At 40.5% G+C, this 72,089-nt stretch overlaps 1 protein-coding gene, 1 non-coding gene and 1 pseudogene across 2 annotated transcripts; 2 read left to right on the top strand and 1 right to left on the bottom strand.

Annotated features, from left to right (window-relative positions):
* Positions 1-22,184: 22,184 nt before the first annotated feature.
* On the top strand, positions 22,185-48,156 carry hspa9 (heat shock protein family A (Hsp70) member 9). The gene is made up of 16 exons (XM_085360945.1): positions 22,185-22,509; positions 23,246-23,304; positions 23,583-23,670; positions 24,215-24,396; positions 24,841-24,965; positions 25,048-25,121; positions 40,769-40,875; positions 41,025-41,187; positions 41,265-41,357; positions 41,786-41,995; positions 45,115-45,342; positions 45,420-45,642; positions 45,983-46,077; positions 46,458-46,550; positions 46,648-46,788; positions 47,120-48,156. Exons 1-16 carry the CDS (start codon positions 22,429-22,431, stop codon positions 47,189-47,191), a joined length of 2,034 nt encoding a protein of 677 aa, XP_085217071.1. The 5' UTR covers positions 22,185-22,428; the 3' UTR covers positions 47,192-48,156.
* LOC146638333 (small nucleolar RNA SNORA74) lies at positions 41,509-41,712 on the top strand. Its single transcript, XR_014906960.1, has one exon. It is a non-coding gene; the product is annotated as a small nucleolar RNA SNORA74 (small nucleolar RNA).
* Positions 48,157-57,696: 9,540 nt separating the features above from the next.
* LOC146638331 (uncharacterized) lies at positions 57,697-59,700 on the bottom strand (annotated as a pseudogene).
* Positions 59,701-72,089: the final 12,389 nt, after the last annotated feature.

Genomic DNA, 72,089 nt, shown 5'->3' with positions numbered 1-72,089 from the left:
GTGAGAAACGCATTGTCTTGAATAAAGTGTTTTTGTACAACTTCATATAAATAGCTTGTGAAATGTAGTGGGACTAAGCCATGAACACAGGCGCTGGTGAGATGTAGATGGCCTCAATTGGCAACATACGCCCTGGTGAAATTCAATATCTCTGTGCTGGGCAAACAGGTTTTGCAGCTGTTTGAGCTAAGATTTTTAAGTTATTCACATAATGAAAACCTATACTTTGTGTTGGGCGAGAACTCAATTCAAATACATGGGATCGTAAGAAACGCACTGTCTTGGCGAATTAAAGTGTTTTTCATCAACTTCATAAGGATAGCTGTAACTTTTGATAGAAGACTCAGACACACATATTTATGGCTTTGCCTTATAGAATTCAGCATCTCAGTGCTGGGTAAACAGGTTTTGCAGCTGTTTGAGCTAAGATTTTTAAGTTATTCACATAATGAAAACCTGTACCTTGTGTCAGGCGAGAACTCCATTCAAATGCATGGGATCATAACGGTGTGTTCACACCGAACGTGATAGAGTCGGCCAGAGCGTCAGGTTTACATGTAAAGTCAATGGAAAAACGTGATGACACGCGATTGCGGGAATTCGGAATTCGGAAGCAGATTTGCGTCGCGAAAACGCCAAAATGCGGGAAACGCGCGTCAGTGTACCGCGTCTGGCGGGTTTGACTCGCGAAAAAAACCATGTCAGTTTTTGTGTTGCATTTTGTGCAACACAAAAAGTGACCGGCAGCCTCGCCTCTGTCAGTGCGCCCCAGGGCAGCTGTGGCTACAATGTAGCTTGCCATTGCCTGTGTGTGAATGTGTGTGTGAATGGGTGAATGACTGAATGTAGTGTAATGGCGCTTTGGGGTCCTTAGGGACTGAGTCAAGCCCTATACAAAGGCAGGCCATTTACCTTTTCTTTTTTTTTACGGGCGTTTCGGGTCTACCTCTTGAGTTGGAAAAATCTGAACTCCAGCGTCAAATCACGCCACCACAACCAATCAGGAGCGTGGTAACGTGGCTGTGACCTAGGTCAAAGGGGCAGATCCAGCTAAAGCCCTTCATTCTTCAATGGAGGGATGGCTAATCAACGCCGTGGTACGCAGTGTCTATGACTTTTATCATTTTTGAAATATTAATATTTTAGTGAAAAATTTCCCGCGCTTATGTGCCGCACAGTTTTGAGACAAGGGTTACATGTGTTATATCATTTTGTGCATCTGGGTCTGGACTAGAATGCTATGACTTTTGGTGTTTATGACTTTTATAGTTTTTTAAATATTTAGATTTTAGTGCAAATTTTGGCCCATTTCTAGGCCCATGAGAAAGATTCAACTTTTGGCCCCATAGAAACAGATTTCAAACTTCATTTGTGGTGTGTTGGCTCTCTCTAGTGGTATGTCGGGAGTGGTACGGCCTGTCTACCCGTATTTGGATTAGCGTAATGACGAGAATATCAACGGCGCGCACAGCGTCGCTGCTTTCAGGAACCATTGGAAGTTTTAAGGTTGCGCGAACCATTGAATAGTTACGGTAACCGCAAGGGTGTATGCTTGGTGGAAAACTCCATATCCCACAATTCATAGCACGCCTCTACAGAGTCAAACAATGGCGGCCACCACTTCGTTTTATGTCTTTTATTAGTGTTTCTAGGTCACAAAATAAACTTTTAAGATATTTTCAGGTGAGAAAGTAGGTGTGTAAACTTCAAATATATGCTCGTTTTATCAAGAACTCCCAAATTAGCAACCGTTCTCTTACGTGTTGCTGCTAGCCGGCTAGCTACCTAGCGCGGCTAGTGACCCTTCGCTAAAAAGCACATGGGCTTGGCTTTCAATGAGGCAACTCCTTTCACCCCCGATCGCTCGCAAACAGTCTTTGTCTTAGCTGGACTTATTTTTCGTTTATATGGGCCGATGATGCTGGTCGATGTGGAAAAAATAACTGAGTTGTTTGGTGGTGGCTAACGCAGAGCTACAACAGAGGGCAGCTATTCACCGATGTATGACAGAAAGGTCATCCGGGGAAAGAGACATAAGAGGCGGCCGTCGATCGACCGGTGGTGGCTAACGCGGAGCTCAATCGTGGATAAGGGAAACCGAAGGCAGGAGAAGCAGGCGGTGTTCCAGATCTACTGGCGTTTAGATCAACTGGCGTTAGTCGAACAGATGTGTGGCAGACTTGCGTTTCAGGAGCTGCTACCGACAAACCAGCAAAAAAACGCCAAATGTGTCATCTGTGACACATGTGAGGTTATCTCAAACACACTCCGTCAGTCTTGATGCTGTTGAACAACAAAATGTTTAAAAATGTGGCGAGTTTACCTGGTGATATCCTCACGCGTGACGCGATCGCGAAAACAGCAAACAATTAACACCACGCCGATGTTGTTCACGGGACAGCAAGAGTAAACGATCGGGAGACTCTTGTCGTCGTTATCGTTCCCCTCGCACGTTTTATTTGTCCGGTTTCAGCGTTTTTGCTTCACAACTAAAGCGAGCAGTTTACTTTGTGCACTAACATGGACTCGAGTCAACCAGCGCCACCTCTGGCCAAGTGCCACAGCCTACAGCCAGATCAACTTGTGACACACATCTGCAGCACGTTTGAATTCGTGTCATGCACATTTGTACCTTTCAATTGTGTCTGTTTGTGCGTCATGCAAATAAACCTTTGAAATGAATGAAATGACACTAATATTTCACTAGTGTTGTAACATCACATGTCGTTAGCGTAGTCTGTCTGTGTCTTTACTCTGCGAACAAACATTTTAGAGTTGGCTGTTATATACAGTCTGTTTAAGTGTGGTTAATCCAATGAACATTTGTAAGGAGATGGCAGTTACTGTGAATGTACAGCATTTACACAGTGATTAGTAATAAACAGTCAGACAATGACTCTGACAATCTCATTCAATCTTGCAGACTGAATGCACCTTCTGTGGAAAGTGGTACCACACAGTGTGTGTGGACTTTCCCTGTGCAGAAGGCGACTACAAATGTTGTGGGTGCTAAATAAACAGAAACAAATAATCCCTGTTGTCTTTGCTTACTGATTGTTTTCAGTGTTGACAATCCACATTGCTGGCATTGCATCTTTCAACATGTTTGTGGGTAGATTTGGATGTACCAGGGGTTAGTGCAGCCACTCAGCCTCTACTCAATGTGATCATAGCAGCAGGTGCAGATGTGTCACAAGTTAATCTAGTAGTAGGCTATGGTAGTAGTGGACTGACCTCCATTTGAAACTGCTCCAGCTGCTGTGTGATAGTGGATCTGCTACAAATTGAAGATCATATGGAAGTTTTGGAAATTAACCCTTGTATTATGTTGAAAAACAAAAAAGTGACATTGATTTTGTTGCGGGTCATTTTGACCCGTACTGTGTAAATCCACTCAGAATTGTCAAGAAACTGCAATAAACTGCAATAAAACAATAGCAACTTTATTTTCCATTAGATAAACATGTAGAACACAGACATACAACAGTGACTTTCCATAACTATTTTAGGAACAATTTGGTTTTTCGTTCTTACAAACACGTATTTTGAACTTGCCCAACGTTCTCAGTTTTCCAATGCTCAACATTTTCTATTTTGTCCACATGATGGACAGAATGTAACTGTGTGCTTTCTGCAGATGTACTTCTTGCATTTCTCACAAAAAGTGCTTGTTTTCAAACAGGAATCTTCCTAACTAAGATTTAAAACAAAAGATTTCTACGTCTCCTCCAGTCTCACAAACAGATGACAAACCAAGCGACACACCTGAGTCACTGACTTTCTTAAATCCACTCACTCTCACTGGCTGTTTATTACTAATCACTGTGTAACTGCTGTGAATTCAAAGTAACTGCCGTCTCCTTACAAATCTTCATTGGATTAACCACACTTATGCAGACTGTATATAACTACCAACTCTCCAGCCATGTTGATGGATTGCCTATATTGGCTGGAAATATTCATTTCCAGGGAAAAGACACAGACAGACGATGCTTACAGGATGTGATGTGACAACACTAATGAAATATTGATGTGTCATATTTGTCCAAGGTGTATTTCATTGTTATGGAAAAAGAGAATATCAAAATCATGTTCACCAATTGGAGTGGTGATTTCTATGACTTTGTGTATATAATTTGGAATTTTGTACAAATGTAGGCCAATAAGGAATATATGATATCATTTCATTCTTTTCAAAGTTTTATTTGCATGACGCACAAACAGACACAATTGAAAGGTACAAATGTGCATGAAACTAATTCAAACGTGGTGCAGATGTGTGTCACAGGTTGATCTGGCTGTAGGCTGTGGCACTTGGCCAGAGGTGGCGCTGGTTGACTCGAGTCCATGTTAGTGCACAAAGCAAACTGCTCGCTTTAGTTGTGAAGCAAAAACGCTGAATTCAGAGAAACAAACCGTGCGAGGGGGACGATAACGACGACAAGAGTCTCCCGATCGTTTACTCTTGCTGTCCTGTGAACAACATCGGCGTGGTGTTACTTGTTTGCTGTTTTCGCGATCGCGTCGCGCATGAGGATATCACCAGGTAAACTCGCCACATTTTTAAACATTTTGTTGTTCACCAGCATCAAGACTGACGGAGTGTGTTTGAGATAACCTCACAAGTGTCACAGATGACACATTTGGCGTTTTTTTGCTGGTTTGTCGGTAGGAGCTACTGAAACGCAAGACTGCCACACATCTGTTCGACCAACGCCAGTTGATCTAAACGCCAGTAGATCTGGAACACCGGCTGCCGATCGGAGCGTGAGGTGAACTGAATTTCAGGTAAGAAGTTATGAACTGCACTCTATTTGGGTCAGATATAAACCGAGTTTAGGTGTAGTTTATTCTCGTTGTGCTGACTTTCTACAATAACTCGTACTGCGTGCTAGCTAGCACGATGCAGTTTCTTTACAGCTGTGTGCGTGCTAAGTTACTGATGTTGAACTTTATGACAGCCTCCCCTGTCATTCTCTCGCCTGTTGCAACTTCAATCATGAAACTGATCAATGATCGGCTTTTCTCTCTTGTTTGTTTATCGCGCTAAACAACAACAGCAGCAGCAGTTTAAGCTTGATCAGCTGCTGTTAGCATTTATTTGATATTAATTTCTAGTATCAGCTGATGTTTGCTGGAGTCACAGCTGTAAAGGCGGGTGGTCGGAACCAGGAGATGTCCTTACTGAATCATTAGAGCTGAACTGGTGATGGAGAAACAGGTGACATGAATGAGTTGAAGGAAAGTTATGAACTGTTTCTGAGAGACAACTGGTAACTGTGCAGGGGCAGATCTAGCAAAGCTTTTGCCAGGGGGCCAGGTAGGGCATTAACAGGAAAAGGGGGGCACAAAGATATACTTTTCTTTCTTACTCTCATATAAAATATTTAGCTTTTATTAAATAGTTATCTGAATCTTATAACCAAAGTTTGTATAATAATACACAAGATTGGCTGTAGGCCATTGTTAATCATTCAGAACACTGTGTAAAAATAACAAAAAACAAAAAGTGAATGCAAAAGTGCACAAATATTTATTTTACGTGTTTGATGTGTGTGGCAGGGCGTGGTCTGCAGTGCCGCTGCAGGGGAGATGGACTCACCTCAGCGACATCTGCAATCACGCCTCTCAGGCGTGCTCTCGGCTGGTTTTTTTGGTATGTGTTGGGCTGTGAGATGAAAAGCTACAGCCGGCTGTGTGGGTACAGCAACCATGTGTGAAAAGTGGTCAATAAAGTAATGCTACAAAGCGTGTTCATGCAAACATTGTCGGGTCTGCCGTGGTACAATGGGACTTCTGCTCATGAAGCTCTGCGCACAGCGTCTGCAAATCGGGGCTGTAAAAAGTCACCTCATCTTTACGCAAAACTGTAAGCTGTCATCTGTGAGGCGTGAGCTGTGTTTGGTTTTACCATAGTTCATGGTGGAGAATGGCTGCTCTGCTGAGTTTTGCTCTCTGTAGCCGTATGAATGGCAAACTACACTGATTAGCAGCGGCATAGGCACACTTAAAATTTCTTCTGAAATTTTCACTTTCTAGTTCATCATATACTTTCTTTTTATACTTTCTTTATTTTTCCACCCCTTTTTTTTTTTTTTTTTTTTAAACTGTTCGAAGTTTTTGATAAGACTAATCTACCTCAGTCTCAGAGCAGTTAAGGTGATATGTAGATGTCGGATAATTAGTTTCTGTGTCCTTGTTGCTGCTCCCAGTCTGAGGATCCATTCTCAGACTGGGAGGCCCGGGTTCAAATCCCGCTTATGGCAACATTTCTTTCAGTTAACAGTTATACTTTTTAAACTCTTTTCAACACAAATTTGAGCTTTTTCACCCGTTTTCAGCAGAATTTTCATTTTTTTTCACCACTTTTCAGCACAAATCCAAGCTTTTTCAGCTGTTTTCAGCAAAAAACCTCTTTTCAGCAGAAATTCTGCTGATTGAACTCTTTTCAGCAGATTTTTCAGAATTTTCACCTCTTTTCTGCCCAAATTCTGCTTTTTCACCTCTTCTGAAAAATTTTCAGCCTTCTCACCTCTTATCAGCACAATTCTCAGGAGCTTCTGCTCATTTCAGCAGAATTGTCAGTCTCTCCCCCTCTTCTTTGTGAGAATGAGTTTGGCTCAGTGAGATGAGTAGCCGCCTTGAGAGCAGAAGGGCCAGGTTCGAATCCTGCTCAGGGCAACATATTTTTTCAGCTTTTTTCAGCAGAAATCTTCAGCGTTAAGGTATCCACACAGCATTTTCGCAGGAAATGCAAATTTTTCTAGTCTTTTCTTCATCTTCAAGTTGCTTCCGTACGTTTTTCAGCACTTAACTGCTTCCTCAGTTTTGTACAAAAGTTAAATTGTTATAGCGGTTGTGTTGTTAAGCTTTGGGCATCTGCATAGACATGTTTCTTTTATTTAAAATAACCGTAAACCAGCTTGTATCGCGGGTCCCGCGGTTCTTCATGTACAGGGAGTGCAGAATTATTAGGCAAATGAGTATTTTGTCCACATCATCCTCTTCATGCATGTTGTCTTACTCCAAGCTGTATAGGCTCGAAAGCCTACTACCAATTAAGCATATTAGGTGATGTGCATCTCTGTAATGAGAAGGGGTGTGGTCTAATGACATCAACACCCTATGTCAGGTGTGCATAATTATTAGGCAACGTCCTTTCCTTTGGCAAAATGGGTCAAAAGAAGGACTTGACAGGCTCAGAAAAGTCAAAAATAGTGAGATATCTTGCAGAGGGATGCAGCAGTCTCAAAATTGCAAAGCTTCTGAAGCGTGATCATCCAACAATCAAGCATTTCATTCAAAATAGTCAACAGGGTCGCAAGAAGCGTGTGGGAAAACCAAGGTGCAAAATAACTGCCCATGAACTGAGAAAAGTCAAGCGTGCAGCTGCCAAGATGCCACTTGCCACCAGTTTGGCCATATTTCAGAGCTGCAACATCACTGGAGTGCCCAAGAGCACAAGGTGTGCAATACTCAGAGACATGGCCAAGGTAAGAAAGGCCGAAAGACGACCACCACTGAACAAGACACACAAGCTGAAACGTCAAGACTGGGCCAAGAAATATCTCAAGACTGATTTTTCTAAGGTTTTATGGACTGATGAAATGAGAGTGAGTCTTGATGGGCCAGATGGATGGGCCCGTGGCTGGATTGGTAAAGGGCAGAGAGCTCCAGTCCGACTCAGACGCCAGCAAGGTGGAGGTGGAGTACTGGTTTGGGCTGGTATCATCAAAGATGAGCTTGTGGGGCCTTTTCGGGTTGAGGATGGAGTCAAGCTCAACTCCCAGTCCTACTGCCAGTTTCTGGAAGACACCTTCTTCAAGCAGTGGTACAGGAAGAAGTCTGCATCCTTCAAGAAAAACATGATTTTCATGCAGGACAATGCTCCATCACACGCGTCCAATTACTCCACAGCATGGCTGACAAGAAAGGGTATAAAAGAAGAAAAACTAATGACATGGCCACCTTGTTCACCTGATCTGAACCCCATTGAGAACCTGTGGTCCATCATCAAATGTGAGATTTACAAGCAGGGAAAACAGTACACCTCTCTGAACAGTGTCTGGGAGGCTGTGGTTGCTGCTGCACGCAATGTTGATGGTGAACAGATCAAAACACTGACAGAATCCATGGATGGCAGGCTTTTGAGTGTCCTTGCAAAGAAAGGTGGCTATATTGGTCGCTGATTTGTTTTTGTTTTGTTTTTGAATGTCAGAAATGTATATTTGTGAATGTGGAGGTGTTATATTGGTTTCACTGGTAAAAATAAATAATTGAAATGGGTATATATTTGTTTTTTGTTAAGTTGCCTAATAATTATGCACAGTAATAGTCACCTGCACACACAGATATCCCCCTAAAATAGCTAAAACTAAAAACAAACTAAAAACTACTTCCAAAAACATTAAGCTTTGATATTAATGAGTTTTTTAGGTTCATTGAGAACATGGTTGTTGTTCAATAATAAAATTATTCCTCAAAAATACAACTTGCCTAATAATTCTGCACTCCCTGTATTGCCGCTTACATACAGCTAATTTAGATTTTTTCGAATTGGTGATATGTTGCGGGGAACAAAGACCAAACGACTTAATTTATTAAAACGCAGAGAAAACGATCACCTCTTCACTGGGGTGAAGAATTGGGCCGCTACGGCCTGGATGTACAAGAATAAATAAATTTACACATCATATTCATATGAGTGCAGTCCTATTAACCCTCATGCTGTACAGCAGCAGTCCCCAACCTTTTTTGCGCCACAGACATATTATGTCAGACACAGAGCGACCTTTAAGGTATCGCGGATGAATACAACCACATAAAATGATCCGACCAAGACAAAAACTGTGGTACTTTGTAAATATAATAATAAACGTGAATGTACTGTGTAATTGTGTAACTTTATTAGCAGCGTCCTCCTGAAAATGCGCCAACATTGACAGTAACATTCTCCTCTCTGCCGCTTCATGCTCTCTGGTCGCTATGGTAACGTGTAAATATTTCTTTCAAAATAAGACACACAGCTACAACAAGGGAAAAGACCCAGGGAAACCGCGTCAACAATAATAACCCAGAAAACCATAAATTTCACAGGCTCGAGCCTCAACTCTCGTGGCCCGGTACCAAACAACTCACGGACCGCTGCTGTACAGAACCTGTGATGTCCAGACGATGTTCTGCTGTAAAAACTTTTGGGTTTAGGGATTAACATAGTTGCCATGGTTTCCTTTCTTCTCTTATTTGTTGTGTGTGATCAGGACAATTCTGGAGAAGATGGGCCTGCAGGGGTAAGTCACCCCCTTGCAGGCCAGAAGACATGAGATAACTTTAAAGAATACAAAGTACGTATTAGAGATGGCACGATACCACTTTTTTATGTCCGATACCGATACCGATATCATAAATTTGGATATCTGCCGATACCGACATGAATCCGATATAGTGTGTTTTAATCAACAAAACTGTTTTTTAAATATCTTGCTGCATTTTGTATAACTTCATACTCAAGTTTAAAACAACAACTACACTTAAGCTATTCTGTTATACCTGTATGCAAAAAAAAATATTTCATAGTTCAGCAATACTGATCAATCTAATAAACTTAAACCTACACCATCCTCCCTATTCTGGTATTTTAAAGAGTACTTAGCATAAATATTAAGCAACCTAACTAATAGGGTTCCAACTCCCAGCAACAACAAAAATAAATAAATAAAAAATAGGGAACCACCCCTCACGCTCCACCTCATGATGCTTAATCGACGTAATCAACCTTAATTTGATGCAGTGTGAAAAAAAATGCACAGAAATCAATTATTTTTCAAGAAATATTAAATAGATTCAACATCTTTCTTCAACAAAATTGCAGACTGCACAGATGGTACCTTCCCAAAGGAAAAAGTACTATAGCTTACTAGGGTATATATATATATATTAGACTTAATAGTTACTATATACAGTAATGTACTTCTATTCATTTTGCATCAAATTTTGGCTGTCAGATAATTATTTATTAAAAGCTAGACATTTTAAATGAGAATAAGAAAGAAAAGTATGTCTTTGTGCCCCCTTTTCCCTGTTAATGCCCTATCGGCCCCCCTGGCTAAACTTTGCTAGATCCGCCCCTGCACAGTTACCAGCGTCAGCTACGTAGAAAAAGATCCTGGTGTAGAAAGTAATATTAAATAAATTCTAACAACAGATTATCAAGCTTCAACGTGCTGCTGTTGTTCAGCCGCTGGTTTCCTCTTTCTGGTGCAAAGTGGGCCAAAAGCAAACTAGAGACACGGACTCGCACAGAAAAGCCGATCAGCTGATCGTTAAGCAGTTTCATGATTGAAGTAGCAGCAAGAAGACGCAGTCGTTTGTTAAGCTTAACGCAGGAATGCTTTACAAACATTCAGAGATGGACTTACACACTTGCTTTACTTCTCTCGGGATAACTTTGTCAGAGATGAAATGCCGGGTTGGTAGCGAAGCTCCACATGCTATCCAGACCACCAACAGGTCCTGCATGCCACAGCCGCTCTATCACGTGATGCATACTGCTCCGACGTGCTAACGTTCTGAGGTGAGTTACGGCGTGTTGCAAGTTTTGTGAGGTGCTTTCGTGATATTTAATGGATCGGATTACATTTTTTATTTTTCTCCGATATCCGATCCAGTAATTTAGGTCAGCATCGGACCGATACCGATACGTAATATCGGATCGGTCCATCTCTAGTACGTATGTGTGTTATCAAGAAGATAATTCTTAAGAACACAAGTTATGAAATGTGCAATTACTAAGAGTTGTTGTGGTGTTTTTATTTGCCTGCTGTCATTTTTGATTTCCTCTGCCTTTAGAATTGCAAGTATCCAGGCTCAGGAGAGGCCCTGGTTTGCCCTCATCGATGAGGTCATCGATGAGGACAGATGTCTTCCATTAAGCCTCCTGTCCTAATGTCCTCTCTCCCTGAGGACACCCCAGGGCCAAGCACAGCAGTGGGTGACCAAAACAACAGCGATGACGAAGCGGCTCAGCCACCTACGACAGGGAGAAAGAGGAAGAGACAGGGATGATGAGCTGCTAGACCTCATCAGAGAGGACATGAGGCAGCAAAGAGAGGCTGAGGAGAGGAGAGCAGGGAGAGGATGGACAGACTGTTTTCACTTCTAGAAAGATTTGTTCCAAAATGAGTTATGTATGGAGGAATTTATTTATTTGAATATATTTGTTACATTGTTATATGTGTTGCATTAGTTTAAAGGTTTTATGTTATTAATAAATTGATTCAAACAAACAGTAATTGTCACTGAACTCAATTTGATTTACAGGCATTTTTAACATGTATGAACATGACGCTAACTTTGAACAATATTACTTGTATATTTATTTGATAGCAATAAAGTAAATAACAATAACAATTAAACAAGAATATTTCAAATACACAGTATGTAAAGATGGAAAAACAATATTTTCAGTTGTTCACACAGGATTAAGCTGAGTGACCTGTTCCTGGACCGTTTCTTTTACAACTGTAATAGATTACAGGAAGTCTCTGGCAGTGTTGTTGAATCTGCCCGAGCAAAATTAGACATGGATGGGGTGCTGCAACTGAGACCTGCGGTTTGTCTTTTCTGGTTGGCGAGTGGAGAATCACACAGGGTGGTCTGCAAGGAGAGCTGTAGGATGCTTCCTCCCACTGTCCACTGCATCGTCCATCCACAGAGTTTGCAGGGCTGGCTCAATCACGGCTGCCACACCACTAAGATGTTTTCAGAAATATGCAAGCAAGAGATGGTGGATGCTATATTATATATATATATTATATATATGTATAATACTTGTAACTCTGTAGCAGACAACCGTTTGATAAAGTGCTATGTAAAAAAACAAACGAACAAAAGATTAGATTCTATACGTTTCTAAGATATTTAGTTTATATATGTTATATGATACAGTACGTGTGTAAGAATGACTAATGTTGTGCCAAAAAATGATCGTCTGCCAAAAACTGATTTCTGGTTTTTGCCCTAAACTGATTGCTCATATTTAACCTGCTATAAATAACTTGTTGTTCTATAATACGTGAAACATGTGTCAAATGTTTCCCTCACTAATGGTATCAAGTTACTTTGAGCCACCAGCAACATTCCTGTAACAAGGTAGAAGCTGCAATCAGTTTTTGGCAGTGACTTTTGTATATCCTTTATTTATCCAGTTCAAAAACAATCTTGTTGACATTACAAATTTATTTTTTAAGAGTAATCTGGTAAAGAGGACAGCAGACATCGCAACAGATATATCAATTGTACCTACATTAGAACCAGAGTTATGAAGACACTTGAACAACAGGTAATTATTGTATATATAAAACTCCTTTGTAAACCATGTTCACCGAAGTCTATTTACCAACATACATGAAGATGTTACACACAGAAACATTGGAAATCAGTTTTGGCAGGCGAACACTTTTTGGCACAACGCTGGCAATAATTCAATTATCCATGTAATTAGCTAAGTAATTCCTAAATGCGTGTAGATTAAAGGAAATTATTTTACCTGGATATGATTGTCTCTGACGAGCCTAAGGTACAAAACGTGCAGGCGACAACGATAAGGTTTTTCTAGCTCCTCAAGAAATGAAATTGTCCACACAACGGAGCAACATTTGTGGGTCCATTTTAAAGTTTTCGCGCTGTGGCGCTAGCGACGGAAAAACATGCAAGTAAGGGCGGAGTTGAAGACTAGGAGGCTGTCCACAGCCCGTCTGTTATGTTGGATACTCATTGTTTGTTCAATAAAGTTTCTATGGTGTTGTGAAATCTGTTTATGTTGTCCTAGTAAGGCTACCATGGGGGCAGCCACTAGAGGTCGCTAGAATACTGGTGTGTATATGTGTTTTCCAGAAATTGATGTAGCCACGTACACTGCTGCTACAATTCAATAAAAAGCGGTTCGTGCTTGAGAACCCTGCGTCTTATTGCCTCCGATCATGACATGGTGTCAGAATTGAGGACTTCATGCCAAGTTACACGAAGAAATGGTTAAATTTGGACCTCCGGAGCCGTTCGACTTTACACAGAGTGGCCGATATGGCGGCAGAGATTCTCCCGTTTTTGAGTGGCGTCCAAGCTAGGGATGGAGAGCGGCGAAGTGCAGGTGAACTCGCTTCTTTACTCCATGGGGAGAGATGCCGAACCAATATAAGGCTCATTTGTGTTTCCCACTGCTACGGAGGCCAGGCCAACTCTGCAGTTTGAGTATGATCTGGTTATACAAAAGTTCGATGAGCACTTTGTCCCAAAGAGAAATGTTACGGAGCCAGAGGGCCGGAGAGACGGTCGAGGCTTTCGTGCGGAGCCTGTACGACCGAGTGGAAAGCACAGTGAATGAGGTGAAACAGAGGCATTATAACAGCATGAGAAGGAGTTACTACCAACCTCATCAGGTACGTGAGCAACAACATGGTGAGAGTAAACCAAAATGTCAAAGATGCAACAGGGTGCATGACAAAAGAGAAAACTGCCCAGCCCGCAATAAAAGATGCAGAAAGTGCAATAAGTTGGGACACTTTGAAGTTGTATGCAAAACCAAAATGCTAAAAGAGGTCAGGGCTGAGGCTGTAGAGGACTCAGATGAGGATTCATTCTTCATAGGGGAGCTTTTCCTGGGAGCAGTAACTGAGCCTAAAACAACAGTCATCGAGGAGTCAGGCTCAGATGCCGACTGGGACATTGAGCTACTGGTGTAGCTGGCAGTCCAGTTGATTTCAAAATTGATACAGGCGCAGACACCACTGTAATGACAGAAGCGACCCTTAATAAGCTACAGCAGAGACCCAAACTTATCCAGTGTAAGCCAACTGTGTACAGCCCTGGTGGAAAAGTCAAGTGCATGGGTAAATTCCTTGCTACTACAGTGTACAAAGGCCAAAAGTACCACTACTGGATTACAGTTATAAAAGGGCAATATGCAAGTAACCTACTGGGGAAGACAGTGGCAAAGTGCATGGGGTGAGGTCAGGGTGTGTGTGGACTTAAAACGTCTGAATAAGGGAATAAAGCGTGAACGGTACATCTTGCCCACATTGGATGACATAACTCCCAAGTTAGCAGGGGCTAAAGTTTTCTCCACTTTGGATGCCTCCAGTGGGTTCTGGCAAATACCACTGGATCCCAGCTGCCAAAAACTAACCACGTTCATAACTCCCATGGGCAGGTTTTGCTTCAGATGCCTGCCATTTGGCATAACTTCAGCACCCGAGATCTTCCAGCGGCTCATGAGCACCTTGCTCAAGGGCCTAGATGGGACTGTCGTCGTGATGGACGACATATTGGTTTTCAGGGCTAACAAAGAGGAGCATGACCAATGCTTAGATGCAATATTACAGACAATCAAAGCATCAGGACTTAAGCTCAACAGATCCAAGTGCCACTTTGGAAAAAACGAACTACAGTTCTTCAGTCACATCATCAGTGCGGATGGTGTGAAACCTGATGATGGCAAGGTGGAGGCAATTGCCAGGATGCCCAGCACCACCAATGTAGAACAACTCAGGCAGGTACTTGGATTAATAAACTATGTCGGAAAATTCCTGCCAGGCCTGTCCACGGTGCTGCACCCCCTCTCCAACCTACTCAAAAAAGAGACTGTATGGGTGTGGGGCGAGCCTCAGGAGCAAGCATTCAATAAAGCAAAAGCAATGCTCGTGGCTGCACCAGCACTTTGTTATTATGATGCAGGCCAATCAACAGTTGTCAGTGCGGACGCCAGCAGCTATGGCCTGGGTGCTGCACTGTTATAGGACAATGACGGGGAGTTACGGCCCATTGCTTTTTGTTCTTGCACGCTCACAGATGCAGAGAAAAGATATTCGCAGATCGAAAAAGAGTGTTTAGCATCTGTCTGGGCCTGCAAACGTTTTACCCGCTACATCCAAGGCATGGGTCATGTACGTCTACAAACTGACCATAAGCCCTTGGTGCCTTTGATCAACTCATATGACCTTGATAAAACGCCACTGAGATGTCAGAGACTGCTGATGCGACTGATGCGATTCAATGTCACTGCTGAGCATGTTCCCGGTAAACAGTTAGTGGTGGCGGACGCACTCTCCAGACATCCACTGCACGGATGCTACCCGTCCGAGACAGACAGCCAGGTCAAGGCATATGTGAGCAACGCAGTGACAAGCAAACCTATCAAGTCACATAAGTTGGAGGAAATTCGTAGAGCTACACAGAGGGACCCAGAGCTTCAAAAAGCAATCATCTTCATCAGACAAGGGTGGCCTCGGAGAATGGCAAAGAGCTCACCACTGCAAGGCTTTTATGCAGCCAGAAGCCACCTTTCAGAATCAGATGGTCTAGTGCTCTACCACGATCGCATCGTAATTCCCACAGCACTCAGACCCAGTGTCCTTGACCAATTACATGAAGGCCACCAAGGACTAACTAAATGTAGAGAGCGAGCAAGATCAACAGTGTGGTGGTCCAACATTGGACTTCAAATAACACATAAGGTAAGGTCATGCAACTTTTGCAGAGAGCACAAGCCTACACAGCGACGGGAACCTCTCGTGACTACTCCTCTGCCCAATGGCCCCTGGCAAAAGATTGCGAGTGATCTTTGTGGGCTTGAGGGTAAGAACTTTCTTGTCGTTGTTGACTATTTTTCAAGAGACGTTGAGATTGCTTCCCTCACTACAACAACCAGCAGACAGGTCATTAACAAGCTTAAACACATGTTCGTTAGATGGGGCATCCCGTTAGAACTGGTCAGTGATAATGGGACGCAGTTCACATCATCAGAGTTCCAAGACTTCAAACTGAGTTATGGCTTCACCCACACTACGTCGAGCCCTTATTACCCCCAGTCAAATGGAGCTGCTGAAAGAGCTGTCCAAATGGCCAAGTACATTCTCAAGCAGCCTGACCCCTGTTTAGCCTTAATGAGTTTCCGCTCTACACCAATTGCAGCAACCGGTGCAACTTATGACAGGACGTCAAATCCGCACCACCGTCCCAGTACTCGAAAAGACATTGCTGCCCAGTCCAGTCAATAGGGACACGGTGTGCCAAAGAGATGTTGCAGCTAAGGACTCTTACAGATTCTTCTACAACCGCAGACATTCAGCTCGTCCACTTCCTGAGCCAGGATGTTGTAGTGAAGCTTGACGGGGAAAAGGGGTGGACGACTCCAGCCAGGGTCATCAGTAAGTCTAAGGAGCCGAGATCCTACTTGGTGGAGATGGCGAATGGGAACGTGACTCGCCGCAACAGACGACACCTTCAGCCTGTCCCAGGCACCGCTGATCCTGAGGAGCAGCAGCAGAGCACTGTTCCAGCTACACCGACTACTCCAACTAAAGGGGCGGCTGCTTCCCAAGAACCACCAGTAAGGCAGGCATTGCCAATCCCTGTCCTGGGGTCTCCTCTCCACCCTACCACACCTGTGAGAGTGACTTCCAGGGGGCGGGAGATTAAAGTACCTCTCAGATTCAGAGACTGAGGACTATCTCCTTTCTATGTTCTAAGGGCAGAATAATCCCTTATCAGGACTGAGGGTAGTCTACCCCCGTGATTTCCTGCGTTCTGACAACACTCAATGGTCAATGGTCAATGGTAACTTTATTGTCCCTGATGGGAAATTGATTCGCAGTATGTCAAAACAAACAACAAACATACAACCAACACATCACGTACACTCATTAAAAAAATACTATAATATAATATAAGCCTGATAAAACAACCTAGATATTCCATCGAAAAAAGTGCAATGTGCAATGGCAACAACACTTACAATTTAGTGTTGTTAATTAAGATAATAGCACTAGGTACAAACGACAATTTGTGTCGCTTTGTCTTCACTGCAGTCATTTTATAACGACGACCTGATGGAAGCAGTTGAAAATCGTTAAAGAGAGGATGATCTGAACACAACAGGACAGAAGTTGCCTTCCTCAGCACCTGCCTGTTATAAAAGTCCACAAGCTGGACCTGAGACCTCCCTGAAATCTTGCCCGCCACTTTAACCAGATTGTTAAGTCTGGTCTTATTATCCATGGACATACTACCGTACCAAGCAATGATACAGAAAGTTAAAACAGATTCAATAAAACATTTATAAAAGAGAGTCATCATTTCAGATGAAACATTAAAACCTCTCAACCTCCTTAAAAAGTACAGTCTTTGTTGGGCCTTTTTCACTGTAGCAGCAAGATGTGACTCAAAGGACAGGGTCTTATCAAGAACAACCCCCAAGTACTTGTAACTATCCACCATTTCAATGACTGCACCATTTACCACTGTAAGCGCAGGATGAGGGGATGACTTCCTGAAATCAATAACCATGTCCTTGGTTTTCAAGGTGTTAATCATTAAGAAGGACTGATCACACCATGAAACAAACTCCTCCACAACAGGCCCATGGGAATCCTCTTCACCATGAAGGAGGCTTACAATGACTGTGTCATCTGCGTATTTGATGAAATGCCTATTGGCCTGTGTGCTGCGACAGTCATTAGTGTGCAAAATATACAAAAGAGGAGAGAGACAACAACCTTGTGGTGAGCCAGTAGAAGAGTTCAGCTGTTTGGAAAAACAGCCGTTTATTCTCACACACTGTGATCTATCAGTTAAGAAGTCTAAGATCCAACCAACGAGATTAAAATTAAGTTTAAATTGGTTAAGAAGCTTGTCCACTAAAAGATGTGGCTGGATAGTATTAAAAGCAGAAGAAAAATCGATAAATAAAAGCCGAGCATGAGCTTTGGCGCCATCAAGATGGCGATAAAGGAAGTTCAACAGAGTGACCACTGCATCATCCACACCTCTACAAGGCCTGTATGCAAATTGTAGTGGATCTATCAGCTTCTCTACTTGCTGCAGGATCTCCTTCCTGACAAGTTTTTCGAAGGACTTCAACACTAAAGATGTAAGAGCAACAGGCCTAAAATCCTTTAATGATGTAGGTTTTGTGGTCTTAGCAAATGGAGAAATAATTGATTTTTTCCATACCTCTGGAACCTTCTGTTGCTGAAGAGATAAAAGAAAGATGTGATAAAAAATACCACATAATTGCTCAGCGCATGTTCTAAGCACCTGGCCACATATATTATCAGGACCTGGACTTTTATTAGTCTTACTCATTTTAAAAAGATTTCCCACCCTTCTTTCATCAAAGAACAAAACTGGGGGGCCTCTGGTGCTCTCTATTAAGGAATCAAGTGTATTCCTTGGAATATAGTTATCATTAAATCTCGAATAAAATCTGTTCAGCTCATTGGCTAACTGAAAATCTGAACTAAAACCAGGGAGACTTATCTTATTACAGTCACTGAGACAGTGACCAGTCATGTGTTTCATGCCAGCCCAAGCCACCCTTAAGTTATTGCTACCCATCTCCGCCTCTACCTTATCCTTGTATTTTATTTTAGCTTTTTTAATTTCTGATCTAATCTCCTTCCTAATTTCTCTGACTTTCAAGGTATTCCCTTCAGTAAAAGCTTTATTCCTTTCGTAAATCAGCCTCGTAAGAACTTTAGAGGACCATGGTTTGTTATTAGGGAAAGAATTCACAACCTTTGAGGGAATAATCATGTCTCTACAAAAGGATATATATCCGCAGACAACGTCAGTGAGTTCATTAATGTCTCTACATGATTCTATAAACACCGACCAGTCTGTACAGTCAAAGCAGCCCTGCAGGGCTAAAGAGGCATCATCACTCCAAACCTTTATGCGGTGTTTCCTCACTTTCTCTCTTCTCAGTACAGTCTTGTAAACTGGCAGAAGATGCACCGTGTTGTGATCCGAGGATCCGAGGGCGGGGCCAGCCACAGATGTATACGCACCTTTTATGGAGCCATAACATAAATCCAGAGTCTTATTGAAGCGAGTGGGACAGTGCACATACTGATAAAAACTGCTCAGTGTTTTCTTCAAGTCGCAGCGATTAAAGTCCCCAAGAACAATATTAGGGGCTTCAGGACAGAGAGATTGTAGAGAGTGGATAGCATTGGAGATGGTGTCAGTCGCATTCTTAGGATTCGCTTTGGGGTGGATGTAAACGACGGTGACGTTGATCTGTGGGAATTCCCTCGGCAGATAAAACGGCCTCAAAGACACAGAGAGGAGCTCAATGTCAGGCAGACACACTTGTCTACGAACGGTCACGTTTTTACACCATTTCTGATTTATATACAAACACACCCCTCCTCCTTGCGATTTCTGGGTAGCTCCGGGGTCTCGATCCAAACGTATGGGAACCCCGAAGCCATTTAATTCCAGAGAACAATCAGAGTCAGAATCCTTGAGCCAAGTCTCTGTGAATGCCATTAGACATGCATCCCTGTAGTCACGTAAATGTGCAACATTCAAATGCAGTTCATCTAATTTACTCCTCAGAGACTGCACATTAGCCAGGATTATTGATGGTAAAGGAATACGGTTGTACCGTATTTGCTTCCGCAATCGCTGACGTAGGCCTCCCTTCTTACCCCGCTTCCTTGCTTTGACTCTGTTAAAAACAAAAGTGCCCCTGTGATTACTGGATAATCCAGAGCTGGAAAACACTGGAGGGTGAAAAGAGTCCAAAGACGGGCCTGTCCACCGAAGATCCAGAAGAAACTCCCGTGAGTATGTAATTGTGTGGGAGTAGCACTGACTCCAAACAACCGTCAGGATTGCCAATAAAACCAAGCGAAATAAAAAACCCATCTTCAACAAAAGAAGTTCCACAAAGCACAAGCCGATGCTGTAGGATTTCCTCAGGCAAAAAAAAGAAAGAAAAATAAGATAAAATAAAGGAATAAAAAATAAGTTAAGACACTGACACTGACAGACAGAGACAACCTGCTGGTCGCCGCAAGAGCAGCGCCACTGTTTTATGTTTAAAGTACTTTTGTTAAAGGGGGAGATGTTGTGAAATCTGTTTATGTTGTCCTAGTAAGGCTACCATGGGGGCAGCCACTAGAGGTCACTAGAATACTGGTTTGTATATGTGTTTTCCAGAAATTGATGTAGCCACGTACACTGCTGCTACAATTCAATAAAAAGCGGTTCGTGCTTGAGAACCCTGCGTCTTATTGCCTCCGATCATGACATATGGAGAATAGAAGGGGGCTGTCCACAGCTGCTCCCTTCCTGACTACCCGTCCGTCTAAGGACACCTTGTGACGTAGGTAGGTAGTGTCCTTATGAGCATCCTTCCCCTGAATTTGGACACAGCCTTTTATTCCTCTACTCTCTAGAGAAGAGTGAACTCCACCTCACTAGGTCCTCTAACTAGTGATGGGCAGATGAAGCTTCATGAAGCACTGAAGCTTTTCATCCAATTGGTTCACCCCAGCGCAAAGCTTCTTGAAGCTTCATTTGCTCTAGTAGGACATCTACTGGACGTAAAAATATTAGTTGGCATGAATTTGAAGAGTGTGGCATTTTGCACACAGCCTGTAAATGTCAACAACAAAAGGAGTGTGTAAAACATGTATATTGTAGTGATAGCAGTATACTGTGTATATTTATACTGGCAGTATGGAAAATTATCATTTGGAAATGCTTAAAATGGAAATGATCATTTACTGTGAGGTGAGGTGTGGTTGGGGTGCGGACAGTGGTTGTGCTTTTGTAACGTTCAGGTATGGACAGCTACACACTGAGGCTTTGAGCCACAGTCCTGCCCACATTTTATTCTGTAAAAACTAAATTTTCACTGCTTTTATGACCTTTTTAGTGGGGAGAACATAGCTAGGATTTAATGATTTAACAAATCTTTTAAATTCTTTGTCCTCCACAATGCTAAATGGCTGGGAGTCCTCAATCACCATGCTAACCAGGTCTTCATCTATTTGAAATTGTTCTCCTGAGGAAAGACAATAAAAACAAAGCACAAATATCACACACGTAACTTATAACAGTCGTATAATATTGTTATATCATTTAGTAACATTACTGCATGCTATATTATCATGGCATTTGATGGCTCACCTGGTCTTGCTCCACAATCAGTGTTCCCCTTATTCTCATGCAAAGCTCTGTAGTGCCTAAGCATGGATGAGGCGTTGTTGTTATATCCCAGCTCCCTGGCACATAGCAAACACTTCACCTTGTACAAAAGTAACGACAGCTTAACATAAATTGTATTGCACCATCAGTATTATGAAAATACATCTTCTGTAGAAATTTACATACCTTGTTGGGAGGAAAAAAAAACAATGTTCCCACACAGGGGAGGACATCCTCCTCTTCTTAGGTGGCTCCATTCTCTCCTGACTTTCTCTCCTCACTCTCATAAACCTCCAAACTCTCTCCAAATTGTCTCCAAAGTCTCACTAACCGCAACTCTCCATCAAACACCCACATTTTGAATGAAGTCTGAGGGGTTTATATCGCTGTCATAGCTCGCGGCAAAGTTCGAACCACTTCATGAACCAGTCACGTGGTACAGCCGGGCAGCGAGGCTTCGGACGTCATCATTTTCAGCTCCTCCCATAAATAAAGCAAGCCTCGATACGCGCATCGCGGAAACGCCCCCTCCATTACTCGACACAAGCTTTGAAGGCTCCACAAAGAGTCCTGTCTGACCTCATCTGTTAACCTGTCTGTCACAAGATGGGGATCAGAGCCGATCACTGATGTAACCTCGCCCCGGCCTTGAGCCTGTTACTCCTACCACACAGCTCAGTACCACTCTAGCTGTTCTCGTCCCACCTAACACCAAACTCACATACTTCTCTGCCACTCCTGACTTCCTCACACAGTGCGACACTTATTACCCTATCACATTGTTGGCAAATGTGTGTATGGATACATATCTAAATGCTGCTCGTGTCATATCGGCGAATAAACTAACAGAGCAGTGAGAATAGCTAAATTACCGCTGATAAATTCTTCCAGCATCCGTGATGTAACACACGTGAAACTCTTCAATACCCCACGTTACATCATGACCTTCACAGGCCCACTAAATGCGTCTGCCCTACCCGTGCCAAAACCGCGAACATCCAAAAACCACCGGTATATATTTGATCTTTATATCAGAAAGCTTTATTCTTTAATTAATGTCAGTTTTTCCAATTGATTTGCATATTCGATTTTAAACTGTTGTTTTAGGCATTTTACTATCGATGAAAAAAAAACAGGCAGTCATTGTAGAGCCCATTTTTGGGGTCCTTGAGCGGTGCATGGTGCAACATGTGTTGGATAATTCGAGAAGAAGCTTCGCAGGTCTTTTGCCGTTGCAGTCCAGAGGCGAGCAGTCTTGTCGCAGCTGAGCTCTATGCGGTTTTCTGAGGAGACGCTGCGTTAAAGTCTGAAGAGGCTCGGAAAGCTGAAATATTTTAGCATTCCTTCGCTGCCGAACTATCTGAAGAGTGTGCTTTTACTTAAAAGCTGTAGTTTAAAATCGAAGTTAGCAAGCCTGTTAGCTGAGTTGTGAAAATGTTGAGCGTCGCCCGAAGCGTTTCAAGGACTCTTCCCACGAGGAGTAATATCAGAAGCGTTTCGTCCTTGATTAAAAAGGTAAATGTCAAACAGTTAAGTAGATGCATTACGATGTGGCCATTAGCTTCCTAGCTTTAGATGCTAACAGCGTAAGCTTGAGGACAGCATATTTAGTCGTGGTTAGATCATTACTGTGTCACTAACAATGAGCACAGTCCAGCAGACACTGTAATAAATGTGTGTCACGAGAAGAGATGTGCAATAACAACATAGTATTGAGCCGCCGCTCTAGCATTCGATGTGCTGGTGTGTTTCATATCTGTGGGGCTAAGCTAACGCTTCATTTGATACCGGACCTACCTGGCAGCTGTTTTTCAAAGTGCGGTCATTAGAGAAGCAAGTACTACTTGCTTCGTCATCTACTGAAATATTTTACTTTGGTGTGTGAGTTTTAATGTTCGTTTTGAGCTAGTTCCAAGGCTGTAGCAGAGCTGTGGGTCTGTGATCTTCGGTGAGGCGTCCCCTCCTCCAGCACGCTGCTCCACAGTTTAAGTAACACATTTAGAGCTCGATCTTCTACAGGCTTCGCTTAGCTGGATCCCACTATTAAGAATGGTTTCTTGTCACATGTGCTTGTTTGTGACTCCGATAATGTTATCTATGCTTTGGTTCTTCCAATTTTCATCCTGTTTTATTTTTTTTAAATATACTTGGATCTTTCCTTTTGAGGTTCAAAATGTCGAATTTTGTGAGTTCATCGCAAATATTTTGTCTGAGTTAACAGCTGTGTAACTGTGTTGTTCTGTATTATCAGGCATGCTGGACCGGCTTCCAACCAGATGCTCTTAGAGCCCTCTCCAGGAGAGACTATGCGTGAGTATCAACATTAAAGTGCCTGCGTTATATGAACGTGCACTAACAGCATGACGTTGGTGCTGGTTTAGCAATTTTTGTTTGTCGTTTAGAGGTAAAACTATACATTCACTTCCTAATGGCTGTGATTCATATTCACAATTTAAAATACTTTTTTGTCACCAAACAGAATGCCATATTCTGTATTGGTATTTCTAAATAGAAGTCTGAGAAATTTGGATCTTTTGGTGTAAACATGAGGTCTGCTGAGTTTGTCACTATCATTGTATGTGCTGCAGGTCTGAAGCCGTCAAAGGTGCAGTCATTGGGATTGACCTGGGAACCACAAACTCATGTGTTGCAGTCATGGAGGGCAAACAGGCCAAGGTGATGCTTTAGATGATTCACATGTTTGTTTGTTTGTTTAATCCCCTATCTTTAATCTAGCAGTATCTATGGAAATGGAACCCATCCTGAGTGCTGATACTAGAGAACTTCTAAGCGGGTAAACTAAATGTTGTGTTAATTAACTTAATGGAAGTTTGTTACTGTATGTGTAAGTAAACCAGAACAGGAAAAAAAATCAGACTGGCCAAATAGATGGGATCGTAGACACTGATGCAGCATTACTCAAAAGCCTCACTGCCCCAGGATATGATTAATAACAAAAGTTAAACATCACATCAGTGCATCCCTGGTAAAGAAATGGGTAACTTTGTGTAAACAGAATCCAAAGTTGTTGTTTTTTTCTCTGTAGTTTTTCTACCGTTTTGAGAAAAAAACTGAAAAATGTTAACACTCATTAATTGAGGTTTTTGGTTCTTGGTCTTTTTTTTTCTCTTCTACCTCCAACTTTAAAAACTGGGGTTGATTGATGAATCTGATGAAACAATGATTCCTCCAATCTAAATGTTTTCTTATTTATGTTCAGGTGCTGGAGAACGCAGAGGGAGCGAGGACAACTCCTTCAGTCATTGCTTTCACAGCAGATGGTGAGCGTCTGGTGGGCATGCCTGCTAAACGCCAGGCTGTTACCAACCCTCAGAACACATTGTATGCTACCAAAAGACTGATTGGACGGCGCTTTGAAGACCCAGAGGTCCAGAAAGATCTGTGAGTTCATTTCTGGCCTTTAAAAAGATTCCGGGGTGGCTGTAGCTCAGGAGGTAGAGCAGGTCACCTACTGATCGGAAGGTTGGAGATTTGATCCCAGGCTCCTCCAGTCTGCATGCAAAGTATCCTTGGGCAAGATACTAACACCAAGTTGCTCTCCGATGCATCCATCGGAGTATGAATGTGTGTGAGTGTAGTTAGGAAGCACTCAGTATAGAGGTAGTGCTTGTGAGAATGGGTGTGACTGGGTGAATGTGGCGTGTTGTATAGAGCGCTTTGAGTACTCCGGGAGAGTAGAAAAGCGCTATATAAGAATCGGTCCATTTACCATTCTCAGTTATTGCATTTAAATCTCAAATCCGAGGTTTATTTTTTTAAATGTTGGATATAATGAAAGAAATAAACTTAGCTGGGTAAAAAAAACTACCTTTTTTCCATCAACAGGAAGAATGTTCCCTACAAAATTGTGCGTGCATCAAATGGTGATGCTTGGGTTGAGGCTCATGGCAAAATGTACTCCCCTAGCCAGGCAGGAGCCTTTGTTCTTATGAAGATGAAAGAGACTGCAGGTATAGTTGTGCAGACAGTCAAAAGATAATTTAAATGTTTTGCACATGTGAGCATTAGTTTTGCTTCATATTCATGTTGTAGAGAGCTACCTGGGAAGCACGGTGAAGAATGCTGTGGTCACTGTTCCAGCCTACTTCAATGACTCTCAGAGACAGGTATGCACACACAGGCTTTCTATTGAAGGAAACGTTGCTAAACGTTTTCGCACGAGCACCAAGATATGAATGTTTAAAAGCAGATGTCAGGCCTCCACCAGGGTCTTTTAAGAAAAGCTCAGCTTTTGAGAAGTGAATTATTGTTTTCCTGCTGTGACACTGAGAAGATTCAGAGGTTACTAACTGTAGCAGACTGTATCATGTTTCCACTAGAGTGGAGCAACTTGCAATACATTCAACTGCTTTAAAGACATTTTACTTAAATCTATTTAAACCTCCAAAAACATGTTTAACTGATGCATACATAAAGTATAGTTTTAAGTTCAGTTAGAATGTGATTTATAAATTGTATTGTCCCTATGATACTGATATTTTATCCCCTCCACAGATTTGTATTATGCACTATGCCTTCATTGTTTAACTGATGCTATTTTTGGAACATAAAAATGATTCAGACATCCAGACAGGAGAGCACCGAATCACTGTTAACCCAATTCACACAGGATAGAATAATTTGGCCAAGTTCATGTTCAAATCGCCAACCTGATTTATAATCAATATATATATTTCAAGGTATAGTGTAATTAAGTGTGCCTATGCCAAGAGGCACACTTATTACTATTCATTGGATTTATTGTGTGGATGCCCTCAAGGGCATCCACACTATTGAGATCCTGTTTCTCTTTATTCTTTATTCCACTATTTGTGTGGATGCTTTAAGCATCCACACTATTGAGTTCCTGTTTCTCTTTCTTCTTTATTATTATTATTCCGGGTGTTTCCGTACACTTTTAGCCGTAGAACTACTTCCACAATTTTCAGCCGATTTTCACCGTTCAAATTTTAAACTATTCTGCTATTTTTGCTCTTTCCGGCTATGACTTTTGCTATTTTTTGCTATTATACTTTTTAAAATATTCCACTTTTTTCCTTTAATTTGTCCCATTGAAATGAATGGGAAACTTCTGCAATTCTGCTAAAATTTGCTTGTTTTTGAAACTTAACTACTTCCTCATATTTTCACGTAGAACAACCATTCAAACTTTAAAATGTTCTCAAATTATTGGGCTATTCAGGTATGATTCAGCTTTTTCAAATCTTTTACTGTTTTACTTTTATGCCTCTTAAAGTTTTGAGTTGCAAAATTGTGATTTTTCACAAAATACATGCGTTGTTATGGTTGCTATGCTCTTGGCTTCCAGTGTGCCACTGAAGCTTTTGCAGTCTTCTCTTCATGTCCGAACAACTGTTTGCTACTTGCTCAATTTTCACTCAACTTCCACAAATTATACATCAAAACGTAGGTATTTTTGCTGGCTTTCAGAAAATGTCACCATCATTGTTGTGGGATTTATAGAATTTTGGCAAATCTCCTCAGACCAACACAAGGTCAGAAAACTCTCCATATAAAGTCAATGGAGAGTTTGTTCAAAATCACCGCTGCATTTCTGTAATGAGAGGCATATTCGAATCGTCATATCTCCTTAACGAAGCAAAGTTAAGACATGAGGCTTGTCCCGGTATATCTTCAGACACTCCTGACGCTCACAATTCAAGAATTTCTTTCTCACCTATTACCGTTCTGAAATGAGTTGGACTTGTTTGAGGGTAGGAAATTCGTCCTTCGCTCAGATTTCTTCAGATTTCAAACTCTGGAAATGAACCACTTTTTTCTCTCGTCATAACTTTTTGTTGGATTTCCACAGAGACCTGAAAATTTCCATGATTGTTCACCAAAGCCTGCTGTCTCTTACGGTGAAAGAATGATATCGATACTCCAAATAGATTTAGAGTTACAAAGCGTTGTTTGAGGGCAAGTCAAGGCAGTTTTTGCTTCGCTCTACTCAGTTATGGTGCGTTACAAGTCAAATATCTTTAATAATTCATATTTTAATGATAAATTGTTAACACTGGAAGATTCCCCCATCTCTTCTGAACAGAACGGTGTAAGAATGACCGCTCTAGCCCCTACGGTTAGGAAATTATGGTCATTTGTTTGAGGGGAATCCTCACTATGTGAAATAAACTGAAAGAAGCAGGTCTATGTCTCTGTGCTGCGTGTGTAAACAGATGCACCTGTTTTGGCGGGAAAACGTAAACAGCCTCTCTCCCTGTGTGTGTGTGTGTGTGTGTGACAGAGAGAGAGAGAGAGATAAAGCCTCTTTAATGGGATGATCTCATTCTAAGATTCAAATTCAATATATTTAGACTGGGTGACTGAATTGGATCTTGTGTGTGTGTCTCTGTGCATGTGTGTTTCCTTATGTGTACATATTTGTGATTGTGTGGCTGTTATAGATTTTTTTGCTGATTTTTGTCATTTAACAAGTATAGTTGAGGGACCCTCAGCATGTTCATCATTTTTTCAGCTGTCCATTTTGCTTTTCCAATTTTTCTGTTTAAGTTATTACTATTGTGCTAAATCATACTATTTCTGCTATTTTATAAGATGTGTGCTAAATATAGTATTTCTGCCAAATATAGTATTTCTGATTAATTATAGTTTTTCTACCAAATCATAGTACAGTATTTCTGCTTTTTATAGGATTTGTGCTTAATATACTATTTCTGCCTTTTATAGGATTTGTGCTTAATATAGTATTTCTGCTAAATGTAGTATTTATGCTTAATCATACTATTTCTATATATTTCTGCCAGGCAGCCAATCCTCTGTGAGGACTCAGACATTCAAATGCACATATCAGGGCCTGCAGGGCTTCCCAGCCAGCCAATCATATCTGAGGTCTACCGTTTCTTCTCTCGTCATATCTCAGCGACGGATATACAGAGAGCAATGAAAATCGCAGTCAAAGTACACCAAAGTCCGCTGATTCAGCCAGTATAAGAACTATGCTTCTAGTCCACCTAGTTTTTGAGTTACACAACGTTTTGTAACTCCAAAAAACGGCGTTTTTCGCCTCTCACCGCGATCTAATTCTGACTCCTCATCACCCTGTTTTTCCAAGCGGCTGCTCTCTTTCCCAGTGGCGCAGTTGGTAATGACACGGGTCTGCAAGCCAAAGATCGTGGGTTCGATTCCACCTTGGTCAACATGTTTTTTTTCCCTACAAATTAATACACTGTCACAGACCAGTAATTCATATTCATCATTTATTACAATTCTGAAAACTTTTATGATTTTACCAGCTTTTTTAATATGTACCTCACATTCTTGTTAACACTCCATGGCACAAATACTCTTCCCTTTAGGCTCTGTGTGTGTGTGTGTGTGTGTGTGTGTGTGTGTGTGTATCAATATTTCTCCCATTTTAAAGTATTACTCCTCCATAATTGTATTTCTGTTATATCAAAGTACTTTTACTACATCTTAGTACTTCTGCTGAATCATAGTATTTCTGCTAAATCATAGTATTTCTGCTACTTTTTGGTACTTTTGCTAAATACAGTATTTCTGCTAAATCATACTATTTCTACTATATTATATTTTTCTTTCTACATATAGCATTTCTGCTATATAATTGTATTTCTGCTATGTTATAATATTTGTGCTAAACCAGAGTATTTGTGCTGAAACATAGTATTTCTGTCAAATTATAATATTTGTGCTAAAACATAGTATTAATTTAAAATTACAATATTCATAGTTCATCACAGTGTCTCTGGTAAATCACAGTATTTCTGCTATGTTGTACTATTTTTCTAAATCATAGTGTTTCCGTAATGTTTAAGTATTTTTGGCTAAATATATTCTTTCTGTTATCTTATACTATTTCTCCTGAGTTCTTGTATTTTTGAGAAGTTATCATGTTTCTGCTAAGTTCTGCTATGCTATTGTATTTCTGCCAAGTATTATGTTTCCTCTAAGATATTGCAGTTCTGCTAAGTTATTACATTTTCGCAAAGTTCTTTTGCTTCTGCAAAGTTTTTACAATTTCTGCATCTTTTCAGCTTTTTCAGCTAGTTTTTGCAGACAGCTTCAGCTTAAAGCATCCACACTGCATTTTCGCAGGAAATGCAAATTTTTCTAGTTACTAGTTGCTTCCGTACACTTTTTGGCACTCAACTACTCCCTCAGTTTTCAGCCGATTTTCTCCGTTCAAACTCTAAACTGTTCTGCTCTTTCTGCTAATGCCGGCTATGACTTTTGGTGCTTATTACTATTATGTTTTTTACAATATTACACTTTTTTCTTTTAATTTGTCCAATTGAAATGAATGGAAAACTTCCACAATTCTGCTAAAACTTTCTTGTCTTTGAAACTTAACTACTTCCTCATACAGTGGGGCAAAAAAGTATTTAGTCAGCCACCGATTGTGCAAGTTCCCCCACTTAAAATGATGACAGAGGTCAGTAATTTGCACCAGAGGTACATTTCAACTGTGAGAGACAGAATGTGAAAAAAAAAATCCATGAATTCACATGGTAGGATTTGTAAAGAATTTATTCATAAATTAGGGTGGAAAATAAGTATTTGGTCACCTCAAACAAGGAAAATCTCTGGCTCTCACAGACCTGTAATGTCTTCTGTAAGAAGCTTTTCTGTCCCCCACTCGTTACCTGTATGAATGGCACCTGTTTGAACTCATCATCTGTATAAAAGACACCTGTCCACAGCCTCAAACAGTCAGACTCCAAACTCTGCCATGGCCAAGACCAAAGAGCTTTTGAAGGACACCAGGAAAAGTATTGTAGACCTGCACCAGACTGGGAAGAGTGAATCTACAATAGGCAAGCAGCTTGGTGTGAAAAAATCAACTGTGGGAGCAATCATCAGAAAATGGAAGACATACAAGACCACTGCTAATCTCCCGCGATCTGGGGCTCCACGCAAGATCTCATGAGAACGGTGAGCAAAGATCCCAGAACCACACGGGGGGACCTGGTGAATGACCTGCAGAGAGCTGGGACCAAAGTAACAAAGGTCACCATCAGTAACACACTACAACGGCAGGGAATCAAATCCTGCAGTGCCAGACGTGTTCCGCTGCTGAAGCCAGTGCATGTCCAGGCCCGTCTGAAGTTTGCCAGAGAGCACATGGATGATACAGCAGAGGATTGGGAGAATGTCATGTGGTCAGATGAAACCAAAGTAGAACTTTTTGGTATAAACTCAACTCGTCATGTTTGGAGGAAGAAGAATACTGAGTTGCATCCCAAGAACACCATACCTACTGTGAAGCATGGGGGTGGAAACATCATGCTATGGGGCTGTTTTTCTGCCAAGGGGACAGGACGACTGATCCGTGTTAAGGACAGAATGATTGGGGCCATGTATCGTGAGATTTTGAGCCAAAACCTCCTTCCATCAGTGAGAACTTTGAAGATGAAACGAGGCTGGGTCTTCCAACATGACAATGATCCAAAACACACCGCCCGGGCAACAAAGGAGTGGCTCCGTAAGAAGCATTTGAAAGTCCTGGAGTGGCCTAGCCAGTCTCCAGACCTCAACCCCATAGAAAATCTGTGGTGGGAGTTGAAAGTCCGTGTTGCTCAGCGACATCCCCAAAACATCACTGCTCTCGAGAAGATCTGCATGGAGGAATGGGCCAAAATACCAGCTACTGTGTGTGCAAACCTGGTAAAGACCTATAGTAAACGTTTGACCTCTGTTATTGCCCACAAAGGTTATGTTACAAAGTATTGAGTTGTATTTTTGTTATTGACCAAATACTTATTTTCCACCCTGATTTAAGAATAAATTTTTTACAAATCCTACCATGTGGTTTCATGGATTTTTTTTTTTCACATTCTGTCTCTCACAGTTGAAGTGTACCTCTGGTGCAAATTACTGACCTCTGTCATCATTTTAGGTGGGGGAACTTGCACAATCGGTGGCTGACTAAATACTTTTTTGCCCCACTGTACTTTCACCTAGAAACTCCATTCAAACTTTAAAACGTTCTCAAATGATTGGGCTATTTCTGTGTGATTCAGCTTTTTCAGATCTTCTACCGTTTTCATCTTATCTCTCTTTAAGTCTTCAGTTGCAAAATTGTGATTTTTCAGAAAATACATGCGTTGCTATTGTTGCTATGCAATTAACTCAGAGGGGACAGTGAAACTCTTTGAATTTTCTCTTCATGTCCAAACAACTTCTTGCTACTCGCTAAATTTCCACTGAAGCCCCACAAATTATACATCAAAACGTAGGTGTTTTTGCTGGCTTTCAGAAAATGTCGCTATCATTGTTGTGGGACTCATAGATTCTTTGCAAATCTCCTCAGAGTAACACAAAGTGTGAAAACTCTCCATATAAACTCAATGGAGAGTTTGTTCAAAATCACCGCTGGATTTCTCTAATGAGAGGCATTTTCAAATTGTCATATCTCCTTAACGAAGCGAAGTTAAGACATAAGGCTTGTCCCGATATATCTTCAGACACTCCTGATGCTCACAATTCAAGAATTTTTTTTCCTCACCTATTACCGTTCTGAGATGAGTTAGACTTGTTTGAGGGTAGGAAATTTGTCCCTTGCTCAGATTTCATCAGATTTCAAATTCTGGAAATGAGGCCCTTTTTTTTCTCTCATCATATCTTTCTGATGGATTTCCACAGAGCCCTGAAAAATTCCATGACTGTTCACCAAAGGCTGCTGTTTCTTACGGTGAAAGAATGATTTTGATGCTCCATATAGATTTAGAGTTACCAAAGGTTGTTTGAGAGCAAGTCAAGGCAGTTTTTTCTTCGCCTCTACTCGGTTACAGTGTATTACAAGTCATATATCTTTAATAATTTATATTTTATCTCTGAATTATGAAGACCTGAAGATTCCCCCCTCTCTTCTGAACAAAACGATGTCTGAATGACCGTTCTAGCCTCTACGGTTAGGAAATTATGGCCATTTGTTCGAGGGGAATCCTGAATGTCAGAAATACACTGAAGAAAACTCACACCTCTCTCTGTGTCTGTAAGGGCTGACTACAGCAGGTGCAGCTAATTTAACTGACCTACATATACCAAGCCCAGACTCTCAACAGCTCCTGTTCCTTTTACTCTCTGTGTATGTGTGTCTGTGTATCAATATTTCTCCTATGTTTAAGTATTACTCCTCAATCATAGTATTTCTGCTAAAGCAAAGTACTTCTACTACATCTTAGTACTTCTGCTAAATCATAGTACTTCTGCTAAATCATAGTACTTCTGCTAAATCATAGTATTTTTGCAAAATCATGGTTTTGGGGCCAAATCATAATATTTCTGTTATTTTATAATATATGTGCTGAATATATTATATGTGCCAAATCATAGTATTTATCCCAAATTATAGTATTTATGCCAAATTACAGTATTTCTGCTAAAAAGAAGAAATGGTCCTTTTTAGCAGGAATTTCTGCCAAAAGATGGTATTGATGTTAAAACATAGTATTTCTGCCAAATCAGAGTATTTGTACTAAATGATAGTACTTGTGCCAAATCATAGTATTTGTGACAAAGCATCGTATTTGTATGGAGTCATAGTATTTCTTCTAAATCATAGTATTTCAATCAAATCTCATTAGTTGTTGTTAAAACGCAGTATTATTGCCAAATCATAGTATTTGTACCCAATCATAGTATTTCTGCTAAATCATAGCATTTGTGCCAAATCATGGTATTTGTGCAAAAACATAGTATGTCTGCAAAACCATAGTATATCTCTTATGTTATAGTATTACTACTAAGGCATAGTATTTCTGCCAAATCATAGTATTTGTACTAAATCATAGTACTTGTGCCAAATCATAGTATTTGTTGCACATCATAGTATTGGAACCAAAACATAGTATTTGTCCCAAAGCGTCGTATTTGTATGGAGTAATAGTATTTCAATCAAAAGTAGTTGTGTTAAAACGCAGTATTATTGCCAAATCATAGTATTTCTGCCAAATCATAGTATTTGTACCCAATCCTAGTATTTTTGCCATGTCGTATTTGTGCCGAATCATGGTATTTTTGCCAAATCGTGGTATTTGTGCCCAATTAATAATTCTGTTATGTTATAGTATTACTACTAAGTCGTAGAATATCTGTTATGTTATAATGCATCTGCGGAATATAGTCTGTGTGCCAAATCATAGTATTTATACCAAATCACAGTATTGCTGCTAAAACATAGTATTTCTGCCATATTGTGGTATTTGTGCAAGAATATTGAACTGTTATGTTATAGTACTAATGTTACTACTAAGTCATAGTATTTCTGCGTTGTTATAGTATTTGTGCTAAAACGTAGTATCTCTGCCAAGTCATAGAATTACTGCAATTTCATAGTTTTTTCTAGGAAATCTGTTATGTTATAGTATTACTACTCAGTCATAGTATTTCTGCCAAATCATAGTATTTGTGTGAATTTGTATACTGTAATATCACTGTATTATGTAGTGGCTAAGTAGGGGCTGTTAACTAAGTGCATCAGTGTAAATAGGTCATCACTTGTGTTGGAGTGCCCTCTTGTGGCGCCTTTTGGGTAGTGCCTTAGTAAACGTGAACCCTGTAAAAAGTGGCATCAGACTGATTTGTAGTGGAGGAATTTGTTGCCAGTTTTCTTAATCTTTAATCTGTATGCATATTGTAATGCATACCCTGTTCTTAATCATAGAAACCACACCATATCACCTCTCCACATCCTCCTACTTGTATGCCATACCTCCCTGTACCATCCATCTGACCGCAATAAACTCCACCTGTGGCAATCGAATCCCTGGATGTCAGCCTCTCCTTCTGACCGAGGATAGTTACTATTGCAGCACCACCCAGCATTAAACTGACGTACACCATTCTGTACAATAGTATTTGTGCTAAAAAGTAGTATTTCTGCCAAATCATAGTATTACTGCTATTTCATACTATTTAAGCGAAATTACAGTGTTTCTGCAAAAACATTGCATTTCTGCTAAATCATAGTATTTCTGTAATCTTATAGTACTTGTACTCAATTATAGTATTTGTGACAAAGTGTAGTATTTGTACCAAAACATAGTATTACTGGTAAATCATAGTATTTGAGCCAAATCATAGTATTTGTGCCAAAGCATAGTATTTCTTCCAAATCATAGTATAACTGCATAATAAAGGTTCTTGAGCCACATCAGTGTTTGTGCCAAATCTTAGTATTTCTTCTAAATCCTTGTAATTCTGCTCAATGATAGAATTTCTGCTATGCTGTAGTACTTTTTTTCCTGGATTGTAGTACTTCTGCTAAGTCAAAGTATTTCATGTAAATCATAGTATTTCTACCAAGTCCCAGTGTTTCTGCTAAATCATAAATAATGTTTTACCACAAATTGTATGATTTGGGGGCGAGAGGCAGGGTACACCCTGGACAGGTCGCCAGTCTGTCGGGGATAGGCTCCAACGCCCCCTGCGACCCTGAAAAGGGTAAGCGGATGGATGGATGGATGGATGTATGATTTGGCTCAAATACTATGATTTGGCAGAATTTTCTGTGTTCCAGCACAAATGCTATGATTTGGCAGGAAAAAAATATTATTTAGTATTTCTGCTAAAACTTAGTATTTATACTATGTTTAAACTTTAAAAAATTCTGCTATTTCTGCTGATGTGTGTTATGACTTTTGACCATTTAAATGAATGGAACACATTATCAATGTGGTCACTGATTTTGCATGCTGGGCTGAGCTGTGTTTTAGCTCCGTGAGATAAGCATCCGTTCTCAGACTGGGAGGCCTGGGTTCAAATCCAGCTTATGGCAACATTTCTTTCAGCTAACAGTTAAACTTTTTTTTTTAACTCTTTTCAACACAAATTTCATCTTTTTAACCCCTTTTCAGCACAAATCCAAACTTTTTCAGCTCTTTTTAGCAAAAACCTCTTTTCAGTAGAATTCTGCTCATTCAACTCTTTTCAGCAGCAATTCTGATAGAAATCTTTTAAGCAAAATTTTCAGTTTTTTCTGCTGTTTTCAGAAAAAAACTCTTTTCAGCAGAAATTCTGCTCTTTCACCTCTTTTCAGCAGAATTTTCACCTTTTTTTTTTTTTTTTTTTTTCCCATCCATCCATCCATCCATTCGCTTCCGCTTATCCTTTTCAGGGTCGCGGGGGGCGCTGGAGCCTATCCCAGCTGTCAGGGGCGAAAGGCGGGGTACACCCTGGACAGGTCGCCAGTCTGTCGCAGGGCTAACACACAGGGACAGACAACCATTCACTCGCACATTCAGACCTAGTGACAATTTGGATTAATCAATTAACCTATCCCCACAAGCTGCATGTCTTTGGACGGTGGGAGGAAGCCGGAGTACCCGGAGAGAACCCACGCAAACACGGGGAGAACATGCAAACTCCACACAGAAAGACCCCGGCCTGATGGTGGAATTGAACTCAGGACCTTCTTGCTGTGCGGCAACAGTGCTAGCCACCGTGCTGCTTTTTTTTTTTTTTTTTTGCCCAAATTCTGCTTATTCACCTCTTCTGAAAAATTTTCAGCCTTTCCACCTCTTATCAGCACAATTCTCAGCAGCTTCTGCTCATTTCAGCACAATTGTCAATCTCTCCACCTCTTCTTTGTGAGAAAGAGTTTGGCTCAGTGAGCTAAATAGCTGCCCTTAGACCAGGAGGGCCAGGTTCGAATCCTGCTCAGGGCAGCATTTTTTTTTTTTTCCAACTTTCAATTTTTTCAGCTTTTTTCAACAAACATCTTCAGCGTTAAGGCATCCACACAGCATTTTTGCAGGAAATGCAAATTTTTCTAGTTATTCTGGTTGCTCCTGTACGTTTTTCGCCACTTAACTACTCCCACAATTTTTGTCCGATTTTTACCATTCAAATTTTAAACTATTCAGCTATTTCTGCTAACGATTGCTATGACTTTTGGTATTTTCTGTTATTATACTTTTAAAAATATTACACTTTTTTCCTTTAATTTGTCCCATTGAAACGAATGGGAAACTTCCACAATTCTGCTAAAACTTGCTTGTTGTTGAAACTTAACTACTTCCTCATACTTTCACCTAGAAACTCCATGCAAACTTTAAAATGTTCTCTGATTATTGGGCTATTCCTGTGTGATTCAGCTTTTTCAGATCTGTTACCGTTTTCATTTAATGCCTCTTTAAGTTTCAGTTGCAGCTTTGTGATTTTTTTTTTTCAGAAAATACACGCGTTGCTATGGTTGCTATGCAATTAACTCAGAGTGAGTGCTGGTCTGATCTGAATTTTCTCTTCATGTCTGAACAACTTCTTGCTACTCGCTCAATTTCCACTCACCCCCCACAAATTATACATCAAAATGTAGGTATTTTTGCTGGCTTTAAGACAGTGTCACTATAATTATTGTGCGAGTTACGGTTTTTTCACAATTTGCCTCAAAGTGACACAAGGTCTCAAAACTCCCCATTCAAAGTCTATGGGGAGGTTGTGAAACTCAGAGCTGAAATACTGAAACTGAAGGCATTTTCAAATAGTCATATCTACTTAACGAAGCGAAGTTAAGACATGAGGCTTGTGCCAATTCATCTTCAGACACTGCTGACACTCGCGGTCGAAGCAGTTTTTACAGTCATCTTACCATTGAGCCATAAATTACGTTTGTTTGAGGGGTGGAAATCTGTCCTCCTCTCATTTTTCAAACTCCAAAAATGAAGCCGTTTCTTCTCTCGTCATATCTCCGCGACGGAGGTACAAAGAGCTATGTAAATCGCAGTCAAAGTTCACCAAAGTCCGCTGATTCACCCAGTGTAAGAATGCTTCTATCCCACCTAGTTTTTGAGTTACACGACGTTTTGTAACTCCACAAAACTGAGTTTTTTTTCGCCTCTCACCGCGATCTAATTCTGACTGCTCATCACCCTGTTTTCCAGGCGCCCGCTCTCTTTGCCAGTGGCGCGATTGGTAAGGAAACGGCTCTTCAGACCAAAGTTCATGGGTTCAGTTCCACCTTGGCCCACATGTTTGTTTGTATGTTTGTTTGTTTGTTTGTTTGTTTTTCACTACAAATTCATATTGATAATTTATTACAATTCGGCAACGTTTTATGATTTTTGGCAGCTTTTCTAATATGGACCTCAGATTCTTGTTAACGCTCCATGGCAGAAATACATACAAGTACACAGCCTGATGAAGCAGACAGAAGCAGTACCTCTGATTGGTTCAGCATTTTCACCTCTTATCAGCACAAATCTCTGCCTCTTCTGCTGTTTTCATTAGAATTGTAAGCTTTTTCACCTTTTTTCAGTTACGTGAGAACCAGTTTGGCTCAATGAGTAGCTGAAAAATATCAGCCTCTTCTGCTGTTTTAGCAGGATTTCAGAGTTCAGCTTTTTCACTTGTTTTAAGCACAAATTTCAGTTTCTTTACCTCATTTCAGAACAAAATTCTTCCTCTTCACCTCTTTTCTGCTAATTTGAGCTTCTGCTCCACAGTGCACATTTTCCCTCTCATCATATCTTTGTTTGTGACCAGAACTCATTTGGCTCAGAGGGTTGAGCAGCTGCCGTGAGACCCGGTGGCAGAGGTTCGAATCCTGCCTGTGACAGTTGCTACACATGTTCCCTGCTTGCATGCGCTCTGCTTTCTTGACACTCCCCAGTGTATCATTACACATACAGCCATCTTCAGCAGGCACCTCTGCTTCCACACCTCTTTTCAGCAGATAATTCTGCTTTTTCAGCTTTTTTTTCAGCAGACATCTTCAGCGTTAAGGCATCCACACAGCATTTTCGCAGGAAATGCAAATTTTTTTTCTAGTTATTCTTCAAGTTGCCACTTTCTTTGCCGCTTAACTACTCCGTCAGTTTTCAGCCGATTTTCTCAGTTCAAACTCTAAACTGTTCTGCTCTTTCTGCTAATTCCTGCTATGACTTTTGGTACTTATAACTATTATACTTTTTAAAATATTCCACTTTTTTCCTTTAATTTGTCCCATTGAAATGAATGGGAAACTTCCACAATTCTGCTAAAACTTGCTTGTTGTTGAAACTTAACTACTTCCTCATACTTTCACCTAGAAACTCCATTCAAACTTTAAAATGTTCTCAGATCATTGGGCTATTCCTGTGTGATTCAGCTTTTTTATTTTTTATTTTTATTTTTATTTTTTTTAAATATCTTTTACCATTTTAATTAAATCCTCTTTAAGTTTTCAGTTGCAGCTTTGTGATTTTTGAGAAAATACATGCGTTGTTATGGTTGCTATGCAATTAACTCAGAGTGAGCACTTGTCCTTTTTCAGTTTTCTCTTCATGTCTGAACAACTTCTTGCTACTCACTCAATTTTCACTCAACCTCCACAAATTATACATCAAAACGTAGGTATTTTTGCTGGCTTTCAGAAAATGTCACTATCACTGTTGTGGAAGTTACAGATTTTTATCAAATCGCCTCAGAGCAACACAATGTTTGAAATATGAATGTCTCCATAGAAAGTGAATGGGGACTTTGTTCAAAATCACCGCTGGAACTCTCTGAGAGGCATTTTCAAATCATCATATCTCTTTAACAAAGCAAAGTTAAGACATGAGGCTTGTGCCAATTCATCTTCAGACCCTGCTGACACTCACGGTCGACGCAGTTTTTACAGTCATCTTACCGTTGAGCCATAAATTAGCTTCAACAAAGGGCAGCTAGCCACCGGTGTATTTACATGCGGGAAAAAGACACATGCGAGGCGGCCGCCGATCGACCGGTGGTGGCTAACGCGGAGCTCAAACAGATGGCAGCCATGGATCAGGGAAATTGAAGGCAGGAGAAGCAGGTTAACTGAATTTCAGGTAAGAAGTTATGAACTGCACTCTATTTGGGTCGGATATAAACAGAGTTTAGGTGTAGTTTATTTTCGTTGTGTTAACTTTTTACAATCAGTTACAATAAGTCGTACTGCGTGCTAGCTGGCATGACGCAGTTTCTATACAGCTGTGTGCGCGCTAAGTTACTGATGAATTGAATTGAATTTTATTTTATTCATAAGGGTTAGTTCGTAGAGTTGCAAACCGTTCCGTACAAACTGAATCGTCCCGCATTCAGAGAAAATATTACGCGTTTCGTATTGAGCTGAAAAGGAACACAGTTTGTCCCGTACTTCAGGTAGAACGGAAGAAGACACAAAGCTGGATTTATTCTGTCGTTACGCAGCCTCCCCTGTCATTCTCTCGCCTGTTGCAACTTCAATCATGAAACTGATCAATGATCGGCTTTTCTCTCTTGTTTGTTTATCGCGCTAAACAACAGCAGCACGTTTAAGCTTGATCAGCTGTTGTTAAATTCATTTGATTTTAATTTCTAGTATCAGCTGATGTTTGCTGGAGCCACAGCTGTAAAAACGGCTGGTCCAAACCAGGAGATGTCCTTACTGAATCATCAGAGCTGAACTGGTGATGGAGAAACGGGTTTACCTTTTAGGTGACATGAATGAGTTGAAGGGAAGTCATGAACTGTTTCTGACAGACAAATAACACCAATATCCTTTTTTGTGTAGCTGACAACTGGTAACTGTGCAGGGGCGGATCTAGCAAAGCTTTTGCCAGGGAGCCAGGTAGGGCATTAACAGGGAAAGGGGGACACAAAGATATACTTTTCTTTCTTACTCTCATATAAAATATTTAGCTTTTATTAAATAGTTATCTGAATCTTATAACCAAAGTTTGTATAATAATACACAAGATTGGCTGTAGATCATTGTTAATCATTCAGAACACTGTAAAAATAACAAAAACAAAAAGTGAATGCAAAAGTGCATAAATATTTATTTTACGTGTTTGATGTGTGTGGCAGGGCGTGGTATGCAGTGCCGCTGCAGGGGAGGTGGACCCACGGGCGTAAAGTCTGTGATCTCTCGGCTGTTTTTTGGGTGTGTGTTGGGCTGTGAGATGAAAAGCTACAGCCGGCTGTGTGGGTACACCAACCATGTGTAAAAAGTGGTCCATAACGTAATGCTTCCTGTAAAATAGTCAGATGTCTATTCATATTAATGTACAGAATTCACCTGCTTACTGCTACTACTGCACATTCACTCAGTGTGTGTGTGTGTGTGTGTGTGTGTGTGTGTATATGTATATACACAGATATATGTGTGTGCTTCCTCTACACCCCCCCCCCCCCCCCCCCCCTCAATTTTTTTGCACATGTCGAGGAGCGTGTCAGGCTACATTTCACTGTGTGTTATACTTGTATAACTTTGCATGTGACAAATAAAGAACCTTGAACTTAAACTTCAAAGCGTGTTTATGCAAACATTGTCGGGTCTGCCGTGGTACAATGGGACTTCTGCTCATGAACCTCTGTGCACAGCGTCTGCAAATCGGGGCTGTACGAAGTCACCTCATCTTTACACAAAACTGTAAGCTGTCATCTGTGAGGCGCGAGTGGTGTTTGTTTTTTACCATAGTTCATGGTGGAGAATGGCTGCTCTGCTGAGTTTTGCTCTCTGTAGCCGTATGAATGGCAAACTACACTGATTAGCAGCGGCATAGGCACACTTAAAATTTCTTCCGAAATTTTCGCTTTCTAGTTCATCATATACTTTCTTTTTATACTTACTTTTTCTTCCAACCCCCCCCCCCTTTTTTTTTTTTTTTTTTTTTTAAACTGTTCGAAGTTTTTGATAAGACTAATCTACCTCAGTCTCAGAGCAGTTAAGGTGATATGTAGATGTCGGATAATTAGCTTCTGTGTCCTTGTTGCTGCTTTGGAATGCACTTGATGATTGAAGTAACGATTCATCTTCGATACTTGTGTCAACTTGTTTCTTTGACAGGCCACCAAAGATGCTGGGCAGATCGCTGGTCTGAGCGTCCTGCGTGTGATTAACGAGCCAACTGCTGCTGCTCTGGCCTATGGCCTGGACAAGACCCAAGATAAGATGTGTGTAGATGACAAAAAAACCACCTGATGTTTACTGCTATGCTTAGGAGTATCAGTACTTGCTAAGAAAGATGATAGATGATCCTGTACATAGAAGAATACAACTACTCGCTCTGTTGTTGTGTTAACCTCTATGAATGTGTTTCCAGTATTGCTGTGTATGATCTAGGTGGAGGTACGTTTGACATCTCAATCCTGGAGATCCAGAAGGGAGTTTTTGAGGTGAAGTCCACCAATGGTGACACCTTCCTTGGAGGAGAGGACTTTGATCAGCACCTCCTCAGACACATTGTCAAGGAGTTCAAGAGAGAGGTGGGTATTCTAACAGTCTTTAAGCCTTGATCTATTTGTGAAGTTTTGCGTTTTCAACCTGCGCTGTTTCTTTTCAGTCCGGTGTAGACCTGACGAAGGACAACATGGCTCTTCAGAGAGTCAGAGAGGCTGCGGAGAAGGCAAAGTGTGAGCTGTCCTCTTCACTGCAGGTACTCCTAGCTTTTATCCTCATGGGAAGCTAATGAGTTTGTGTAGTTGTATAAAAAGGTGACACTGAATGGCTGATGTATCACAGATGCTTTAGGGTGTTTTGATTTTGGTTGTACTGCTTGTCATCACATGTCTCAGTGCATGTTGTGTGCCAGCTCTCAGTCAGCTGTCCAGATAATCTGTGTCTGGCTCAGTGTTACAGTGCTGGTAGACGAAGCTCCTGTTTTTTTTGCTTCAGTGCAGCAGGTTCTGTTTTAGAATCCGCTGCTGCTGTGCTGCTACAGGACTTGGCCCAGTGAGAGTGGACTGTCCTGATTCTGACCGCAGGCCAGGCCTAGTACAGGGTCACACAAAATGAACCACAGTGCTGAGTTAAAAGCATTTTGTAACTGTTTAAATACTCAGTGATTGTCCTTCTGTTTTACAGACTGACATCAACCTCCCCTACCTGACTATGGATGCCTCCGGTCCCAAACATCTTAACATGAAGCTAACCCGTGCTCAGTTTGAAGGTATTGTTGCTGACCTTATCCGCCGCACCGTGTCTCCTTGCCAGAAGGCCATGCAGGATGCTGAAGTGTCCAAGGGAGACATCGGAGAGGTGCTGCTGGTGGGAGGCATGACACGCATGCCCAAGGTACACAAGACAGATGTTTAAAACCACCAAAGTGCATGAAATAACTCAGGGTGCACATACTTTATACTTGTGGGACTAGATGGAGTAAACGAGTAAGTTCTGCAGCTTCCATGGCAACGAATAGTTAACAGTAGACAAAGTGGTACACACCACAAATGTGTGGTCTGGTTTGGGGACATAATGACATTTACAGTGGCTTGCAAAAGTATTCGGCCCCCTTGAACCTTTCCATATTTTGTCACATTACAGCCTCAAACATCAATCAATTTTATTAGAATTCCACATGAAAGACCAATACAAAGTGATGTACACGTGAGAAGTGGAACAAAAATCATACATGATTCCAAACATTTTTTTACAAATAAATAACTGAAAAGTGGGGTGTGCATAATTATTCAGCCCCCTGAGTCAATACTTTGTAGAACCACCTTTTTTTGCTTCAATTACAGCTGCCAGTCTTTTAGGGTATGTTTCTACCAGCTTTACACATCTAGAGACTGAAATCCTTGCCCATTCTTCTTTGCAAAACAGCTCCAGCTCAGTCAGATTAGATGGACAGTGTTTGTGAACAGCAGTTTTTGAGATCTTGCCACAGATTCTCAATTGGATTTAGATGTGGACTTTGACTGGGCCATTCTAACACATGGATATGTTTTTTTTTTTTTTTTTTTAAACCATTCCATTGTTGCCCTGGCTTTATGTTTAGGGTTGTTGTCCTGCTGGAAGGTGAACGTCCACCCCAGTCTCAAGTCTTTTGCAGACTCCAAGAGGTTTTCTTCCAAGATTGCCCTGTATTTGGCTCCATCCATCTTCCCATCAACTCTGACCAGCTTCCCTGTCCCTGCTGAAGAGAAGCACCCCCAGAGGATGATGCTGCCACCACCATATTTGACAGTGGGATGGTGTGTTCAGAGTGATGTGCAGTGTTAGTTTTCCGCCACACATAGCATTTTACATTTTGGACAGAAAGTTCCATTTTGGTCTCATCTGACCAGAGCAGCTTCTTCCACATGTTTGCCGTGTCCCCCACATGGCTTGTCGCAAACTGCAAAGTGGACTTCTTATGGTTTTCTGTTAACAATGGCTTTCTTCTTGCCACTCTTCCATAAAGGCCAACTTTGTGCAGTGCACGACTAATAGTTGTCCTATGGACAGATTCCCCCACCTGAGCTGTAGATCTCTGCAGCTCGTCCAGAGTCACCATGGGCCTCTTGGCTGCATTTCTGATCAGCGATCTCCTTGTTCGGCCTGTGAGTTTAGGTGGACGGCCTTGTCTTGGTAGGTTTACAGTTGTGCCATACTCCTTCCATTTCTTAATGATCGCTTGAACAGTGCTCCATGGGATGTTCAAGGCTTGGGAAATCTTTTTGTAACCTAAGCCTGCTTTAAATTTCTTAATAACTTTATCCCTGACCTGTCTGGTGTGTTCTTTGGACTTCATGGTGTTGTTGCTCCCAATATTCTCTTAGACAACCTCTGAGGCCGTCAAAGAGCAGCTGTATTTGTACTAGGGCTGCCACAAACGATTATTTTGATAGTTGACTAGTCACCGATTATTTTTGCGATTAGTCGACTAATCAGATCATGCATCCATTGGAGTAAAACGTACATCTTATTGCACCAGCATGCATCTACTCTTATGTAACTATCATTAGCTTACAGCTTTAAGTGTTTAAGGTATGTGCTAACTAAAAATAAAGACAAGGTGATAGTTTATTAAATTTTAATGAAATTTGCAGATTGTTTCGGTGAAGTTTAAACTCCTTGCTATCTAAAATATAACAGGACACCGGAGTATATTCTCGAGCATTTCACACTTCTGATAATCAGTTGTCTTCTTGACGTTTATTCAGCTGTGTAAAAACTAAAACTTCAATCTCAGCCAAACCGATTTACTCAGGAACAAATAAAATACTAAAAAAAAGCAAAACAATAACATTTTGAAGTTATCTAAGTGACTTATATATGTTTTACCTGAGTAGCGAAAGACGGCAGTGGGTTTGAAAACGATTTGCCGGGAGTCCGGTGTTCTCACGGGCTCTAGTGAGCCTTGCCCCCGACTAGCTATCGAGCTAGTGGGTAACAGACGTCTCCGAAAACGTCAGAACGCCTTTGAAAATATGTGGTGTCTTGATAAACTGAGCAGATATTTGAGGTTTATACAGCTACATTCTCACCTGAAAATATGTTAAACGTTTATTTTGTGACCCAGGAAGAATAATAAGAGTAATATTAAAACTAACTAGCTGCCGCCATTGTTGTAAACTGAACTGAGCTGCGCTATGAATTCTGGGACACAGCTTCTTCTTCGGGTTTAACGGCAGCTGGCATCTATGTACATGCAGTGCTGCAATCTTTTGTTTCAGTCTGTTATTACACTCTTAAATCCTACTACTTATTCCTGCGTCTTTTGTGATCTTACAAAGCTTCGAACGACGCGTCGACTATTAAATCAGTCATCGACGATTTTGATAGTCGACGTAATCGTGACTAGTCGACTAATCGTGGCAGCCCTAATTTGTACTGACATTAGATTACACATAGGTACACTCTATTTAGTCATTAGCACTCATCAGGCAATGTCTATGGGCAACTGACTGCACTCAGACCAAAGGGGGCTGAATAATTACACACACACACCACTTTTCAGTTATTTATTTGTAAAAAATGTTTGGAATCATGTATGATTTTTGTTCCACTTCTCAAGTGTACACCACTTTGTGTTGGTCTTTCACGTGGAATTCCAATGAAATTGATTCATGTTTGAGGCTGTAATGTGACAAAATGTGGAAAAGTTCAAGGGCGCCGAATACTTTTGCAAACCACTGTATACATTGCAAACAGGTGTATTTTTTTCGTAGTTGAGCTAACATGCAGTGCACTTTAGTTTTCGGCAGCTTGACAGTTGAATTGTTGGCTCATTACTGGCTCATTAACTTTGACGTGATCTCTATCTGCACAACCCTAGTGCACAGACAATAAGAAGAACATAGATTTGTACAGTGCTTTTACAAAAGAGTAAAACAATGTTTTCTGCATTTTGAATATGATTTTTATAATGCTGATTTTAATGCATGCATAACTCGTAATTAACACCCCCCACCACATCCGCACTGCAGGTTCAGCAGACAGTCCAGGATCTGTTTGGCCGAGCCCCCAGCAAGTCTGTGAACCCTGATGAAGCTGTCGCTATTGGGGCAGCCATCCAGGGTGGCGTTCTGGCTGGCGATGTAACCGATGTGCTGCTTTTGGATGTGACTCCACTGTCGCTGGGTATCGAGACTCTGGGTGGTGTCTTTACCAAACTCATCAATAGGAACACCACAATTCCCACCAAGAAGAGCCAGGTATTTAAAGCAGGACTGCAGTCCCACAGTCTCAGTGAAGCCCCATGTGATCTACAGTGTCACATGTTCCCCTCCAGGTGTTCTCCACAGCAGCTGATGGACAGACTCAGGTGGAGATCAAAGTGTGCCAGGGTGAGAGAGAGATGGCGACAGACAACAAGTTGCTGGGTCAGTTTACTCTGGTAGGAATCCCTCCAGCCCCTCGTGGAGTCCCTCAGATCGAGGTCACATTCGACATCGACGCCAACGGCATCGTCCATGTGTCGGCCAAGGACAAAGGCACAGGCCGCGAGCAGCAGAGTCAGTGCACACAGTAAACCAGTCTGAAAGCTGAGAACTTTGTTTTTTTTCCCACTTCGTGTGTTAGCAAGTCAAGCTAAAAGACATTTCAAACTGCTGAAAATAATCTGCATTTTTAGATAAATGTTAACACTTAACTTGGTTGACTTTTACAGTTGTTGTTAAGACAGACTAGATAGGGAGGTTAATATTTATGCATGTTGCTGTAATCACTTGGCCCTTACTCAGTCTTGTTTCAGACAACTGTTTTTTGTTTTTTTCCCTGCATTACGACTCTGTTTGAATTGGTATCTGTAAAAGTCAAAGTGCACATATAAATATCTCATTTCCTCCTTTACAGTTGTGATCCAGTCATCAGGAGGTCTCAGTAAAGATGACATTGAGAATATGATCAAGAATGCTGAGAAGTATGCAGAGGAGGACCGGAGGAGGAAGGTAACAGTCAAACTGTAAAGACAAAAGTCGGGGGTGAAATCTCACCGTCTTGATTGATGGGCACTTTATTGTCATCATAACTCAGTGCAACACAGAAAATGTTCATCTTAAAACACAGAAATCAGTTCACACTTATTTATACAAGGCTCATTCCTAATGGGTCATCTCAAGACACTTTATGTTGAACAGACTTGAAACTAGCTGCAAACAAAGGACTCAATGCCGTTTCACCCACAGTTACATCTGTTCAGTTGGTTTACAGGCATTTCCACATTGGCTTTTTAGGCCTAGAAGTTGCACGTCTTACACACAGATGATGGTTCACCACTGTGTTGTCTGTGGTTTTAGTATCTGGTAAATACTGAGTTGTCTTGCTGCAGGACCGTGTGGAAGCTGTCAACATGGCTGAGGGCATCATCCATGACACAGAATCCAAGATGGAAGAGTTTAAAGACCAGCTCCCTGCTGATGAGGTAATGCTCTAAACTTTGTTGTAATTTACTGAGATTAAATTAATGTTTTGTGCTTGATTTTTGTCTTATTTTTTCCCCCCTATTTTTGTGAAATCAGTGCACCAAGCTGAAGGAGGAGATTTCAAAGGTCAGGAATCTGTTGACCAATAAGGACTCTGAGACAGGCGAGAACATCAAGCAGGCCGCAACCAACTTGCAGCAGGCATCACTCAAACTGTTTGAAATGGCCTACAAGAAGGTAGGCCTTGAAACTGTGTATATCAGTGTGTGCTGTACTGTAAAAGTCTTGACCAGACCCTCATTTTATTACATTTTGCTTCCAAGAATCTTTTGAATCAGAAAAATGCTAACTGTAAAAGGAATAAGAATATTTTTGTACAAACAAGTTGACTACCAAAGAGCTATTTGCTGAAAACGAGGCATATCTTAGAATGTGCAATTTCCATAAAAATTAGGGAAAACTAGAGGTGAACAAACCCAAAAGAAGTAAAAGGTCACACAGATTAAAGCGGTTTTGTAAAATTCTGCTCAGTGTTTGTGAAAGTCTTTAATTCCTTTTGTTCCTGCAGATGGCAGCAGAGCGGGATAGCAGCAGCAGTTCCAGTTCTTCAGAAGGAGAGAAGAAAGAAGGCCAACAGTAGATCTTATTAGTACTTGGCTGTCATGAGATGACCATGACAGCAGAGGACTGTTGGGCTTGTGTGGTGGACTAGGCGGAAGGATGATCGCCAGAGTCATTCTTGCATAACACAACATTCTACTGTGTTTTGGCAGTAAAATAGAAAAGATAAATGTCAGTGTATGTTCCTCCATGTCCCATGATATCCTATTTCTAATTTAACTGTCTGGAACAAAAAGTTGTTTATTTTTACAAAGATGTTAATTTCCATTCTGAGGTAGTGAAACATTTTCTTGTTGAAGATATCACATTTCTTTTGTTCAGTTTCGGAAAGCGGGATGCTCGTTCATAGCACTTATTTGTACCGGGTTCACTCTGAGAGGTGTGGTACAGAGGATGTACAACTGCAGAGTGCTGAATAAGAAAAGTCTCCTTTTGGTGTACTCTATTAACATCTCGGAGGCTGCCAGTCCCCCTCTCTGTTATCCTGAGTGCACTCCATTGACTTGCATTCATTTAGTCTCTTGTAAGAACTGGTTTGTGATCATGTGGTCACATTTTCTGGCATCACGCCAATTCCTTAAACAGTAAATTCAAAGTATGTCTGTGAGATGAGAATTTTAAGAATATAATAAGTATGTGAGAAACTCCCTTTTGGCTCTTAAAAATGCACTTCTTTGGTCACCTTAAACCGAGCATGGGTTGAACTCAACACAACACATGATGGGACAGCTAACTAGATGACATCATGGTTCACTTCTGACAGACAACAGGAGAAAGAAGAGTCATGCATGAGGAGTGTGGAGCAACTGTGTCATTCATTGACGGCCAGAAACTACTCTGTGTACAGTGACTTGCTGTGTTGAGCACTCTACTTTAAAAAGAAGCATGAAGTAGTGTATTGAATTGAAAGTTCTGTTTATTGTGAGAGTATGGGATGGGTGATTATATTAATGAAGTGAAAACTGAGAATCATAGTAACTTGCCTTTTTCTTTTTTTTTCTTTTTTTTTTTAAATAAAAAAAATATGAAATATGTGAGTGTTGTGGGTTTTTTTTTCTTTTCTTCATGTGTTTTATTCTTTCTAGTATTTCAAAAACTTCCTGATTTTATTTTCTTGCGCATTTGTGATACTTGCTTGTTTCAGATAATGAAACTTTAATATTGGACAAAGACGGTGTGAGCAAAGAAATCAGTTTTTGAAAAAACCGTGCCATTAAGGGAGAAAAGAGAGCCAGGTAGGCTTGGTTCTATGCGTTAAAGTTGTTGCTCCAGAAAGTTCCCTGCTTACCAGCAAAAACCGCAATCAAGCATTAGTGATGACTATCAATGAGCCTTTCATACCACTGTGAAGGAATTTTGGACCACCCTTCTTTACAGAATTGTTTTAATTCAGCATGAGTTGCCTGTTTAAGGGATGCGTCCCAATAGGCTTTAAGTTCAGACTTTTGAGTAGGCTCAAAACTAAGAATCCTTTGTGTTCTTTTTTTTTTTTTTTTTTTTTTAAGCCTTTCAGAAATGGACTTGTTTGGTGTATTTGAGATCATTGTATTTCTGTATAATCCAAGCGTTCTGGAATCATAACCCGGTCTGTGGCGCACAAAAGGTTGGGGACTGCTGCACTAAAGGATGTTGGACCTTTATGCCAACCTCTTAGTTCTTGGTGAGAAATATGCCTGAGTAGCTCACTGGAGGTCATTTTATAGGGCTCTGACAGTGTTTCCCATGTTCCTACTTGCACAAGAAATCATCTACAGGACTAGGTTGATGCCCTTCTGCAACCCTGTTGCAACCCTGTTGCAGAAGGCCCTTCTGCAACAGGGTTGTTATGGCCCATCTTTCTGTATCTCCTCCACACTCCTGAGACTGTGCTAGGAAACACTGCGAACCTTCTCGTGATGGCTTGTATTGATGTGCCATCCTGGAGGAGCTGGACTACTTATGCAACTGGAATGGGATGCACTGGCAAAAAAAAAAGTAAAACTAGTGAAAAATCAGCCCTTGACCACCACTTTATTCCCACAGCATTACAACTGAATGCACAATTGTGAGAATACGTGTATTTGCTTAGGAAATACATATTTAACTAATTTCACTTGGTCAACCCAGTGAAAAGTCATGTTTTCAAGCTTTTTTCCATGATGTTGGATGAAATAACTGAGACATTTACAATAAATTAGTTACCATTTTGTGTTTGATGAGCTAACGTGTTCAAAGAATAATTCTTTGTGCATAATCCCCTAACATGTTTTAATACGCAAGTAAATTTGAGTTGTGCATGCTTAAAACATCCAGATGCGTTATTTTTAAAACGTGTTAAAAATGCATCTCAAACCTCTGTGCTGTTGTACCTCTATGGTTTCACTAGCATATGTTGTTAAATTCCAGAAACTTACCACTGCTCTAAAAAAAATAAATCAACCACATATAAAGGGGATATTATATCTTTAATATTGTCATCTCAGGCACAAAGTGTTGGCTGTTAGCATAAAGCTTGTTTTAAGCAAAAGATGAGCTGTGGGGCTGTGGTAAAGGATAAAAAAATAATTGTTTTGAATTGTGTCTCAAGCAAAGCTCCTGTAGTAGTACACAAGAATCAAAACACAAAGCAGAATGTTTCTATGAAACTGATGCAGCCCTGACATATCACCTTTGATTGCTGATTGGAATGAAAGAGGGGATTAATAGTAGTCCTTATTCTACAGGGTGGGCCATTTATATGAATACACTGTAATAAAATGGGAATGGTTGGTGATATTAAAGTCCTGTTTGTGGCACATTAGTATATGTGAGGGGGCAAACTCCTCAAGATGGGTGGTGACCATGGTGGCCATTTAGAAGTGTGAAGATACGAGATGTGCAGCACCTGAAACTACGGACATTGGATGCCTGTGCTGGCATTTCTCCTGCGGTGTTGCTATCAGTATGTGAAGAGTGGGAGAAGAGGGTTGGATTGATAATCCAACACAATGGGCAGAACATTGAACACATTTTATAAGTGGTCAGAAACTTGTAAATAACTCATGAAAAAATAGTTACGTTGAAACCAAGCACACCATTGTTTTTCTTGTGACATTACCAATAAGTTTGATGTGTCACATGGCCCTCTTCCTATTGAAAAAACAAAAGTTGTATCCAAGATGGCCAACTTCTAAATGGCCACCATGGTCACCACCCATCTTGAGGAGTTTGCCCCCTCACATATACTAATGTGCCACAAACAGGACTTTAATATCACCAACCATTCCCATTTTATTACAGTGTATTCATATAAATGGCCCACCCTGTACATTCAGTGTAATCAGAGTTAGACTAAAAGCGACTTCTTCATGTTGTCCAAACAGCTCTGTGACTCATCAATTCACACTGGAATCCAGCAGGGGGAAGCAGTGCATCATGAAGCAGGCAGACTGCCTCAGCATGCTTGAGGTCACTAAGGCTGTATCCCAATTCAGGGTCTGCAGCCTTAAAGGCCGCATTTTAAGGCCGATTACGTCACAGCGACGCGACGAAGGCTGTCCCAATTCGAAGGCTGCTCGAAATGCGGCCCTCAAATGCGTCCTTCATTCCCCTGAATTTTAAGGACGTGGCGGTGTAGACTTCATGGCCCAATATATCCCAGAATGCATAGGGTGGATATTGGTAGGTGTGGATAATTTTGCTGAAAAAAACGGCGGATGAGGGGCGCCCGAAGAGTAAACTTTAAGTAAGTACTGAATATGATGCCACTTATTTATGTGCAAATGTTTAATAACGAAGAACATTAAAACATTACTGTTGGCCACATGTCGGCAAAGTTATGTGACATTAGTGATGTTTGTACTAACTTGGTTTTAAAGCCTTTGCTTTAAAATATACGCCGTTCAATAGCTGACCTTAATCTTACAGAGAATGATCAAAGCTCATGTAGAAACAAACAAACAAATGAACAAATGATTTTCTCTTTCATTTCTGTCAAACAAAGCTGTATGAAACATTTCCAGCTGTTAGTATCATGGTTGCTAGGCAACCTGGGCAGCGCAACCGAGGCTAGACCATCCCATTTCACAAGCCTCGCACTTCCGGCCTTAGCGGTCTTTAAGTACGCGGCCCTTGAGGATCGTTGAGACTGCGTACTTTAAGGCTGCAGACCCTGAATTGGGATACAGCCTAAGTCACGCTGCAGGTTTTATGATTTGAATGATATAGCTGGTTCTATGAAGTATTAGAAAATTGGAGGTAAATTTTAGGTGTTATATATATATATATATATATATATATATGTATATATATATATATATCATAATAATCTGACAATACTATAATATTGGCCATATTATATTTACATTACCACAGTGAGATGACTTTAGTCTCATGAACAACATTAGCTAATTTTTATTTACTAACTGATCTTGAAATGACTGTTCAGTACAGAAATGAAGCCCAACAATCATGTTTTACAGTCCTGTGGTCTCAGCCTCAGATACTCAACTAATCAAAGTGATGTCATGACAAAAATGAATGACCAACAAAACATTTTTTCTCCTTCATTTATGTCACACAATCTCGCGTTTCTCGCGGTTAGTATCGTGGTTGCTAGGCAACCTGAACAGCGCAACGAAGGCTAGACCGTCCCATTTCACAAGCCTCTCACTTCCGCACTTCTCGTACTTATAGTACGCACCATACGTAGTGCGGGTAGTCCGGGTACTTTAAACGTGCAGACCCTGAATTGGGACACAGCCAGAGACTGTCACTTCCCGGGAGGATCTAAGATGGTGGAGTGAGAAGCACCCTTTTTGCAGGCTCTGTTAATAATAAGACTATTTTGTCCCTAGTTGGGGTATTTATACGCAGCAATCTACAAATTCCACTAGGATTAAACTGCATTAATCCTTTTTCCTTTTGCCGGAATTTTTTTTTCTCGTTTTTTGAGGCTTTTTTTTCCCCTGAGAACGAAGTGGTTTACAACATGGCTGACCATGACTACAACTTAACTGCCCTCCGCGAGGCTTGTGAAGACAGCGACATGGAAGACATCGAGGTGGACGAGAGTTCTTCCAAAGAAAGTAAAATCGACCCGAATCATACACCTACTAAAAGCCCGAACCCAAAGAAAATGAAGGGTAAGGACAACAGAAAATGATGATAATATCGGCTCAATTCAGGTTCAATTCAATTCAATTCAATTTTATTTATATAGTGCCAAATCACAACAAAAGTCGCCTCAAGGCGCTTCATAGATACAGAGAAAAACCCAACAATCATATGACCCCCTATGAGCAAGCACTTTGGCGACAGTGGGAAGGAAAAACTCCCTTTTATAACAGGAAGAAACCTCCGGCAGAACCAGGCGGTGGCCTGGGAGGGGGCGGCCATCTGCTGCGACCGGTTGGGGTGAGAGAAGGAAGACAGGATAAAAGACATGCTGTGGAAGAGAGACAGAGGTTAATAACAGACATGATTCAATGCAGAGAGGTCTATTAATACATAGTGAGTGAGAAAGGTGACTGGAAAGGAAAAACTCAATGCATCATGGGAATCCCCCGGCAGCCTACGTCTATTGCAGCATAACTAAGGGAGGATTCAGGGTCACCTGGTCCAGCCCTAACTATATGCTTTAGCAAAAAGGAAAGTTTTAAGCCTAATCTTAAAAGTAGAGATAGTGTCTGTCTCCCGAATCCAAACTGGAAGCTGGTTCCACAGAAGAGGGGCCTGAAAACTGAAGGCTCTCCCTCCCATTCTACTTTTAAATACTCTAGGAACAACAAGTAGGCCTGCAGAGCGAGAGCGAAGTGCTCTAATAGGGTGATATGGTACTACAAGGACATTAAGATAAGATGGGGCCTGATTATTTAAGACCTTATACAGTGGGGCAAAAAAGTATTTAGTCAGCCACCGATTGTGCAAGTTCCCCCACCTAAAATGATGACAGGGGTCGGTAATTTGCACCAGAGGTACACTTCAACTGTGAGAGACAGAATGTGAAAAAAAAAATCCATGAATCCACATGGTAGGATTTGTAAAGAATTTATTCGTAAATCAGGGTGGAAAATAAGTATTTGGTCAATAACAAAAATACAACTCAATACTTTGTAACATAACCTTTGTTGGCAATAACAGAGGTCAAACGTTTACTATAGGTCTTTACCAGGTTTGCACACACAGTAGCTGGTATTTTGGCCCATTCCTCCATGCAGATCTTCTCGAGAGCAGTGATGTTTTGGGGCTGTCGCCGAGCAACACGGACTTTCAACTCCCGCCACAGATTTTCTATGGGGTTGAGGTCTGGAGACTGGCTAGGCCACTCCAGGACTTTCAAATGCTTCTTATGGAGCCACTCCTTTGTTGCCCGGGCGGTGTGTTTTGGATCATTGTCATGTTGGAAGACCCAGCCTCGTTTCATCTTCAAAGTTCTCACTGATGGAAGGAGGTTTTGGCTCAAAATCTCACGATACATGGCCCCATTCATTCTGTCCTTAACACGGATCAGTCGTCCTGTCCCCTTGGCAGAAAAACAGCCCTATAGCATGATGTTTCCACCCCCATGCTTCACAGTAGGTATGGTGTTCTTGGGATGCAACTCAGTTTTCTTCTTCCTCCAAACACGACGAGTTGAGTTTATACCAAAAAGTTCTACTTTGGTTTCATCTGACCACATGACATTCTCCCAATCCTCTGCTGTATCATCCATGTGCTCTCTGGCAAACTTCAGACGGGCCTGGACATGCACTGGCTTCAGCAGCGGAACACGTCTGGCACTGCGGGATTTGATTCCCTGCCGTTGTAGTGTGTTACTGATGGTGACCTTTGTTACTTTGGTCCCAGCTCTCTGCAGGTCATTCACCAGGTCCCCCCGTGTGGTTCTGGGATCTTTGCTCACCGTTCTCATGAGATCTTGCGTGGAGCCCCAGATCGAGGGAGATTATCAGTGGTCTTGTATGTCTTCCATTTTCTGATGATTGCTCCCACAGTTGATTTTTTCACACCAAGCTGCTTGCCTATTGTAGATTCACTCTTCCCAGTCTGGTGCAGGTCTACAATACTTTTCCTGGTGTCCTTCGAAAGCTCTTTGGTCTTGGCCATGGCGGAGTTTGGAGTCTGACTGTTTGAGGCTGTGGACAGGTGTCTTTTATACAGATGATGAGTTCAAACAGGTGCCATTCATACAGGTAACGAGTGGGGGACAGAAAAGCTTCTTACAGAAGACGTTACAGGTCTGTGAGAGCCAGAGATTTTCCTTGTTTGAGGTGACCAAATACTTATTTTCCACCCTAATTTACGAATAAATTCTTTACAAATCCTACCATGTGAATTCATGGATTTTTTTTTCACATTCTGTCTCTCACAGTTGAAGTGTACCTCTGGTGCAAATTACTGACCTCTGTCATCATTTTAAGTGGGGGAACTTGCACAATCGGTGGCTGACTAAATACTTTTTTGCCCCACTGTATATATGTGTGTGTGTGTGTGTGTGTGTGTGTGTGTATATATGTATATATGTTGTTACGGATTCAAATATTGGGGATGGATACAAGAGGAAAAACCAAAATGACAACACTGGTCCGGCCGGGTTCAGTCAAACGATGATTTTAATGATCACACGCGTGGGAGATGGACACCGTACGCAGACAGCATCAGATCTCAAAATGGTGGAGCATTGATCAAACTCTTATAGCCTCTAGTGGCCCCCACCTAATCATAAAAGCCTAAACATTCACATTCTTTCTCTCACACGGTGCCTAAGCTACGACCTTGGCTCCCTGTTTATCTGCTCCTGCTGAGATGGGGCAGAAAACCTCTCCAGTATGTTCTGCTCTCTTCTAATCAGACAAATAAGGCGATGACTTTCTGCGAACAGTATTTCTTATAACTCAGCAGTATAATGCATCATAAAACAATATCATTCATTCACAATAAATCAGCAGTCTAATGTAATGCAAATCAGTTTAACAAATGCAATAGTTATCACCTTCTTCTAATTCAGGAGAATAATGCAAACTAAAACTACATAATAATTCACAATCTTTAATTAAGGGTCTAACATGTCATAAAATAATATTATAATCCCACAATGTATATAGGTATGTGTATATATACAGATAGATATCATTAATGTAGCTCAAAGCTACATTAATGGTGTGTAAGCTAAGAAAATCAATGTAGAAGTTAGTTGTGCTTTTGTACATTAACATTTTCATATTGTATGCCTGAAAATGTTTCTTTTGTGCATTTTGTTTTCATCTAGGAAGAATTAAATGAAGTTGCTTAGGCCTGGAATGACCACAGTCCACAACTCCCAAAGTCCTCATAGCGACCATCTTTTATGTATGCCCTCCCAGACATTTATGGCGCGAGGGACTGTCTCAAACATGTCAATATGGACAAAGTTGAAGCCTGCCTTGAAGAATGCGTGTTCAAAGACTTTCCATGTGAAGAGGATGTCTTTCATCTCTGTGTAGAACTCATGTCAGAACATAACCTGGACTTCTCAGATGATGTGTTTCATACAGTGGATCTGTATGTAAAGCTAAGGCAGTTGATGCTTACTGAGTTGGAGCTTTTGCCTTAAAGGTAAGACATCGTTATGCATTTGATTGAGGTGGCAAAAACACATTCTTTGACCCTTGTCCTTCAGGGACATCTAGGGATATTTAGGCCTTTTCCCCCCTTTGTTTGGTTTTAATTTTGCTACATTTGCTGTCTGCAACAAATATCACCCCAAAAGACACTTTTTTAAATGCTGTATTTTCATATTTAAACTGTAAAATTTTATAAGTTATTAATTTATGGATGGTTGTCGTTTTTGGGGCACACATACATGGGTTTTGAGGGCCTGAAAATGTATTTCACAAACAGTGAAAAAGGCTATAAAAATTGTATTTAATTTTTGGAGGGTTTTTTTTTTGGATGGTTTATTTCAATTAACAAACCAATTTTTTGTTTTAAAAGACTTATTATTAAAACATATTTACACATAATGTCAGTTAGACCTGCTATTTGGAGGATATCCAGCGCATGTCACCTTGGAATTATGATTTCAACTTTTTGTAAATATGCTTTTTCATCTTTCTTTTTATTTAAGTAATTATTGATGTTTTGAAATATCTGGTTATGTAGCAGTAATTTTTTTTTCACTGTCAATTTTCACTGCTGAGACTTTTTATATATACCGACTGTTTTCCTGATTATGGGCAGTATAATTATATAGTTTTTAGCATATGGATAACCTAACTGAGTGAGATTTATGGACCTATGTTTTTTTTCAGATTGCGCCTCAGAATAATAAAAACCCAAAAATTACCAAAATGAAAGATGTAATTTGTCTCATTGAACACTTTATTATAAAACACAGATCTTCTGCCATCATCTTATCTTAAAACAAAATAACAACTGTACTGTATTTACAGTAACACAAAAACCCTTAAAGTATTCTTATAAAAATCTAATTGCAAGCACAAGACTTGGAAAAAGTACGACAATACACTCAACAAAAATATGCAATATGTTGTGCAAAAATTCAATTATTATTAAAAATACAAACAGAATGGGACAATAAAAAGAGATTGAGGATAATATGGCAAGATCTGATAACAATATCCTACAATTAAAGAATAAGAACGTGTGGTCTAAAACCACTATGAAGCAAATACATTAGGCTCAATCATGAAAACAGAAATATAGGAAAATATCTTTTAAATAACTACCCCATTGGCTGTGCAGTTTTAAAAAAGGGGGCTATGATAAACAAGGGTTTTTTTCCATTACAAAAATCAGGAAAAGCCAACTAATAATCAACCTTCAGCTAAGCAATTGCTGATTTCACAGAAATCCAAAATAAAAGCATATAGGTGTGCCTTATGGCCATTCAATTGAGCAAAAGTCACCATAACCCAGATGGCTAAACAGAACTGTACAAACATAACTGTAATAAAATACAATGACAAGTAAAACCTGACTTGTAAACTGTAAAATGTGTGCACGATGATAAAATATGTAGGAGATATATGCAATAGCTCCTAGATGTACTATATACTACATATTGCAGGGGTCTCAATCTCTAATTTTCTGGTGAACCACTACAATACATGTCATCTTGTGACATTACATTAATAAAATTTGACAAATTAAAATTAACCTAATGCATTTTTTTAAAGTTGATTTTGGATTCAAATAATAGAAAAATTGAATAAAAGGTGGGAAAACTGCTTTCATTGTTCACATGCACACATGCTGACTGAGGAAATGGGAATGCTTATAAATGGTCTCCAGACTGCCACTTTGAGACCTCTGCAGAAATGCATTTCACAAGTGTTTAGAAAAATATTGCCTCAGTTGTAATAGGAAAACACAGAAACACAAAGAAGTACCTCAAATTGCATTACAGTGGTATTTCACCAAAGACTTTTTCTTGGAACTCAGTTTTTAAACACCTGAAACCTTTGCTGTGACATTCACACGGGAACACTTTAGTTTTAGTTCACAACTCAAATATAATCTGTTGTAAAACAACAATGGCTTTTAAGCCATTGTCCGTGAATCAAACCTTTAGATAATGTCCATAACCCACACATTTGATTCCAACACACTGTTCATCTCCGATCTGAAGTCAGGATAGCTGTCATAATTTATCGACAGCTCCAGTTCGTTAAACCCAATGATGATGTTCTTTCCCAGATGTAAATCTGAACCTGTGCAAAACCTGAGGAACAAACACAAATGTTCCTTCTCAGTATTCTTCACATATGTAGTCAGATATTTCTGAATGAGCTTCTGGTGAGCCGTCATTGTTTCAGGGAAAGTGAGACACTTGGGAGCTTTTCTCACAGTTGGTTGGAGGGTTTCATAAACTGAAGATAAATCACAAAGGCTTTCCCATGCAGTGCTGAGTGTTCTTGCCCACTGTTCAATAACATAGGCAGGCTCTTGGACAAGTGTTTTGTGTGCAAGCTCCAATAGGACTTCAGTGGCATTGCAGGCTGTTGGTATCTTTCTGCAGCTGTGGTTATCAAGTATGTCTATAAGTTCTTCTTGGTCCACGGTGCTAAAGTCTGATCGCCACGCCTCTAACACTGTACGCTCAGAGTCAGGCATGAACTTAAAGAAATTCTCCACAATATCACTCTTTACATATCCAAAGGCAGCTTGTTCCAGAATGGCAGGTGCAATTTTCACAGGCAGATATTTCTCTCTAACCCATCCAAATGCAATGATTCTGCACACACTCTCCCACTCCGGTTGCCCAAAATCATGCCTTATGAAGGGCACCTTGTAAACGTTTCCAGTGGTGCACTGGTCATAGAATTCTTTCCAGAATTCTGAAAGACAATCTCTCACAACTCCCCCATCGTCATGGGCCATTTCAGGTGTTCCATCAGGCAGTAAGACCTGGATTTTGATGTCGACATCTTCAAGGTCCTTATCACTAAAATGTGAAATGAGCTCTGACATTACCTGCCCTCTGTGGACCACCACTACTCTCCTCACTGTCTCACTGGATGGACCAGGTTGTGGAGAAAAAATCAGGGTGTCATCCAAATGTATTGGCTCACTGTCAGAAAAGGGGCCAACAAAAATAATGTCACTGCTGTGAGAAGTGTTAGCACTTAGAGACTGCGTGGAAGATTGTGGAAGGTTATCGTTTGGAGTGTCTTCAATGTATGTCACATCATGGCTGATTGTTTCAAATGGAGCAGATGTTTGGACTGTAGTGACAGTAAAAGAAGAGGTTTGGTTTTGAGGACTTCAATTTCTGAAGATGGATGCAAACCTGGGTTGGAGCTCTGAAGGCTGTCATTTTGTTTTTTCTTTGTGGTGAGGTAGAACCTGAGGATATTTAGTTTTGTAACATGATAAAGTTCTCCTACTGTCAATGCATCATGGACTATCATCTCTTGATAATCCTTCAGATCACAGTCAAAATCTGTTAAGGGCCCCTGGAATGTTTCCTCCATCTGGAAAGAACAGGCCTGTTGCAACCTGTAATATGTCCCTTTTCTTGGCATCCTTGCAAATGCCTATTTTTCTTGTTCCTCCTCCTCATCTAGCTCTAACCTGCTTGAAAACCTCAGTGTCTTCATCATAATGCATCCATCCTATTTCTATTTTTCTATTTCTCTTCAGAGCATTTCTTTTTTGGGTTGTTTGGGAATGTTCTTCTTGCCGTGTGCTACTGCCATCCTCTTCAGATAATTTTCTTTTGGACAGTTTGGATTTCAGCCATTCAAAAAGCGCTGACTTGCGGCTGCTGCCCCTACGTCTGCAAAATCCAAATACTGCTAGACGATCACCGTATGATGGCAAATAAGTCTTCAGCTCCTCATCTGTCATTAGACTTATGACACTGGCATCAATCTAAAGATGGAAAAATAATTTGATTTATTAAAAATACCAGCCTTGAAAATACAATCCTATTTTTAACTTAAGAACAATGAGGAAAAGTTGCATTTCAACCAGTATCTTGTTGGAATTAAGTACCTTCTCATTCTCCAAGGTCTGTATAATTTCCTCAGAGACTTCTCTTTGTTTCAAGAATTCAGTCAAGTCTCCCATGCTGTAAGGAAGGATGTAAATTAAAATTACCTATTATAAAGCCACCATATTATCATCAAAGTATCTGTGCCTACCTACATTATGAGCTCTGACTATGGTGGAGAAGTGGGAACTGCATTTTTAAGTGTCCATTTGCACTGTAACTACAATCAGCATCACAATACAGTCAATCCCACATTTTCTCAGTTGTCTGGTTACAGTTTTATTGGTTTTGTTCCTTATTTATAGAGTTGTCAGTCATATTCCCTGTTTTGGGTGATTTGTGATTTTGTTTTATATAGTGTTGTACACTTATTACGCATGCTTTCAGCAAAACGTCTGTTTCATCAGACGTAACAGGTGTCATTAGCGTGTAACAGAAACCTTATAGGTACCTTTGGTTAACCCTCACGTTGCATTCTATTCAACTTTGTATGTCACACTGTTTTTGTATACCTTTTATCCAGTTATCATATCCTTCTGGGTAACAAGGAAATGACATCAGCCACATAGATTTCTTATTGGCAGCGCTAACTTGAAATTTTGAGTTAATAACCTGAAATTTCGAGAAAATAACTCAAAATTTCATGGATCTTTTTTTTTTTTTTTAGTGGCGGAAACAGGCTTCCATATGAAACCGAAAAGTGGATTGAAACCGAAAAAAATGGATTAAAACCAAAAAATGGATTGAAACCGAAAAAAAAAAATGGATTGAAACTGAAAAAAAAAAATTGTAAGCGAAAACAAAAAAATTACAGTTTCAATTGATTGTTTTTCACTATCAATTTTTTTTTCCGGTTTCAATACAAGATTTTTCAGTACATTTATTTCAGTTACAATATTTTTTTTCGGTTTCAATATTTTTTTCGGTTTTGTTTCAAGGTGGCATTGTTCTGATTCCATACGTTTATCCCACTGTAAATGTCCAGATGAACAGAATCAACCTTTTGGGATTTACGTACCTGGATGATTAAGCACGTATGAAGATGTTATTTTATTAATATTTTTAAAATGATAGCGGCACACACGAAAATGTTTGCAGCACAAACGTAGCACAAGCCTTTGACATCAATTTTGTTTGATTCCATCAATGTGGAGAGGCTGGTTGAACTCTGATGACCTCTAGAAATTTTTATTAATATCTTTAAAATGATAGCAGCACAAATGAAAATTTTTGCAGCACAAACCAGCACAAACGTAGCACAAACGTTTGATACCACTTTTGTTGGATTTGAAGAAGGGGGGGGGGGGGGGGGGGCAACTTCACTCACATGGAGATTTGCACTGAACAAGACTAACTTTTTGGACTATCTGTGTGCCCTGTCCACACACATTACAGCTGGACAGCACTGAGCTTTTCTTTTTCAAATCATTGAAGAGTTGCCAGCAATCCCTTTGTTAGCTTTCATGAACAGTGCATAATCCTCACTGGTAGGTGCCTACCATGGTGGTTTTGGTTATGCTAGTTGCTGGGCTAAAAGCAAGTTAAGTTAAAGAGGCAGATTATGGCTACTCCTAGCTGCTTCAACAGCTGGTACTGACAATGTGTATCTAATGAAGTGTCTGGTGAGTGTATTTAACTGTTTATCTTTAATTCCCTCTTCACAAACAAACAAAAAATTAAAAAGTGCCGTATACATGCAACATGAGACTTAGTGGCTATTTTAGTCTTTGTGTCTCAAACTGATAATGTTTAGGAACACTTCAGGGGTACGTACCTTTAGGAGAAGGAAAGAAAATATTGTCTCAGCATGCGCAGTCTTCCACGTTGTACCTTCACCTCACCGTGATAAATGCAAAAGTGTCTTTTTTGATTGATTGCCTTTTCATTTTAACCTTTCATATTCTTCTGTCACACTGTATAATTTCCTTTCTTTCTGTTCCTTGCTTGGCTGCACAGATGAAATTCTCACACATTACGCCAGCTTGTGCAAAAGGACTGTGGCACACAAAATAGCTTCTTTGATGGAGGTGTATTCAAAATTGTAATTCATGCAAAAAGACAAAAACAACTGTTTACGATAACAAAGAAAATAAGAAAAATTCTTTTCCTTTTCCACCCTCATAATCACATCTGCCTGTTGATAAATTTATTTGATAATACATTTCATCCAATTTCTTAACCCTTTATCCAGTTCAGGGTCGCAGAGTTTTCAGTCCCTATCCCAGCTGCTAAAGGGTGAGAGGTCAGATACACCATGGACCGGTCACCAGTATGTCACATATTTAAAAATATGAAGGTGTAGAAAGTGGCTTTCCACACCACCACTGCTTTCTAGTGTCCAAAAACACAAATGAAACCATCTATCCATCTTCTTCCGCTTATCTAGGGTCACAGGGGCAGCAGCGTAAGCCAGGGGTGTCCTTTTTGCAAAGAGGGCCAGATTTGGGAAGGTGAGAATGTGTGGGGGCCGACCATTCAGCCTGAAATATTTTGAACCAATAACATTAAATGCAAACGAACGACTTTATAATTTTTTCCCCCTTTTTTCACACACAAATTTTATTATGATTTTTTTTTATTATGAATCATTTATTATTAAACGTTTTTACCAAAATCATGTATTTGAAAAACACACAAAATGAAGAAAAATTAAACATCTAAATTCAAAACATGTGAACAGGAAAATAACATTAAGAGTTAACATATTCAAAAGTACAAAACATCAAAACCAAAAATGGATGTGTTTTTTATTATTTCAATTTTTAACTCTGATCAAAGATACGAAATTGAAAAACCGGCTGCCGGACCGAATTTGATTTTATTATTTAATTTGTAGGGTTTAGGAGACCTGGTTTGAGTGTTAATTGAAACAACAACAACGACGAAAAAAGACTAAAAAACTAAACAAATAACTTGCCTGCACTAATGTGAAGGGTGATAATTAAACCTTGACTGAAGTAAATGGCCCAGGTTTAGCCATAGCTGGACTGGCCATCGGGCACACCGGGCATTTGCCCGGTGGGCCGCTGGCGATTTTTTGTTTTTATGGGCCGATGGATTTATTTTTTATTTTATTTTATTTTTTTAGGAAGGGTATATATAATGAAAGGTGTTGGATTGGCCAATTGGTCATGATCGACTCTGGGCTGGACCAATTACAGCCGAGGAGGCCGGATGCACCCTCCCCCTTGTTTAGCAATCACGTGATTTCCGCGCATTGCATGCCGGGAATTAGTGGCAAAACAATCCAAGTACCGCATCAAATGCAAGCATTTGCAGCACCGCAAAACGTTAATTCTCCGGTTCCAATACCTTCTTGTTTTTTCTTTGCCGCACAAAAAAGGAATGCACAAAACAAAAGGAGAACAATGCCGGTCCGTACAAAGACAGACTCGACGAAAAGACAAAGAAAAGATACAAGGAAAAATCAAAGGAGTGAAAGGGTCAGACCCTTACGAGCACACAGAGTGGACAAAAGACGTTAGCGTGCTGCCCAACTTTCACCACGCTCAGATTTATAATTATACGGTTCTTGCAGTGAGTGCATACACTCATGAAGTTTAGTAACTTCAGGTCACTGCAACAAGCCCAGGTACAGTTTACTGACGGATGGGTACAGGACCGTGTAGAATGAAAGACCATCGTACGAACAAGGCAAGGCAAGGCAAGGCAAGTTTATTTGTATAGCACAATTCAACAACAAGGTGATTCAAAGTGCTTTACAGAGACATTAGAAACAAGAACAAATAAAAAGCATGATTTAAAATTGATTAAAACAAGCAAATAAACTAACTAACTAATTAACAAACAAACAACAGTATATAAAATCAAAACAGATAAAATCAGAACAGTAGATAAAATCAGTAGTTAAATGTAAGTTTTGAAATTTAAGCTTAAAGTGTGGATTTGGTGCTTTATTCAAATGCAGCTGAGAACAGGTGAGTCTTCAACCTGGATTTAAATAAACTGAGTGTTTCAGCTGATCTGAGGCTTTCTGGGAGTTTGTTCCAGATATAAGGAGCATAAAAGCTGAATGCAGCTTCTCCGTGTCTGGTTCTGACTCTGGGAACTGATAAAAGACCGGATCCAGATGACCTGAGGGATCTGGATGGTTCATACTGGGTCAGGAGGTCATTGATGTATTTTGGTCCTAAACCATTCAGAGCTTTATAGGCCAGCATCAGAACTTTAAAGTCTATCCTCTGACGGACAGGCAGCCAGTGTAAAGACCTCAGAGCTGGACTGATGTGGTCCACTTTTTTGGTCTTAGTGAGGACTCGAGCAGCAGAGTTCTGAATGAGCTGTAGTTGTCTGACTGATTTTTTAGGTAGACCTGTAAAGATGCTGTTACAGTAATCAAGCCTACTAAAGATGAATGCATGGACTAGTTTTTCCAGGTCCTGTTGAGACATCAGATCTTTTATCCTTGATATATTCTTGAGGTGATAGTAAGCTGACTTTGTTATTGTCTTAATGTGTTTTTCTAAGTTTAGGGCTGCATCCATCACTACACCCAAATTTCTCGCCTGGTTTGTGGTTTTTAGATGTATAGATTGAAGTTCTCTGGTGACCTGTAATCGTTTTTCTTTGGCGCCAAAGACTATTACCTCAGTTTTGTTTTTGTTTAGCTGGAGAAAATTGTGGCACAACCAGTCATTGATTTCCTCAATGCATTTACCAAGAGCCTGTACAGGGCCTCGGTCTCCTGGTGACATTGTGATATATATTTGTGTGTCATCTGCATAGCTGTGGTAGTTTATTTTGTTGTTCTTTATAATCTGTGCCAGTGGGAGCATGTAGATGTTAAACAGAAGGGGTCCCAAGATGGAACCTTGGGGAACTCCACATGTGATACTTGTCTGCTCAGATGTGAAGTTACCTATTGATACAAAGTATTTCCTGTTTTCTACGTATGTTTTGAACCAGTTTAGTACAGTTCCTGAAAGACCTGTCCAGTTCTCCAGTCGTTTGAGTAATATGTTGTGGTCAACTGTATCAAATGCTGCACTGAGATCCAGTAAAACTAGGACTGACATTTTTCCACTGTCTGTATTCAGACATATGTCATTAAACACTTTGGTCAGAGCGGTTTCAGTGCTGTGGTTCTGTCTAAAACCTGACTGGAAGGCATCGTAGCAATTATTCTGTTTTAAGAAGTAACTGAACTGTTGAGAAACTGGTTTTTCAATGATCTTACTTAAAAACGGGAGATTTGAGATCGGCCTGTAGTTGTTCATTTGTGTCTTGTCAAGATTGTCCTTTTTCAGTATAGGTTTGATTACAGCAGTTTTTAGTGATTCTGGAAACACACCTGATAATAAAGAAAAGTTGACGATCTGTAACAGGTCTGACTCTAAAGTCTTTGAGACCTTTTTGAAAAAACTTGTTGGCAGGACATCTAAACAGCAGGAGGAGGATGTCCTCCAGGTCTTTGCTGTTAATAGGTTGAAACTGTTTCATGGTGTTTAAACAGTTTTTTGGTGGACACAGTACATATCCTGGATCTGCTGTTGATGTACCAATTGCTTGTCTAATTTTTGGGATTTTTTCAGTGAAGAATTTGGCAAAGTCATTGCAGGCCATGGTCGAATGAAGTTCAGCTGCCACTGACACAGGGGGGTTTGTTAGCCTGTCAACTGTAGAAAATAAGACCCGAGCATTATGGCTGTTTTTAGTGATGATGTCAGAGAAGTTGGACCTCCTTGCATTCCTCAGTTGTAAATTATAATTGTGAAGTTTCTCTTTATAAATGTCATAATGAACCTGGAGGTTTGTTTTTCTCCATCTGCGCTCAGCTTTCCTACACTCTCTTTTTTCATTTTTCACCAGTGTGGAGTTTCTCCATGGAGACTTTTTCCTTCCAGAGATAACCTTCACCTTAATGGGAGCAATAGTGTCCATTACATTTAACATGTTAGCATTGAAGCTATTGACGAGCTCATTGACTGACCCTCTGGTCAGGTCAGGTGTTAATGGGAAGACCTGGTTAAAAATTGCACTACTGTGTTCAGTTATACACCGTTTTGTGATCACTGTTGTTGATATATTTGTGTGGGCTGAGATTTTACTTTCAAAGGTAAGTTTACCAGTCTCACAAATCGTCGTCATAAATACACATTCGTTAACCATTTATTAATATAACCTTTGAGCTCAACGGTAATTAATTAGTAGTGGAAATAATTTCTGGTACGTGTTACAGAAATGTAGCAGTGACAATAATATTGTATGCTGTAATCGCACTGGACAATTAGTGATACAAAACAACTGTTTTATCCTGTGAATAAAAGTATATGTTTTTGTCAATGTACCATGGTAATAACAGAAGCAAAACGCAATATTGTGTCAGGACAATTCACTATTTATGCACAATAAATAAAGGAGCATAGCGCGACAATTTCTGTTCAGCGCCAGACTTGCTTGTAACCTATATCACCAATTATGTTAAGAAAAATGACGTATTAACTACTACAAAACTCTGACCTTTGTGGGAATGCTTGGAGCAGACTAACATGTGAGCTGGAGTGTTCTGAGACGTTATATTTGGTATATCCAGACCATCCGTCGGTTCTTACTTCGGAAACATGGCTTAAAAAAATTCTCTTCAACAACGTAATCCGATTAAAAAAAAAACGATCTCTTTACCCGTCGGCTTCCCGTGGCTGTCATGCGACCGGCTATTGCAGTTAATAATACAACAGCTTCTTGCCATTTTTTGGGTTTCTTTTTATCGCTTTGTAACTGAGTTCAATTGAAAGCCTGCGTGCGCTAGTACCTCTTGCCACAAGTTCCCAGAATTCTTTGCGGTTTTACCCCTGAATGACGTCACATTTTCAATCTTTATCCTGGTGGGCCGGTCTCTAGTCAAAATGCCCGGGCCGATTTTTTGTCCCAGTCCAGCCTTGGGTTTAGCACAAAAACAGCGGTTTTGATGAGCAAAATGTCACACAAGTGAGAGTCACTTAAGATAAGATAAGATAAGATAAGATAAGATAAGATAGAACTTTATTAATCCCTCGGGTGGGTTCCTCTGGGAAATTCGACTTCCAAAAAGCACAGCAACGACCGAAGTTACAGTTACAGAATTGTTATATATATATATATATATACACACACACACACACACACATATATAAATACAGAGACAAATATAAATAAAATATACAAAGGGGATAAATAGAATAAATAGGAATAAAAAATAAAAATACAAGTGAATTGCACATTTCAAGTATTGAGTCTATTGCACTGTTGACTATTTACAAAAAGTATTGCACAAGGTATTGTACAGTGAGGTGAAGAGGCACTACAGCTTAGTTGTTCCCCCCTCCTTTGTCCTCCTGTTTCCCCTCCCTCTCCCCTCCAGAGAGGAGTTAAACAGCCTTAATCTCCGCCTCACACGGTTCTTGGTCATTTTCATGACCAAGAATGTCTTCTCGCACAAGCATGCGATACTCGGTGTCACACTGCAGCTCAATGAGTTCCAGCTGCAGCTATTTATCACCGGTTTCATAACATGGTCATATTTTAAATGTTTAGCACAGAGTACTTGTTGGTGAATAATACAGTTGAGTTTTATAGCTCTACCTCCTTATTTGCTGACTTTGTTACAGACTAGGGTTCTTAATCCATTTCTCTCCCCAGCCATGGCAGGTGCGCCATCCGCAATAATAGCAGTGACTTTTTTGCACGGTAGTTTCATGTCATCTACAGCAGAACAAACAGCAGCAAATAAATCTGTTTCTTCTTGTTTGGCCCTTAAGGCTCTGGAGGTCAAGTAGCTCTTCACTCACGTTCATTTTATTGTCCACTCCTCTAAAAAAAAATCTGTGATTGAGTGTTGCATCCATGCTTTTGTCACGTTTTGTTAGTGACCAGAGGTGAGGGTAGGGACGTAGATTGACCGGTAAATCAAGAAAAACCTAGCAAATGAGCAAATGAAACAATTTTAATTCATTAAACAAACATTATTCACATTTTGCCGCGAGGCTGAGCTATAATGTCACAAATGTGAAAGACACGCTAACATTGTGTAGCTAACATTGTGTAGCTAACATTAAAACAAAGATAGTTATGCGCTTTTTTTCTCAGTGTAAAATGCTCAAAGGTTTTCCTGACTGATGTCAGTATGCTAGATTACTTTTCTGTAAAGAACAGAGCCAACGCTAAGGCTTTCTGTTTGTTTGTCTGTTTATCGAAAAGATTAGTAAAAAGCCACAAAGCCAAACTTTGTGAAATTTGGCAGAAACGTGGACTATTTGCAGAAAACCCTTGAAATGTTGGTCCTAGTCTGGATCAGTTTCTTTAAAATTGCAAAACATATCATTCACTTTAGGAAGGAACACGCTCTTGTGGCTTGTGCTGTGAGTTGGAATGTTTTATCAGACACTCGCTGCACTCACCAAAGGCCAACAGAAACTCATCAGGCTACATGGACACACATACAGGTACACATAGAGACCAACACTTAAATCACAAACTGCTAAGGTCACACAAAGCCTCTCTCATACACTCACTCACCATTCTATCACGTACAGTCATGGAAAGGGCAACACTGTCAACCTTTTCCCTCAGATACAGCAAGTGTTGTTTATGCTGCTGTCAGCTGTTCTTTGGGCAGAAACACGCTGCTGAGTGCCTGCAGAGACCCACCAGAAAACTATGCATTATTGATTCGTCCCATCTTCGATTATTTAAAAGTGGAAGTAGGATCAAGTGCAAACTAACTGCTCACTTTGTAGCCTGAATTCTTTATTAAGTTTGGTGCTTTGTCAAATTGAGCTCATGTACCTGTTATTTTTAAACAGACTTCAAGGAAAGCTTTCATCACGTTTGTATTTTTCTGTTATTATTAAGAACCATCATGGAAAAACAGTTCAGTTCTCTTCCAGCCGTGATGATTCTGCCTTCAAGTGCTGCAGAAAATATTGTTGTGATATAGAGAGAACACTCAAAAGGGGAAGGTAGGAATTTATAACAATCCCCTTGGTTGCCAGATTAAAGGCTAAGCATATAAAAGCCCTGCCAGTGAGTGCTGGTAAAAGTGATGAGTGCAACTTTTGGATAAAAAGGTTAAAAATAAAAGTGTGTTTATGTGCACTGCTTCTGCAGCAAAATGGAACTTATGTCTTTTTTTTCTCACTGTTTTGTAGCTTTTTAATTTTGTAAATCAATTCTGACAAATGTTCTATTTTGTTATAGCATCTTTTAAATCAGCGATGCAAACTTTTGACACAAAAACTACAGTGTCTTGTGGAAAATGTCTGCCTATATGTTGATTTCAGCTCATGTGTCCTTGGGATTTTGTGGCCTTACCACCTAAATTTGATGTGGTTTGATTAAAATGTGTATTTGTGTCCATCATAAATTAGCAATGACAGAATCATTAAGTTCTATCATTAAGTTTTCTGTCACAAAGCAATTCCAGAGTAGAATGTAAAGTGAAGAAACAACATCCAGTGCTAGTGTTTGATGTATTTAATTCACAAAAGCTTCACTGGGTCAGTGAGCACCATGCCATGAACATAAAACAGAGTAGCTTGTCTCTACACTGTCATCATCACACAGCTCAGTGATGGTCCTGGGGTTTTGAGTGGTTTCTGAGGCAGGGACCAACAGTTAATTAAAAACGGAATAAAGCAGGTCGTCATCATGATTGACATTTCTCACTGAAGGCAGTTGTATATGTCCTTCGCATGTTGACAAGTTAAATTGCAGTGTCACTGTCATTCACGGAGGTGAGAAATATGTACAATTTGAGGATGGCTTGTGCAAATGTATTTCCATCACCTCAAAATTCTGGGGATGAAAATTTGCAAACTGCAGGGCAAAATGTCATGTAAATGTCAAAAGATGGAGAAGTGTTTGTGATGAGAAAATTAATGTCTGTCAGGCAACTACAGGCTAATGTGGACAAGAAAATAAAATAAAAGAGACCATAGTAGAGGAACTGCTCCTCTAGAGGCGCCTGTGAGTGTGCTAAACAACTGAGTTGTTGTAAAGGTTTAGTTGGTTGGTTAGTTGGCTGGTTGAGAGGTCATCGGTCGTACCATTTTTCTGAAAGTCACGACATTACGTACAGCATTTAAAGTGCTTTAACGTCACATCCCTACTGTCTGAATAACAGACACAACACAAACCCACTGATTTTCTCCTTACAGCAGGACCATAAAACAAATAGATACTTTTGATGTAAACTCTTTTTTTGTAAACTCTTTTAAGATGCAGAATGTCAGTGCCAAAGGACTTGAAAGAGATGGCACAACTTACATACATAATGTATGAAATATAAGGATAGGTTTGTAGCTTGAACCTATTCGCTGGAACGTTGAAGACAATATAATTACACAGCAAAAGCATTGAACACCAAGTAGGCAAAGTTCTTCGTGTTACTCATGCATGAGGGAGACCTGCCTGGAGCCAAGTATCGTCCCACCACTTGACCTCCGTCAGACTCTCAGCCAGGTTCCCCATAGCACTCCTTTTATTGTGGTTACATGAATATGCATAGGGTCATTAACATATGACGTCTACATACAAACAAAGAGTACCTTGCCTGTGTGTGTGTGTGTGTGTGTGTGTGTGTGGGGTCAGAGTGTGACCCCATAAATGACTTCCCTAAACCTGCTGGTCTGGAAGTCTAGCAGTTCATCTAAACAAAAGGCACTTAGCATAAAACAGATATAGCCACGTTTATCCGACCATAAAACAATAAGACAAGGTACGACCTCTTCCCATGCTCCCAGGATGTAGGTGTGCACACAAAGTTTGCAGACTATTAAGGATCAAACCTCTACCAATCTAAAACTAGTTATAAAACTCTAAGCATACATAAGTAAATATTTCTAAGCATAAATGACAATCAACAATACAAAACCTAACATATAACATCTTGCTACACTAACTATTTTGTAAGTTTGTAAAATCCCAGAGGACCAATGCCAAAACCTCTATGCAGAGCAAAGGTTACCATTATCCCAGGAAAAGACTCCCCTCCCCCCCCTTGCATTTCCTTACCGCGGTTGTACCTCATTATGTCAGTAGATGGTGCTCTTGCATTGCTGTGCAACTACTGCATGCGCAGTATTTATGTCTGCGCAGTTCAGACATAAATGAGCTCCAGCCTGAGCAAGACGCAAACTGCAGTGTCTTCTCTATTAATCCAGTTTTTTCATCATTGGCTACTTTTATGTTACCAAAGTGGTTCTAAAACTCCCATAAGTTGAGTAACAACTGTTCGACCTCGTTTTGAGATGATTGTGACGATGTCATTTTGTGGTATTTTGTTGTAATGAGTGTCAGTTTTACCGGAAGTTTACTGGAAGCCCTCACACATGGACCAGTACGTCCTCTGTGTTTCAGAGGGTGGTGGGAGTCAAAAACTTGGACTAATCAGGACCTCACAAGACCGGGCAGAAAATGTTCCCTCTAAGTCTGAAGGAAAAAAGAAGGAACACAACAACATAGAAGAGCCACCTTCACGGGACAAGACTCGGCGGTCCATCTGCATCTAAAGGACAAAGGTCACTCTTTCCATTGTGAGCGACCATCTTTGAACAGAGGTGGTGGTTTACGACACCAACTGTCTGCCATCTATAATCCAGTTTTGAGATCCCTTCCCAGACGCCTTAACGCCCATTCACATCCTGGGCCATCTGACCTCAGGAAATCACATGATAGGGTGGGGCTAGGTTTCACAATGAGCTCACCTGAAACCTTGGCTGATTGTGACCTACACCCATTTTCACAACTTGGCTTGTGTGATTAGATAGAGGATCAGTAGGGGGTCAGGCGGCAGAGCAGGTCAGCCACTAATCAGAAGGTCGGTGGTTCGATCCCAGGCTGCCTCCTGACTGCATGCCAAATATCCTTGGGCAAGATACTAACCCCATGTTTGCCTACTGGTGGTGGTCAGAGGGCCCGGTGGCGCCAGTGTCCGGCAGCCTCGCCTCTGTCAGTGCGCCCCAGGGCAGCTGTGGCTACAATGTAGCTTGCCATCGCCTGTGTGTGAATGGGTGAATGACTGAATGTAGTGTGAAGCGCTTTGGAGTCCTTAGGGACTAGAAAAGCGCTATACAAATCCAGGCCATTTACCATTCCATTGTCCCTCTTGGAGGGATATTCCAACAGGGCTTAAATATCCACCATTTGACCGTAGAACTGAAGAAGCTTCTTGAATGAGGTGAAACGTCTTCAAGCAACTTAAAGAAGTCCAGATGTTTTTTTTCTTTCCAAGCTCCTTAGAGCGTCAGTGTATCATCTGCAGAATGCTAGTATGTTAAGTAGCACTATAAGTGTATGTTATGTTAGTGGCAACCTGCACCTTCAGAAAATGTGGTGTAGAATTTGTTCTAGGGTTAGCCAGGCAGTATTGAGTATGGGTGTTATGGCGAAAGATGTAAGTTGGTGAGCGTGGTATTTGCAGTTGTCTGTCGCCATGTTGTGTTATGTTCAGGTTGTCTTGTTTCTTTAT

The sequence above is a fragment of the Diplotaxodon limnothrissa genome, linkage group LG2 (assembly GCF_057381915.1).
Source record: "Diplotaxodon limnothrissa isolate DT_005_m linkage group LG2, D_limnothrissa_male_GT1.1, whole genome shotgun sequence".
Lineage (NCBI taxonomy): Eukaryota > Metazoa > Chordata > Actinopteri > Cichliformes > Cichlidae > Diplotaxodon > Diplotaxodon limnothrissa.
This window is presented reverse-complemented; position numbering and strand designations above follow the sequence as displayed.

Bases quoted from the DNA above. Each gene is read 5' to 3' on its own strand.
- hspa9 (XM_085360945.1), top strand. From the start codon at position 22,429: ATGTTGAGCGTCGCCCGAAGCGTTTCAAGGACTCTTCCCACGAGGAGT. The intron at 24,966-25,047 runs GTATAGTTGTGC...TTCATGTTGTAG, and splicing joins GAAGATGAAAGAGACTGCAG to AGAGCTACCTGGGAAGCACG. The intron at 41,996-45,114 runs GTACACAAGACA...TCCGCACTGCAG, and splicing joins GCATGACACGCATGCCCAAG to GTTCAGCAGACAGTCCAGGA.